This window comes from Aethalodelphis obliquidens, unplaced genomic scaffold (assembly GCF_003676395.1).
Source record: "Aethalodelphis obliquidens isolate GAN/ISIS:26980383/991018 unplaced genomic scaffold, ASM367639v1 scaffold30, whole genome shotgun sequence".
NCBI lineage: Eukaryota > Metazoa > Chordata > Mammalia > Artiodactyla > Delphinidae > Aethalodelphis > Aethalodelphis obliquidens.
Window position 1 is genome coordinate 20,083,738 of NW_020837974.1, and position 62,496 is coordinate 20,146,233.

Below are 62,496 nucleotides of genomic sequence, written 5' to 3' on the forward strand. Positions count from 1 at the left end.
ACTATTGCCTGCCAATGTCTATGGTGTAAATATTCCCACCGCAGCAATTTCAAGCTACCAAGCCTGACATCACTGAAAGCAGACTTAGGAAGATAGAAGCACAATTGGCTCCCGATGTGTCTTGTATCAATGTGTTGATACAAGACAACTCCAGCACAGGCCTCGGAAGGGATATGAGCAGGGTACCGACAGCATCTCCTTTACGTATAGCCAGAGTGCTTTGCTACAGACATAGAATCTCATGATTTTATGTGACTTTTACACTCTCTTCTGTGATATGCCAATGCTTGAACATCTTACCGTGAAACAAAATGGAAGTACTCTCCAAACCTTTTAATTATTTCATACTCTAGGAAGGTATGTCTTCTTTATTATTTTTACATCACCTCTTCCCCCACTACCCACCTTCATCAGTGAAAACCCACTTAAGAAGCCAGACTTCAAGGATCCCTCCATTTGGTCAACCTAACACTAATGGATATCTTGTTTTGCCTGGCCAGCATCATTTCCCCTTCTGATAGCAGCCCTGCATTTTCCTTTAAGCAACCGTCCCTCACCCCATCTTGAGTCCTCCTCAGGCCTTACTTCCTGGCTCTAGCATTTAGCACATGACACAGTCCCGGCCAGACAGAAAGTTCCATTCCCCTGGAGAAAGGACAAGGTTCCGGGGGGGCTAATGAGACTCTTTGCTTGGAATTGTTGAACAAGAAAATCTCTTCCCTCTGCATTACTAGGCTAGTAGGACGGAAGCCTGGAACTGCTGGTGGCCATCCTCCACTACAAGGAAAGAGCCCACCTGAGAACGAATACAACACAAAAGAAAGCTGAGATGAGAGACAGAGAATAACTGAGTCCTGACAGCATCATTTTGGTCCTTGGATTCAGCTGTGCCTGAGACACTTCCAGACCTTCCCAGTTTTCTGGATACTTCCCCACTTTTTCAATACATGAGCCCATAAAATTCTTTTTTAACTGAAATCCCTTTGATTTGGGTTTTCAGTCACTTGCAACCAAAAATTTTCTGGCTGATTCACAGATCTGAGATCAAATGAGTTGGTAAACACCCCTCCAAGCTTTTCTCCTTGGTCCTAGTTAGAGCTCAGTGTACAAGTAAGAATACAGTTCACTGGGGCTGGGCCTCCATGAGGAGGAGTCCCAGGCAGAACTGGTCCATGTAAGCTACCCATGGCACAAAGGGCGTCACTTCAGGATCCGGATGCTCATTTTCTGCTCGATGTTCATCTTCTCTAAGGACTGCGGGGAGACGGGTGGTAGTCAAGAGGCTTGAATTCCAAACCTCTATGCTTCCAGCCTCCTCTCCCATCCCCCAGGCCCCATGATTCCCTGGGGGACCCCCTCTCTTTCTGCCATCCTCCTTCCAACTTCATTTCCCATGTCCACCTGTCCTAGGGACTCCTGGTCTCAACTTCCCAGGCCTGAGGGCATCCTGACCTTGGCGAACTCCAGGAAGGACACAGCGCCATCCCCATCTTCGTCGGCTTCCTGCACTGTGCGGTCGGCAATGCTCTCCAGCTGCTCTTCTGTCACCTGTACCCCAACCATCAGCCGGAGTACCTGGGTGGTGGAGGAAGAGACAGAGACAGCCATAAGGAGGAGGCGCAGAGACTACTGACACCATCCCCCAAGCCTTGTCCGCATCACCCCAAATGTTAGTGCCAATTTTGTAATCCATCCCTCATTCATTTTCCCCTGATTCCAGTCACTTCCCACCACAGCCCCCAATAATTCCCCCATTGCTTCTCCATCCGACCCCCTCATCTGTCATTCACTATCCCACTCTCATCTCAATGATGTGCCCAAGTTCATTACTCAAGCCCAACCTTAGAACCCAATCTCTGCCTATCCTCCACCCCATCCCCCATCTCATCCTCCAACTAGTCCCAAATCCATCCCCCACCTCATCACATCTATCCCAGAGTTTCTCAGTCTCAGCACTATTGACATTTGGGGCCAGATAACTCCTTTCGGTGGGGGGAGGGGCATTGTACCCCTGGTACCCAGGGTACCACCCTGGGTATTGTAAAATGTTTAGCAGTGTTCCTCACCTCTACCCACTAGGTCCCAGGAGCACCACCCCGTCAAACAAAAAGGTCTCTACATATTGCCAGTGTCATTCAGGGGGCAAAATCACCCCCAGTTGAGAGCTACTGATCTATTTCCAACCTCATACCCAAATGTTCCCCATCCCATCTCCCAACTAACCCACACTCCAACCCCACCCACTCCTATTCCCCGCCCAACACCCCAGTCATCTGCATCTCCCACCCACCAATCATCCCTCCATCGCCCACAGCCGTTCCGTTCTACCACACCCCCCTTCCCTTGGGTTCTTCCAACCTGCAGCATCTCATGCCTGGAGATCTTTCCATCTCGATCCAGGTCATAGAGCTGGAATGCAACTGGGAAGAGAGTGGAGGGGGAAAAGGAAGGTGGGTTTTCCCTGCTTCTCTTCCCTCCCAAGTTCACCTTGGAGGAGTGGGGGGTGCGGGGGGCACCAATGGGCCCACACAGGGAGTGGAAGGTGCCTGGGCCCTCTCAACGGGTGTGGTCAATCTGGGGTCTCACTCGGGTAGGGGGCACAGACTCACAGCGAAGTTTGTTCATTCTGCTGTTGAGGGGCTCGGGTTCCTGGGGGTCCCGGTTTCTGAGGTCCTCAACATCTACAGGTCGGAAGTGAGCCAGGACTCTGACAAAGCCTGGGAAGTCCAGTTGCAGACTCCTGGGGGGTGGGGGGAGGCAGGCAATGGTGCAGGCGCGGTGGTCGCCGTGGCCCCGCCTCTGCCTCAGTCGCTAACCTCCCCCGACAAGCTCTCACCTCCACCTCCCCACCCGCGGGCTCACCCGTCAGGGAAGAAGCTGTCTATAATGCGGTCTCCCAGAGGGTTCACGGCCAGCGCCCCGATCTCCTGCAGATCTACGCGGCTGGAAAGTCAAAGTTTAAGGGGGGGTGGGGCAAAGACGGAACATGGTCAAGGAGGGGACGGGGTCAGAGAGGCAGAGGTGAGAGGTCAGAAGGCCAGCTCCGGCTCACCTGAGGTAGCCCTTCTCATTCTTGTCAAGCGCTCGGAACCGGTGGTAGAGGCGGAGCAGACTGGCCTGCGAGACTGCGGGGGCGGAGGCGGACGGTGACTCCCCGAGGACTCTGGGGACGCGGCCGAACCCCGGGGCGCGCTCCATGCCCAAGGCGGCCGCGGGGGTTGAGCGGGGGGCGGGGGGCTGGCTGGAGGGAGGCTCCACCCGGGCCCCGGGGCCGAGCGGGCGGGGTGCGACCCGGGAGGTCCGGGAGACCCAAAGAGACCAAAGCCATCCCTCCATCCGCCTCCGGTCCTGCAGGCTGCCTCGACCCCGGCTGGAGGCTACCTGGGTGCCCGCAAGCCCGGAGCCGGGACCCCTGAGTGAACGCGCCCCACGCCCGCGAACCAGGCCGCTAGGGTCTTCTAGGTTCGCCCGGCCCCGGGACCCTCCCCCGGAGCCCCCCGGAACCCTACCGGGTCCCCGGGCGCTATGCGCCGCACTCACAGCCGGTCTCCCGCTGGATGCTGTCCACGTCGGGGATCCTGGCGGCGCGGGAGCTGCGGGAGCCCATGGCCGAGCTGCGCCGGGGCCGGCGTCCTCCCCTCCCGCCTCGCAGGCGCGGCCGCCTGGTGGCCCCTGGGCCGAAGGCCACAGCCCTGGCGGGGAGCCAGGCTCCTGAACCCCGCTGTTCCTCGCCTCCCACCCGCGACCCGGGCGAATAGAAAACCGTGCCAGTGTGGCGGGGTCAGCGGGGCGGGAGCGAAGAACGCGCGGTTGCATCCCGAGACTCTGAGGTCGGGCGGGGAGGGGAGGGGAGGGGAGGGGCTGGGCTGGGCCGGGTCCGCCGGCCGCGAGTCCCAGTTCCCACTCTCGCCCCGGCACCGACCCGCCTCCTCCCGCCCGGCCCAGCCCTCCCTCCCGGCCCTGGGCCTCCCGGGTGCCGCCGAGCAAGGCTCGAGCGAGGTCCGCCCTTCTTCATCTGGAGACAGAATCCAAGCCCTTCTGGGAAGTGGGTGACGGGTGGGCAGGGGAGCTAGACGCATTCGTCCCAATCCGGGATGGCCCCAGCCTGGGGCCCCCTCGGGCCTGGAGGCAGAGGCCTTGAAAGAGTCCCAAACGGGGCTGAAGCGAGGAGGGTTGGGAGGCAGAGAGCAAGGGCTGGTTTAAGTGGAAGGAGCGCCGGGTTTGAAAGACTTGGATTGGAATCCCAGCTATGCTTCTCTCTCTGGACAAGTCAGCGTATCTTGGTTTCATCTCTTTCGTTTGGTCCACACAGCCTTGTTGTTTAATTGAGTCAATGCTTAAAAATCTGGATGTTTAACCCCAAATCCCAAATTCCTGGCTTCTGAAAAATCAGATCTGACACCACTAGGCCCGCAGTCCTGCCTGGCGCCGCTTGGGGGCAGCTGGGAACAGCTGCCATGTGTAGAGGGGGCATCCTGAGGGGTCCTCTTGCTATAGTCCCCAGCCAGCCCGGCTGCTCCCTCATGAGCCCTATTGGGCCCTGGTAGAAGCTCCAGCTAAGGGACTGACAGCCCTCCGACCAGCCCTCAAGCACCAGGGGAATCCACATACAGCCTGAGGGAGCGTTACAAACCTCACTGTCGCCAACCTTTACATAATAATGACAATGACAGCAAGGGCTCTCATTTTTCTGAGCACTCACCATGGGCCCTGCACTTTGCTATGCCTTTTAAGTGCATTAACTCACATGCTTGCTACACTGCCATCTTCCCACTTTTCTGTGGTGGAGGCTTGCCATCGCTTGAAATAGCTGTGGACTGTCATAAAGCATGTATTCTCCATGGGGGCCACATCACCCCCAAGGGGCAAAAATCTTCTTCTTTTTATGTATGAAACACAGACACACATATAACACATAAATAGATATATATCTGTAGTATTCAAATTTCATGGGAGGGACTTCCCTGGTGGCACAGTGGTTAAGAATACGCCTGCCAATGCAGGGGACACGGGTTCGAGCCCTGGTCCGGGAAGATCTCACATTCCACGGAGCAACTAAGCCCGTGCGCCACAACTACTGAGCCTGCGATCTAGAGCCCGCGAGCCACAACTACTGAGCCCATGCGCCACAACTACTGAAGCCCGTGCGCCTAGAGCCCCTGCTCCCCAACAAGAGCAGCCACCGCAATGAGAAGCCCGCGCACCACCATAAAGAGTAGCCCCCTCTCGCCGCAACTACAGAAAGCCCGCGCCCAGCAACGAAGACCCAACGCAGCCAAAAAAAAAAAAAAAAGATTTCATGGGAGAGGGGTGGTTAAGGAAAAAAAAAGTCTAACAATGCTCCTTAAGTGGGAGGTGATAATTTTTTAAAAGTTGAGAAACTCAGTTGTAAAGGAACAAGCACCACAGGTGTCCGGCTTTGCATGTATAATTACCCTCTCTTCCCCCATCATAATCACATAGATACACAAATTTCCCAAGGGGAAAAAAAGGCAAGCTGTTCATTACAAGGGTTCAAGTTCATACCCGCCTTGGAGAGAGAGAGAGAGAGAATCTGGAGAAACAATCAAGCCTCTAGCCCCAGGCAGAGTCTCACATCGGATAAGCCTTGAAAATATTGATCTAAGAAGTGCATGCTTCTCTTTTCAGGTACCCCAAGGGTTAGGCAACTGTCATAAAGAATGCTTGATTCCCTTTCAGTTGCCCCACAAGGACTAAAGCATGCGGGAAACTACACTGCTCCCTCATGAAGCCAAGCAGTCACTCCGGCGCCACCCTGGGAGTGTAGGACGGTTTAGGTTCTGAACCCAGGAGGGGGTAAGAGCCCCTGGGAGGCTGCAATAATCATCTCAGTCCAGCTTGGGCTGCTGATCTTGGAAAGAGCTCCTCCAGCCTTAATCTCTGAGTCAGTGCTGCACTAAAGTGTATCAGGCCAGAGAGCAATTCACAGCCCCAATCCACATGCCATCACAAGCTTACAGGAGAACACTGGGCTAGCATCGATTCCTGCTTCACACACACAAGTAGTGTTTCAATCAACTTCACAATTTACATGGCCACATCTTTTCAGGGCATTTAAAGGGGAAATGTTTTGGGGAGAATTTCATCTGAAGAATCTGTTGAATAGGATTCAGGCTAAACGTTTGTCATTTGCTTTTAAGCTGCATAAAAGTTGCTAGCCATTCTTGATGAAGCAATACTGAGGTTCAACTGGAAAAATGCAGATGCGAGAATAGTTGGGAAAATATAGAACACTTACAACTCAATAACAGAAAGACAGCTCAGTTGTTTTTACAACGTTCTCAATGAGTTTCACATTTTAATATATGTTAGAGCTCCTTTTCCCGATAACATTGCAGGTTCCATAAGAGTGGAGGGCCTATAAGAAATTATATAACAAGGCCAGATACCTGGGAAGTCCAAATATCTGTGTCCTCATGCTGAGAGCTCAGGACAAGAAGGCTTGACCAAGCCCCCCTTTCTGCCCTCCTACTGCAAGGGGAATTTGGTTAGTTTTTCAAATTAAGCTTTTAAATTTGTCAGCTTAACAGGGAACTTACACGGTCCAAACATCTTTCTAGCAAGAGTCAAGTTACACCACACACAAGGTGGCCTGTTTCCTGAGTTATTTAATTAGAATCTACAGATATCCACAGGGAAAGCATATTTCAAAACAGGCTGCCTCTTTGGGAGAGAGTGGGGGTGGGTGCACAAGTGTGGGAGGAAAGAATAAGACAATGCCCCTGGGAGACATTAGCTCCAGGCTTGTTTAGTTGGGAGCAATGGTCTTCACACATTAGATTTCCAACGATGCGCCTGGAAAGGAGAGTGGGCTGGAGCTGAGCTTGGCTCACGTGGAAGAGGGAGCTGAGAATTTCAGACAGCTGTGGTTCTTGGAGCAACCCGACCCAAAGGAACCACACAGAAAAGTCCCCTCCAAGACAGCTGTCCTGGTTAGGATAACGTTCAGCTGTTGTAACAAAGAACCTCCACACAAGAGTCGCAGGTAGAAGTTGGCAGCTCTCTTATGTTTGGGTCTAGAGGCAGACAGTCCAGGGCTGGCCTGGCAGGGCTGCTCCAGGAAGCTCCTCTCCCTTGATACTCTGTCATCCCGGGGACATTGCCCTCATCCAGGATGGACGCAGGCCAGGATGGACCTCCAGCCTCAGAGCTCACGTTCCCACCAGCAGGACAGAGGGAGAAGCAGAGAAAAGAGCCTGCCTCTCCCTCCTAGGAAGTATCCTAGAAGTCATGCAAATTGCTTCCCATTCCATTCTGGAGGGAGAGCTTAGTCACATAACCAGCCTAGCTGCAGAGGAGGATGGGCACTTCTGTAGTACTGGGTGGCCATGTGCCCAGCTAAAATTTGGGGTTTCCAAATAACCCAATTTTTAAGTGAGCCAAAAAAGTCTTAAATTGACATTTCTCCAAAGATATGCAAATGACCGAGAAGCACATAAAAAGATGCTCAATATCATTAGTCATTAGGGAAATACAAATAAAACGACAATGAGATTTCATTTCACACCCACTAGACTGGCTAGAATTTAAAACAAAACAAAACAATGGAAAATAACAAGTTTTGGCCATGATGTGGAGAAATTGGAACCCTCATACATTGCTAGTAGAAATGTAAAATGGTGCAGCTGCTATGGAAAACAGTTTGGAGATTTCTCAGCAAGTTAAACGGAATTACCATATGAGCAATTCCACTGCTAGGTATATACCCAAAAGAATTGAAGACAGGTGTTAAAACAAAAACTTGTGCATGAATGTTGATAGCAGCATTATTCACAATAGCTACTATGTGGAAAGAATCCAAATGTCCACTGATTAATGAGTCAATAAAATGTGATATATCCATTACAATGGAATACTATTCAGCCGTAAGGAGGAAAGAAGTGCTAATACATGCCACAATACGGATGAACTCTGTAAAGTAAAATAAACCAGCCACAAAAGACCACATAGAATGTTATTCCATTATAACATGAAATGTCAAGAATAGGAAATCTGTAGAGACAGAAAGTAAATTAGTGGTTGCTTAAGACTAGGGGAGCCGGTGGGACAGTGAGTTGTAGATAAAGGGTACAAAGTTTATTTTTGAGGTGATGAAAACATTCTAAAATTGTGGTGATGGTTACACATATATGTGAATATATCTATCTCTTGAATTGTACACTTGAAACAGTGAATTATATGCTATGTGAATTATATCTCAGTAAAGCTGTTTAAAGACAAAAGCCAAGAATAGCCTGAAAAACTCTGGAAAGTAAAAAGTAACGAGGGCAAACTAATTCTAACAGATTTTTAAGTGTATTATAAAGTTACAATGAGCTATGACTTAATAGGGCAGGAATAGACAGAAAAGAAACAGACAAGAAAGTCAGAAACAGACCCAAATACATGTGGGAATTTGACATGTGATAAAAGTGACATCTCAAATCAATGGGGGAAATGTGAATTACTCAGTAAATGTCATTAGGGACATCTGTCTTTTGGGGGAAAAAATAAAGCTGTATCCCTACCTTCACATACCAAAATTAATACCAGATAGATTAAAGGTTTAAATGCAAAGTGAAACTATACAATACTAGAAGAAATTTTAAATGTTGTTATAGTCTTGAACTTGAAGGCCTTTGTAAACATGAAACAAAGCACAGAAAGCATAGAGAAAAGATTGGCTAATTTGACTATGTGAAAATTAGAATCTCTGTATGGCGATACATAGAGAGATAGAGATCTCAAAGTCAAAAAGACTAGCGGGGGCACTTCCCTGGTGGCGCAGTGATTGAGAGTCCGCCTGCCTATGCAGGGGACACGGGTTCGTGCCCCGGTCTGGGAAGATCCCACATGCCGCGGAGCGGCTGGGCCCATGAGCCATGGCCGCTGAGCCTGCGCGTCCGGAGCCTGTGCTCCGCAGCGGGAGAGGCCACAACAGTGAGAGGCCCGCGTACCGAAAAAAAAAAAAAAAAAAAAAAGACTAGCTGGGGAAATATTCAGTCTATATAAAAGACTAAAGATAATTTCCTTAGGATACAAAGATATCTTAAAAATCAAAAGGAAAATGATAAGACAACAAAAAGGACAAACCAAAAATCCCCACACCTCTCATTAGAAAAAATGGGATAAGATGTGAAATAGAAATGGTAAATAGCATAAGAAGATGACCAACCTCACTAAGTTTAAAAGTACATATTGTCTCTAGAAAAAAAAAAAAAGAAAAAAAGAAAAGTATGCATTAAAACAAGAGACTATTTGTACCTTTGATGTGGTCAAGATGGCAAGGATACAGGTCAGGAACCTCAAGTAGGCAAGAGTCATGTCTTACAGGGTCTTGCAGAGTCTTTTAGGTCACAAGTTTTATTTTAAGTGTGAGGGGACATCATGGTAGGGTTTAAGATGGAGAATGAGGGGGGCTTCCCTGGTGGTGCAGTGGTTAAGAATCCGCCTACCAATGCAGGGGACACGAGTTTGAGCCCTGGTCTGGGAAGATCCCACATGCCGCAGGGCAACTAAGCCCATGCGCCACAACTACTGAGCCTGCACTCTAGAACCTGCAAGCCACAACTACTGAGCCCACATGCAACAATGACTGAAGCCTGGGCACGTACAGCCCATGCTCTGCAACAAGAGAAGCCACCACAATGAGAAGCCCGCGCACCGCAACAAAGAGTAACCCCCTCTCGTGGCAACTAGAGAAAGCCCGCTCACAGCAACAAAGATCCAATGCAGCCAAAAATAAATAAGTAAATAAATAAGTAAATAAATAAGAAATCAACTCCAAAAAAAAAAAAAGATGGAGAATCACTCTGGCTGTTATGAGTAGACTTAACTAGGGCAAAGTGGAAGCTGGGAGACTACTGCAATAATTCAGGCAGAAGACAATGGCGAATCAGTGTGCCACAAGTGGAAGTGGTGAGAAGGGGTCAAATTTGGGTCCTATTGCGAAAGAAGAGTCCACAATATTTGCTTATGTATTGGATGTAAAGTGTGAGAGAAAGAGAGGAGTCAAGGATAATTCCAAGGATTTGGTAATAAACAACTGGAAGCCACCATTAGCCGAGATGGTGAACAGAGGGAAAAGAGTACAGATCAACGGGAGAAAATTTTAAAGTCCTTGAGCTGCTGGTTATACATCCTAGTAAAGATGTTAAGTAGTTAACTGGGTATGGGAGTTTGGATTTCAGAATAGAAGTTGGGACAAGTGTTATATACTTGCTATCCTGTGTTTTTATTTTCATTCATCTCAAAGTATTTTCTAATTTCCTCTGCGATGTATTTGACCTATTGATTGTTTTGAGTGTGTTGTTTAACTTCCACATATTTGTTAATTTTCCAGTTTTCTTCTCTTATTGATTTCTAGTTTCATTCCATGGCAGTCAGAAAGGATACTTTGCACAATTTCAATATTTTTAAATTTACTGAGACTTCTTTTGTGGACTAAGCTTCCATGTGCATTTGAGAAGAAGGTGTATTCTGCTGTTGTTGGGTAGAGCGTTCTATATATGCCTGTTTGATCTAGTTGGTTTATAGTGTCTTTCAAGTCGTCTATTTCCTTATTCATCTTCTGTCTAGATGTTCTATCCAATATTGAAAGTGAGATATTGACGTCTCACATTATTATAGAACTGTCTATTTCTTCCTTCAAGTCTGTCAACGTTTGCTTCATATATTTGGGAGCTCTGTTGTTCGGTACATATGCATTTATCATTCTTATATTTCCTTGAGGAATTGACAGGACTATACATTTGGGAATTATCGGTGTATAGATGGTATTAAAACTATGAAACTGGATAAGATCATCTGTGATGTGAATGAAGGGAGGAGAGAAGAAGGCCCAGGGCTAATCACTGGGGATCCTCCAACATTTAGAACTTGGGAAGAGAAAAAGAATTGGTAAAGGAGATTGAGAAGGAGTGGCGAGTGAAGTAGAAGGAAAATCAGGAGTGTGGTTTTCCAGCTAAGTGAAGAGCATGAGTCTGATAATAAGGGTCAGTATAATATGCATAAACTGGAGTTCCTGGTTCAAATGTGGATAGTCATAGGTAAACTTGGGGATTGCGTGTATGGAGTGCTTTTCAAAATGAGGACTGAAAACACCCATCTCCCCTTTTGCTTACTAATGCCAGGCTGGGTGCTACAGGGCAGTGCAGGGTCTTGGCTGCATCAAGGGTTGGCACACTTCTTCTGTAAAGGGCTTGATAGTAAATATTTTAGGCTTTGTGTATCCTTCAGTCTCTGTCACAACTACACAGTTCTGCTGGTGTAGTGCAAAAGCAGCCGTAGACAATGCTTAAACAAATGGACATGTTTGTGTTCCAATAAAACTACCTATGGACACTAAAATTTGAAATTCATTTCATTTCCTTGCATCAAAAAATATTATTCCTTTTTTTTCAATGATCTCAAAATGTATAATCTACTCTTAGCTGTGGATCATACCAAAAGAGGCAACAGGCTGGGTTTAGCCCACAGGCCATTGTTTGCTAATCTGCTCTAGATTTTAACTTCTGCGTTCTTTACAGACTGTGCTCAGTAAAAGACTGATATGCTCTCTCTTCAGAGTTCTCCAGGAAAACTAGAATTTTGCATGAAGACTGAAACAAACCAGAACTGAGTGGGGGCATACTGTCTGGAGTGCCTCAAAACCTAATGGATGCTAATGGAAACATTGGCTTCAACCCAAGAGTACCAAGCCATTGTTCTCAGAGACCTTCAGGACAATTTTGTTCCTTTGGGGAGGAACTCTCAGAATGAAAGCCAAACTCATTTGCGGGGAAGAAGGCTGAAGAATCAGGTTTGGGACACTTCCCTGGTGGTGCAGTGGTTGAGAATCCGCCTGCCAATGCAGGGGACATGGGTTCGAGCCCTGGTCCGGGAAGATCCCACGTGCCGCGGAGCAACTAAGACCATGCACCACAACTACTGAGCCTGCGTGCCACAGCTACTGAAGCTCGCGTGCCTAGAGCCCGTGCTCCGCAACAAGAGAAGCCACCGCAATGAGAAGCACGTGCACTGCAATGAATAGTAGCCCCTGCTCGCCACAAGTAGAGAAAGCCCGCACGCAGCAACAAAGACCCAACGCAGCCAAAAATAATTAATGAAATTTAAAAAAAAAAAAGGAATCAGGTTTGCAAGAAGTCATGAAGTAGGACAGTTCTGGACAGCTGTCCAGAACTTAACAGCAGAAGCCATCACAAGAACAGTGCAAAAATGACTGGTTGACCCAGGAATCCCTCTCCTAGGTACATAGAAGAGAAATGAAAATATATGTTCACCCCACACCTAAAGGTGGAAACAACTGATGAATAAGTAAAATATGGTATATCCACACAATGGAATATTATTCAGCAATAAAAAGAAATGAAGTACCCAATACATGCTACAGCACGGATGAACCTTGCAAACATTATGCTAAGTGAAAGACGCCAGACACAAAAGACCACGTGTTATATGATTCCATTTGCATGAAATGTTCAAAACAGGCAAATCCATAGAGACAGAAGTAGATTTGTTGTTGTCTGGGGATGGGGTCTGGGGATGGGGTCTGGGGATGGGGTGGGTGTCCAGGGGAGGTGGAGAGTGACTGGTGAAGGGCACAGGGCTTCTTGTTGGGATGGCGAAAAGTTCTAAAACTGATTGTGGTGATGGTTGCACCACTCTGTGGATATACTAGAAACCATTGAATGGTACGCTCCACATGGAAGAATTAAATGATATGTGAATTACACCTCAACAAAGCTGTCTTTTTACGAGAATGTCCTTTCCCTCTGCCTCTAAGGCTGAGAAAGGACTCAAGGAGCTGGCTAAGTCCTTTGCAAGTGATAATATAAAAGAATCTTTGTCTAGCGTGTGACAGTGTATCTCTCTCTCTCTGTCTCTCTCTCTCACACACACACCGCCTATCTTCCTCCCTGTCTTTCTGCATCCACGAAGGGAGAACCACAGTGTCTCCTCTGGGTCCCCTGTGCAGGTCCCCTTCCCCTGCCAGTGTACCCAACCCCCAGCTGCCAGGAGTATTGGCTGGTAACTCATCATGAAGCGCCCCCTTTCTGGAAACTGCCCTCGGTCAAAAATGAGCCGCCCTTGATGAGAGGTTACACACACATACACACACACACTCCAGGACCGAGCTCGGCCAGTGGCACACAGAGCAGCCCCTTTGCCCCCAGGTGGGATTTGCTCTGTGGTGAATTTGTGCTCCAGAGCTTCTCTGTGGGATCAGAAAGAAGCTGGCCTTCAGCTGAGATCACATTCTTGCCTCCACTTGTATTCTCTGCCCTACCCCACTTCCCTCACGCTCAATAAATCAGTTGAACAAGAGTCCCCGTCTCTGGTTCTGCTTCTAGGAACCTGGCCTAACGCAGAGCCTTACAGAACAGAGAAGTGAGATTGAGCAGGGAGGGGGGACCAGGAGGGAATGGAAGACGAAGGAGAGGGTGGGTGATGTCTTGTCCTCACTGGATCCCATGGTTGTAGGCAGACTCAGGAAGCAGTGTCCCCGGTGGGTGGGGAGTTTCGTGCACCTCTGAGCTCAGGCCCAGCAGTGAAGTGTGGCCCAGAGTCCAGGCTGAGGCCATTCGCTCCATCTCTCCACTGAACCCCACACTCTTCGGGCACCCCGAGAGCTGGAGGCATCTTGGGACAATGCCCAAGGCTTGGTCGCTGGTATTCCTGCATGACAGTGAGGCTTCTCCTGAAAGCTCCCATCTCCCATTCCTCAATCCCAGAGGTAACTACTGTGGCCCCTCTTTCATGTGACTCTTCCCGAGATGTTTATGCACACACGGGGAAAGATGCATGGAAAACAGGCGTTCCTCCTAACAGAAAGGGCTCTGTTCCAGAAGCCTCCCTCAACAGACTTCACCATACATCTCATCGGCCAAGGTTTCATCACATGCGCCTACAAAACAACAACAAAAAAGAAAAACACCAGTAAAGCAAATGGGCAAGTCTGGCTGCACATTAGAACCACGTGGTAGTTTTTTAAATGCCAGATGCTGGGGACCCAACCTCAGGCCATTAAATCAGAAGCTGAGTCACAGGACCCACAGCCAGTGACAAATGTCAACAAAACTAAAAACTGGGACTGGGTCATCTCCTGCCCAAAAAGAAGAAAAGGTGAGGGAAAGAGACAGAGCAGAAGAAAGGGACAAAATGGGTGAGAAAAGTGAGGAATGAGAGGCTGGGAAAGAAGTAGCAGTAAATGTGTCCCCATGGTCTGGTGGACTTAAATGACAGTTCTCCCCAGGAAACTGCTCCACCAATGTATGCATTTGAGAAATATCTACTGAGCAGGCGTGTGCTGGATGAGGGGGTTAGAGCTGGGAACAAAATAGACACAGTCCCGGCCGTGCGCTTTTTTCACTTAATATTATACGGCTTATGTTCAGCCACATTGTTTAGTCCCTGTAAGTTATTGTTTTGACTGCTAACATTCATAGCCTGACTTTGCCAAAGTTTATCTATCCACTCTCCCATTGACGGGCCTCCGGATTTCAGTTCTTATAAACAATGCTGGTGCAAACATCCTGTACATGTTTCCAGTTTATACATGCAGGGGTTTTTCTTGGTGAAGAAGTTTTTCTTGGTGAAATTGCTGCGTCACAGAATATGTGAATATTCAACTTGAGATAAAATCAACCTCTTTTCCAAAGTGTTGGATAAGATTTTACAGTTCCGCCAGCATTGTCTAAACATCCTAGACATTTATAATTCAAATGCTCAGGACTTGTTGAAAGGAAATTAAATGCTTAAAGGAAAGGAGTTTTAGTGTCAGGATTCGAGGAATCTCATGGGAACCTAGAGTGGGAAGTTCAGCTCCCCAACAACCTGTTTTTTTTCTCTCTGGGGCAAATCACCTCCCATCTCTGCTTTTCTCCTACTGTGTGTCCTCACTTCCCTCTGCAGGTCAGCATCCTCTGAAAGGCTCCTAGTGTCTGTCTCCTTCATAATTTAGACCTGTCCTTGACTTTGGGTTCCATGGCATCAGCTCTGGCCCAAATCCTACAGTAGATCACAGTTCCAATGCTCCCAAACATTCCCGTCATTAATTCAGATTTTAAGCCTTAACTGGGGTCAGGTATCCATACCTGGTCCACTCAGCTGTGGCCTAAGAGTCTTGGTCACGTCGAGGCAAACATGACTCCCTAGGTCCACTCCTTTTGCAGATACTGTGAGGCAATTCCAAGGAAAGAATGACACACGAGACGTGTGTCCCAAAAGCATTTTCCACATTTACCTTTGCTCTCCCTAAACCACAAGGTGTGACGCCAAATACACATTGCCAGTTAGTCTCACACATATGCACTAGTAATTCCTCTCTCAGCAGCAAAAGCCATGAGACAAAGAATTTAGCATACTGTCTCATCAGACCATGTAATATTTACATGCTGAGAATTAAGGGAAACAGACTCTCTTAACCAGGACAATAGACCACGCTTAGGCAGCAAATTCAGTTCCTAGGTCAACACGTAATTCAAAAAGCAAGAACAGGCAAAATTACCTATTACCATGAACCTTAGTATACATGGGTTTTTTGTCTATGACCTTGTATGATACAACTAGTTGAATGCTACATGTCGTATGATGGGGTAAGGAATAAAGAGTGCTATACACCCTCTGACGGATAATCTTCCTCATCTCGTGACACCACCACTTAGATTATTCTTTTCCCTCTTTTCTGGGTATATAATTGGATTCAAATAAGTAAACACACATTTGATGCAACTCCAGTGAATCAGAATCTCAACACTTACAAGCATCTCCATTCTCATGGAAAGCTCAGGAAAACCACAAATCTAGGCACTTGGCATGTTTCATGCCTTGAGATGTTAGGTAATAATGTTATGAAACCATCACAATCAGCAAGACAATTAAAAACTAAGCATCCAATTCAACTAGAGTCTCATGAAGATACATGCAAATTAAAACTAACCTGAGATACCATTTTTCATTTTTGAGATTGGAAAAAAATCCAAAAGTTGGATAAACACTGTTGGTGAAACTATAGGGAAATAGGCACACTCCTCCACCACAGGTGGGTGTGTTGATTGGCATAACCTCTGTGAAGGTCATGCAGGCGCTATCTATCAAGGTTATAAATTGTACACTCCTGGCCCAGCAATCCAACATCTAAAAATTCACCCTACAAATACATTTGCACACTTGTAAAATGGGGTGTACACAAGGTTATTTGATGTAGCATTGTTTTTTCCCAGCAAAAACAAACAAACAAACCTGTAAACCACCCAAGTATCCATCAGGTAATAAATCACAGAACCATGAAACACAATGAAGCTGTGAAAAACAAAACAAAACAAAAAAACTTCCAACAAACAGATAGAGAGAGATTGCCAAGATAGATCAAGTTAACAAAGCGAGTTGCAGAACAGTGTGTATCGCTGTGAATAAACATGCTATCTTTTCTGTAAAAAGCTGGGAGAATACAAAAATATATATGCACGTATTTATTCATATTTGCATAAGTAAATCTTGAAGACACCTAAGAAACTAATCAAAGTGATGACTTGGAAGGTGGGAGGACACAGTGCAATTTAGGTTGAAGGGTGCTAGCAGTTGAAGGGGGACTTTTAACTTTACCTTTTTATCTGGTTAGAATGTATTCCCCGTTCAAAAATTTAATTTAAAAAATTGTTTTAATTCAATGTAAAAGGGGGAAAAAATCTAGCATCCAGAACATGAAGACAAACCTCTACAATCTGAGAACAAAATATTTCATACCAGGAAATAAACAAAATTTTTTTTTTTAAGAAGATGTTGGGGGTAGGAGTTTATTAATTAATTTATTTATTTTTGCTGTGTTGGGTCTTCGTTTCTGTGTGAGGGCTTTCTCTAGCTGTGGCAAGCGGGGGGGCCACTCTTGATCGCGGTGCGCGGGCCTCTCACTATCGCGGCCTCTCTTATTGCGGAGCACAGGCTCCAGACGCACAGGCTCAGTAGTTGTGGCTCACGGGCCTAGTTGCTCCGCGGCATGTGAGATCCTCCCAGACCAGGGCTCGAACCCGTGTCCCCTGCATTAGCAGACAGATTCTCAACCACTGCGTCACCAGGGAAGCCCCAAAATATTATTTTAAAAGTGTATTTCATCCTTAATTATCTTGAAACAAAATAATTATGCTGTGTGAAAGAGGCCAGACTCCCCCCAAAAAAGTAAATGCTGTATAATGCCATTTATACTAAACTCCACAAACTGCAAACTAATCTATAGTGACAGAAAGCAGATCAGGGGGTCAGGGAGCAGGGAGGATGGGAAGGAGGATGGGACGCGAGGTGATTCTGGGGTATGATGGCTCTGTTTGCTATCTTGATTGGTGACGATTTCATGGGTGTATACAGAGGTCAAAACTTATAAAATTGTGCGCTTTTAATACGTGCAGTTTATAATCAATTACACCTTAACAAAGCGTTTTTAAAAGTTGTTTTCACCATTTTTCTCCATTTTTAATTTCAACTTTGTTATATTTTATAGTACCTACTTCTATAAGGACAGGAATTACGACTATAATTTATCAGTAATTTTACCCTTATTTGAGGGCTCATATTCAAAAACTTTCTCATCGACATGCACACACTGTATTTAAAATGGATAACCAACAAGGACCTGCTGTATATCACAGGGAACTCTGCTCAATATTTTGTAACAACTTAAATGAGAGAAGAATTTGAAAAAGAATAGATACATGTATATGTATAACTGAATCACTTTGCTGTACACCTGAAACTAACACAACATTGTTAATCAGCTATACTGCAATATAAAATAAAAAGTTAAAAAGTGTTTTCTCATTTAGAGAGGTGTATGATCACAGATGCATGGGAACGACTGGCTGAAGCCAAAGTCAAACCCAACTACCGCAGCAAAGCCCACACTTTTAATCACTACACTCTACTGCCCCCTGCTGTACGTAGGTTTTGTAGCCACCCTTAACCTCCTCTAGACTAGTTCCCACGATTTTAACGATGAGGAAGGATGAATCCAGGGGCAAAAGATTTTTATCAAAGAGCTACCTAGTATAAAATAGATAACTAATGAGAACCTACTGTTTAGTACAGGGACCCCTACTCAATGATCTATGGTGACCCAAATGGGAAGGAAATCTAAAAAACAGTGGCTATATGTATACGTATGGCTGATTCACTTTGCTGTACATCAGAAACAACACTGTAAAGTAACTATACTCCAATAAAAATTTAAAACAAAATCTATCTAGAGCCAAAATTTTCTAAACCACACACACACACACACACACTTACACATATACATACACATACACACCACACACATATCCATGCATACACACACACACACACACACATATGCACGCACACACACACACACACACACATATGCACGCACACACACACACACACACAGCAGGAAGCAGCTCCAGGTCTCTCTACCACACCAGCCTCAAGGGAGATGAAAGAGGAACCGTACAAAGCCATGAATGAGAAGAAACAAAAGTGAAATAATCTGGTCAAAGTCCGAACTTCAAAACCCTTCCACCGGGAGGACAGGGGTGGAGAGGGTTCTTGGGCTCCACTCGAGGCCAGCCACCTTCCTCCTTTCTCAGGGTAACTCAAAGACTTAAAACCAAGCCTCTTGTCAGGCAAGGGGGCAAGAAAAGGTTAACTATAAAAATCATTCTTGGGCTTCCCTGGTGGCGCAGTGGTTGAGAGTCTGCCTGCTGATGCAGGGGACACGGGTTCGTGCCCCGGTCAAGGAAGATCCCATGTGCCACGGAGCGGCTGGGCCCGTGAGCCACGGCCGCTGAGCCTGCGCATCCGGAGCCTGTGCTCCGCAACGGGAGAGGCCACACAGTGAGAGGCCCACGTACCACACACACAAAAAATCATTCTTACAGGTGGATGCAAGAGAAGACCGGGGTGAGGGGGGAAGAAATAGGTGAGGGAGATTAAGAGATACAAAATTCCAGTTGCAAAATAAATGAGTCCTGGGTATGAAATGTACAGTGTGGGGAATATAGTCAATAACTATGTAATACCCTTGTATGGTGGCCTGGCACACCTCAGACTCTCAGTATCTTTACCATTGTCGTTGTTGTTCTCTATCTTTCCCTTCTCATTCCTCCCAGTCCCTGTCTTGATGGGCTGGAAGGATTCATTCAGGTCGGCTGTTTTCCTTTTCAGGAGCTGGCCTGGATCATGATGGGCCATCAGCACCTCCACAATCAGGTTATTTATTTCAACCAGCATCTCACCTGTCTCACTTTTCCAAAATTCTAGAAGTCAATAGGATCCAGAAGGATATCTCAGGACCAGCATTACACCCCAAAATTTAGAAAATACAAGCAAATATTAGAACCAGAAATGACTACAGCAGCAGCTTAAAATCAAATCATTGACTCTTTCCTAAAGTAGCATTTTCCAACCCCACAGCAAGATCCCTGATCCGAACACCTCAACTCATTTTGCTATCACCAACCAAAGGGAAAGTGTGTAGGCAAAGAAGATAGAAGAAAGAAGAGAGAGGAAAAGCTTTCTTGTTTTCTTAGCTTTGCCAAGATGCCAGTTGTCCTAATTTCCCCACCCCTGATCTTCAAATTCCTGGGAGAAATCCCTCATCAAGTGGTTAATCCCCTCTTATTCTGGGGGTAAGGTGGGGAGATAAATCTACTATCTGTGGGGTGTATCTGCTCTCTGAGCAAGTGACATCTTACACACTTAGACCAGTGGTTCTCGAACCCTAGTGTGCCTCAAAATCATCTGGAGGGTTTGCTAGAACACGAGTTGCTGGGCCTCACCCACAGAATTTCTGACACAATAGATCTGGGGCCAAGGCCAAGAATTTGTCATTCTAACACGTTTCCAGATTCTGCACTATAAACGAGTCCCAGGAGAGAAATCGAAACTCCACTCATTCTTCAGTGATGTGAGCGATTTCTTGGCTGAATCAGATAATACATTCCAAATAGGAAGAAGACTATTTCCTTGATTTCTTTTATGCCATTCACAGACACAGAACGCTTTCAAACAATGTGCACTATGTACCTTTTCTTTCTCACTTTCTTAAGTCTAGGCAATCAACAAAACAGTAAATCAAGCCTGGTTTGTAGCGTCGCCTTATTTCCATGGTGTAAATACTCCTGCTGTGGCTGATTACAAGTTGCTAAAGTGATGTCGCTGAGCATGGAGTTGGGATGCTTCGAGGCTGGTAGCAACCATGTGTGGTAGTTCCACCATAGAGATACCGTAGATGTCGATGATCTCAAGGGCAGAGAGAACAGGAAGACAATTAAGAAGTGATGAGTCTTGAGTATTTATTACGTTAGTCTTAAATAAAATATAGTTCATTGTAAATTTATATCATTTAATTTTTTTTACAATGGTTGTGATTAACTGACAGCTCTCAAAATTCCAGAAAATGTAACAGTCGGCTCTCATGAACTGACTCCAGCACATCAATGAAATACACACAAAGAAGTATGCAACCAGCACCCGTAAGAAGCAAAAACACAACATGACCAGATGCCGAGACGACTCCCTCGTGCGTCCTCCCTGGCCTCCTTCCCTCAGAACCCTCGGTGGATAACCTACACCCCGACTTCCAACAGCTGAACCGGTTTGCCTGCATAGTAGATTACACCTATGGAATAGTAAGCCTGCAGTTTGAAGTATTACCACTAGAGGCCTCTCGTGAGGCACAGACAGAACGCTCCTCCTACAGGACTTGGAATGCTGCTCCCATACCCAGTCTAGGGCGCTTACCCACCTCTCTCCGTCTAGGGGGCGGTTGGTTACTCACAACCCAGGGTGGGAGGAAATAGAGAAATAACTGAGCGCTAAATCTGAGCGTGGGTGAGTCCCCGGAGGAGTTGTGGAGCCACAAGTTTCCCGGGGGAGATGTAGGGACCAAGCTCTGGCACGGGAGTCCCAACTGGGGCTTTAGCCTGAAACCCTAATGGAGTCTGCCAGGGAGCCAGCGGGCAAATGAACAACGAGGATTGCTTCTGCCTGGGTCATCACAGGCCCATATGCCTTGGTGGCTCCTTTATCTAGACCAGATGAATCCACAGAAAAACACGTCGAGAGAAGGACAAGGGAAAGGAAGTATAAGAGAGTTAAGTTCGGAGACTCAGGGACAAAGCTGGGTTTGAATCACTGCCTCTTCACTCACTAGCTTTGTGAACTTGGGCAAATTTTACTTAACCTCTCTGAAACTTAGTTTGCTCATCTGTAGAATGAGAACAAAACCTTCCTTGCTAGTTAGTTGACAGAGTAGGTAAGATCCTATATGTGAAGCAAGGAGAGGGTCATATATTTTTTCAAAAGTAGTATTTTCATCATCAAGATGAAAAGGAGACTCCTATTTTGTTTGTGAAGGCATTCTAGTACTGAGTTATGTACAGAACTGACAAAGTGTGGAAACATGGGGATTAAAATGGCTCTGCGTAATATATAAACAGCTATTTCATTTGGGCAAGGACTTAAATGCACATTAATGCATACACACACTGCACATATATACATCTGCTTTTATGTAAATGGGGTAGATACATAGTGATATTCTTCAAGCAGCTTTAATTTTTTTATTTTTTGCTGGTTTTACCCCTTCCTTAGCATAACATACCATCTCTAGCATACCACAAATCCTTGTTAACAAACTAATATATTGCATTCTGTATTTTTATCCATATTCATATAAAATAACTTACATATATACATACACATGGTTTTACAAAAATAATAGGTTCCTATAATGATCTTTCTGCATCTTGCTATTCTTAAAAATCTTTCTGAGTTAATAAATACACTCTATTGTTTTTAGTGGCTGCATAATACTCCAAAGTACAAATGTTCTGTAACTAGGTCAGCTGTACTTCAGTTGAAGGCTACTTGCTTTGTTTCTACTGGTTTGTACTAAGAACAATGTTCCAATAAGCACTCTTATATCTCTACCATTATAAACTTTTAAAAATATATTCAAAAAATAATTTTATATAAAGATCTTTTATTTTTACGGGAAAGATCCTGAGAATGGGTTTTTCAGGTCAAAGGGATTATGCAATTTTTATTTTAAACAAATGTTTCCAGATTGCATCCAAAAAAGTCTGTAACAATTTACATTTCTGCCAACCCCATATGAGAGTATGCTCTTCCCCAAATCCCTGGCAGCAGTGGGCTTTGCCTTCTTATTTTTGTTTGTTTGAGGATTTTCTTTTTATCATGGACATTTTCAAACATCTTGAAACCAAACACAATAGTATAATGAGCCCCCAAATACTCACAACTCAGCTTCAGCAATTACCAACATTCTGTCATTACCGTGGACTTCTTTTTAATTTTTGCAAATTTATGGACATAAAGCAATATACTTGTTACTTTTTAAAAATCTTGTTTTTGCATTTCTCTGACTGGTAGTGTTTTTGAGCACATTTTCACACATTTGGAGTTCATCTTATGTAAGAGCCTATTCATAGCCTTTGTATATTTTTTGGTTGTTTGTCTTTTTCTTGTCAATTTATAGGAACAGTTTGTTATTATACATGTTAATCTTTATATTCTGTGTTGCCAATACTTCTGATGTTTGTTTATGGTATATTTTGCCCTTCTAAGTTTTTAAAATTTTTTATATATTTTAAGTATACATTTTTTTTCTTTTACAGCTTCTATATTTTCTGTATCACAAAAGAAACTACCCACCACCACCACCAAATGTAAGCTGGTACAACCACTCTGGAAAGTTGTTTGGCAAAATCTACAGAAGATGAACATATATATATCCTATGACCTAGAAGTTCTGCTCCTAAGTATGTACGCAGCAGAAATGCATAGATATGTTCACCAAAAGACATGTGCAAGAATATTCATAGCACTCCATCATATCCAAAAACTGGTAGGGGAAAAAAATCCTAATTCCCATCAACACTAGGATGGATAAATTGTGGTATATTCATACAATGTAATACAGCAATGAGAGTGAACTACAACTACACTTGATGACATGGACAATCTCACAAAAATATTATTGAAAAAGAAACCAGACACAGAAGAGAATATATGGTCTGATTCTATTTATATAAATATCAAAAATAAGCAAAATTAATTTATGGTGTTAGAAGTCAGGGTAGAGGTTGCTCTTAGAATGGGGTATAAGAGACCTTGTGGGGTTGCTGGTCATATTCTGTTTCTTGATCTATGTACAGGTTAAACAAATGTGTTCACTGTATGACCTATGATTAGTTCACTTTTCTGTATGATATATTTCAATAGAAAGTTGACAAGATCCACTTGAAAATATGCAAACAGATGTTTATAGCAGCTTTATTCATAATTGCCAAGACTTGGAAGCAACTTGTCCTTCACCGGGTGAATGGACAAATAAACTGTGGTACATGTAGACAAAGGAATGTTATCCAGCACTAAAAAGAAATGACCTATCAAACCATGAGAAGACTTAAGGAAACTTAAACGCGTATTACTAAGTGAAAAAGGTCATTATGAAAAGGCTACATACTGTATGATTCCAACTACATGACATTCTGGAAAAGGCAAAACTACGGCGACAGTAAAAAGATCAGTGGTTACCAGAGATTGAAGGGGAGAGAGGGATGAACAGGCAGAGCACAGAGCCTTTTTAGGGCAATGAGAATACAGTGGTGTATTACACTATAACGATGCATACCTGTCACTGTACATTTGTCCAAGAGAATGTACAACCCAAGCGTGAACCCTAAACTGTGGACTTTGGGTGATAGTGATGTGTCAACGTAGGTTCATCACTTGTAACAAAGTCACCATTCTAGTGGGGGATGTAAATAATGGAGCCAGCTCTGCAATTTTAAGGGCAAGAAGTATATGGGAGATCTCTGGACCTTCCATTCAATTTTGCTATGAACCTAAAACTGCTCTAAAAAATAAAATCTATTTTTAAAAAAAGAGTGAGAAAGATTTACTTTCTTCCTGATGGATAATTATGCCATGGCATTTATTGAATTTTCCAATGAATTAAAATACTATCTTTATTATTTATTAAATTCTCAAATGTGTGGATATACATTTCTGGATTCTCTATTTGATCCCACTGACATATTTTTCTATTTGTCAACTCCTGTGCTGAAATTATATTGATATTGTAGTTTTTACAGTATGTGCTTATACCCTGAAAGACAAGCCCCCTTCTCATTATTCTTAATTTTCACACTTTTCTTGGCTATTCTCAGGCATTATTCTTATATATGATCTTTATTTTAGCCAAATATTTTTTTTCATACATTTATTTATTTATGGCTGCGTTGGGTCTTCGTTGCTGCGTGTGGGCTTTCTCTAGTTGCGACGATCGGGGGCTACTCTTCGTTGCGGTGCACGGGCTTCTCATTATGGTGGCTTCTCTTGCTGCGCAGCACGGGCTCTAGGCACGTGGACTTCAGTAATTGTAGCACGCAGGCTTCACTAGTTGTAGCTCACGGGATCTAGGCACATGGGCTTCAGTAGTAGTGGCACGTGGTCTCTAGAGTGTAGGCTCAGTAGTTGCAACGCACGGGCTTATTTGCTCCATGGCATGTGGGATCTTCCTGGACCAGGGCTCGAACCAGTGTCCCCTGCATTGGCAGGCAGATTCTTAACAGCTGCACCACCAGGGAAGTCCCAATTTTAACCAAGTTTTAAAGACCGTGGAGTAGATTTAGTATTACAGCAATAATAGAATTTCATTATACCTACAATTTAATGTAGAGAGAATTAATATTTTAATCACATTAAGTGTTCCCACATAGTCATATCTTTTTATTTGTTCACATTTTGTTTTACAGCCTTCATAAGACTTTATAGTTTTCATATAGGTCCTGTGCCTTTCTAGTTAAATTTATTCCTAAGGACTTTCTTTTTATTGCTATCTATCATGATTGGAATATTTTTCCCATTACCATTTCTGTTTTTCACATTCTTTTGCTAGAATGGAGAAACGTTATTGGTTTATGTATGCGTCCAGAAGCAGAGCACAAACCGAGGTGTGGCGAATAAATGTAACTTTTTATCTTTATAACTCAATTTAACTTTTTATTTTAAGCTCCCTTGTGCCAGGTGGAAGAAATTCATTCCCATCTGGCTTCTCCCAGCTTTTCTCCAGGGTGGGTTTAAATTCCATAGAGTTTACATAGTGCCAGGAAGCAAGACGGCACTGAGTCCTTGTCATGATCTGTCCCAGCCGCCATCCCCTGAGATGCCCATGGTCTCATTGTGTCCTATCTCTTGTCCTTACTGGTCTCTACTGCATTGTCCCTTTTTCTTTTTGTAGAGCCTTTCCCTCTCTCTCTCTCTCTCTCCCTCTCCCTCTCCCTCTCTCCCTCTCCCTCTCCCTCTCTTTCTGCTTCCTCATCCCTTCTCTGAGGCAATAAATTCAGAGCAGCCTCACTCAAATAGGAGAACGGCTGTCAGGGGAAAAAGAAGCTCTGGAAGGGAAAACATTGTTAATATTTCAACATAGTACCCACCAGACGTATAGGCGCAGGAAAAAAACAACACTGGGGGAAATACGACAGAATGTTAACAGAGATGCTGTGTTTCCAAGAGGTGGAACAATGAATGAGTGTTCTTTTCTTATTTATATATTTTTTTTGAATTTTGCAAAGTTTCTAAAATGGGTATTACTTATATCATCACACACACACAAATTATCTAAACCAGTTCACTTGTAGTTTGTAGTCTATGCAAATCAAATTTATCGCATGAGAAATTCCTGTGAATCCAAGCATAATTAACAAACACAATGCACATTCCGAAACAAGCGTACAGTGCACAAAATATAAAGCCTAAAGAAGGGCTCATTCACAAGTTCAGTAGCTTGGGCTGGTCTCTAGAGTGGCAAGCAACCACTTTGGTTATGAAGTTAGGTTTGACGGTATTGGATGAGCTAAGCATGAAGGAGTAACCAAGTGAACCAAAGACTTCATGATGTACATATTTCTAAGAGAGGTTTCTGCGCCATGAGGGAGTCGGGCTTTCCAAGGCTACAGCTGATGACAATGTGGTGAGAGGATGCCTTAGGTTTGGCAGGTTCTTGTAAACAGAGCCTGAGACAGGGATTCTTGCTCAAGTGACATGTTGGGAAGAACTCTTTAAGAGAAGGGGAGTGAGGGAAGCAGGATGGGGCAGGGGGAAGAGCCAAGGAAGGAGGGGTCTCAGCTGGAGACCGGCTTCAGCCGCATCTCACGGGGACCTCTCGAGCACAAACTGCACCACAGAGTTCGTCCCACCTTGAGGCAAAAGGGCCGGTCTTTTGTACCCCGTGTCCGTCAGTCATGGGCAGGGGGCACTGGGCTGCTCCAGTGGCCAAGGGCAATTCTGTAGAGAAGTAGGCACCCGTGAGCCCCTAGCACTCCCCCGTGCCCAGCAGCTGGGGAATGCAGATGCAGCCACGAAAGACTGACTTGGGGTTACTTGGGCAAACCTGGGTGACCATGAGCTGATTACAGTGTGGGTCAGGGTCAGCGTGCAGGAGCAGGTGACACTGAAGACACCAGAGATGACAGCAGAATTGGGGGTGGGGATGAAAGCTATGGGCCAGCCAGCAAAGTCTTCATTGACTGTGGGCGGTGTGACCGGAGGGCCAAGGATGACAGAGAGAAGGAGGGGGAGATGGTGGCAGAGCCAGGCTGCACGACCCTCAAATCAGCAGGGATTTTTACACAAAGAAGGAGAAATGAATGAGTCAAACCTTGAAAACCAGCTGGACCCCTGCAGGCCCTCCCTGAACCAAGTCTGCCTGCAGCTAGGACTGTAACGGCTATAGCCAAGCAGCCTTTCATGTGTGCATTTGATATCTAATGCTTAGGAATCTGCAAGTTCTATGAAAACAGAGACCTTATCTCTCCTGCTTCCCAGCCTGTGGTAATAGATAAATATCTATTGAATGAATAACTGAACCAACCAATTAATCTGTCGTTTATCATTTCTCAATAGAGGCCACTGGCATAGTAACAAAGAGCACAAGCTCTGAGGTCAGACATCTGAATCTGAATCCCAGTTCTGAGCCCCAGCTGTTACATGGGAAATGCTGTGAAGATTAAATGAGTTAATGATGGATGTAAAGCACTTGGTACAATACTTGGCAGGTGGTACATTCTCCATAAGGGCCGCCGTTGGTAACATCCCTTTTCCAGGAAAGCTCAGAGCCATCCCTTGCGGGGTGACCGAGGGATGCAGGTGTGAGTGCGATGGGAAGGGCGGGGGAAAGAGCAGAATTACGGGCTGAGGTTGCGCCCCGGCCCCTGCGCGTCCAACTGGCCCAGCCCGGGGCGGAGTCTCTTCCTGCCGGGCGGGAGCCCAGCGGTCCCCTGGTGGCCCCGGGGACCAGGACAGCTGTGTGGACGCCGTCTATGCGGGCTATGGCGAGCGCGGCCCGGGGATCCGGCCCTTGGTCCCCGTTCCTGCTGCAGCTCGCGGCGCTGCTCGGGACGCTCGAGTCACAGGTGAGAAGCGGGCGGACACGGAGCCTCCAAGGTCGGGGCCGGGGGCGCAGACGGCTGGGGCGCGGCGGGAGCACAGCGGGCTCCTCTCCCTCCCCCGGGTCCGGGTCGCCCCAAGTCGGCCCCTGGCCTGAGAAAAATTTCTAGCTTTGGGGAGTTGCCGGTTGCCCCACGAGCTGGAGAGACTTGCCCGCGCGGAAGAGCGCAGGTAGACCCAACACCCCGCGCGTCCTGCAGCATGGGGGTGGGGGTGGAGGGAGGGGACCCTCGCTTTCCTGCCAGGCGTCCTAAAACTTCTGGAACCCCGGCTTCCTTGGAACTCAGGATCCACTTGAAGGTCCTCTGTCGAGAAATGCGCCCATACACCCAGCTTTACAGACAAATTCAGGCGGATCACAACGCTCCCCCCTTACCCGTGACTGGACCCCTGATGCACAACCTCTGGGATCAATAAACCGGAGGTATGGGTATCTGGTGCAGCCCTGCCAAGAGCGGAAAAATCCAGTCTTACAGAAATGCAGTGAGAAGGCAAAGCCAGGACTAGAACCCACGTGTCCAGCCTGGAGCCCCCAGAGCAGTTATTGGGATCATAGAGGCAACTGCTCATGCCACCCCGTGCCCACTTCCAGCTCAGGACCCAGCTGACGGTTGCCAAGTAAGAATGTGAGCACAGTGTGGCCAGATCGGGTGTTTCCAGAAAAAATGAGAAAAAAAACTAGAAATGAGAAAAATGAGAAATCTTGATTTTTTTTAAAGTGAAATCTTTCCAATTTTTAAAAACTTGGTAGCTAATTATAAACGAAATTTTAAAAACGATGATGGTCAAACGAAACTCAACAGTGGGCAATCAGTCCGCAGCTTCTTCTCCAGATCACTTCTCCCTCCTGCCACGCTGCAGATCACAAAACAGGCCCGGAGAAGAGAGGACCCGAAGGTAGTTTCCTGACTCTACTCCGAAACCATTGGCTTGGCCCCAAGCCTGAGGGTCCTGGAGCAGGATGTGGCCTTTGCAGGGGTGCGGCTAGGCCACCCGGATGTTAGGGTTCCTGCTAGGAGCTCAGCCCCACCCTGTTTGCTCAAGGAAGGGCTGGAGCAGGTGAGTTAGCCCAGCAGGGGCCAGACGCAGGGCAGCACCAGCCCTCCCTCCCTTGGCCACCCCCCCCACTTGGTCCAGGGGGCCTGCTGGAGCCTGGCACCAAAAGCAGCTGGGCCGGTTTGGGGAGACGGAATGGGTTGGGGGAGGCAAAGGAGAAAGGGACCGGGCACTGGAACCAGAGAGATGGTGTTCAAGTCCCAGTTCTGCCACTTATCTCTGTGCCTGGAGGCTAATTACCTAACCTTCCTGAGCCTTAGTCTCCTTCGCCTGTGCAATGGTGAGAATAACAGCACCAATCTCTTAGGGAGGCTGTGAGGGTCACTGAAGTCCTTTTGTAAAGGAGCCAGGCCCCCCGGCTCCCACCATAACCCCTCTCTAGGGTCATGGAAGTCAGTGGGAGGAGCCAGCAGCTTCCCCAGTCCTCCTTCCTTCTTTCTCTGTTTCCCTCTAGGGGAAGGGGAGTTACAGCCAGCCCTGCCTGGAGCAAGCACTAGGGCGGTCCCAGGCCTCTCAGAAGAGGTGACTTTGTTTCCACTGCAGGTTCAGACCTTCACGCCAGAGAACCTCCTGTTTGTGTCCACCCTGGATGGAAGTCTCCATGCACTGATCAAGCAGACAGGGGACTTGAAGTGGACGCTGAAAGACGGTAAGCAAGGGCAGTCACTCCTCCCTCCTTGGATCTCGCGTTGGGGGGAGGTCACCTTGGCGTGGACGATAAGAACATGGGGTCTAGAATCCAAGAAGCAGGTGTCCGCAGGCAGCTTTACCACTTACCAGCTGTGTGACTTTGGGAAAGTCACTTCACCTCTCTGAGCCTCAATGTCCTCACCTGTAAAAGGGGGCCAAGGGTAACAACCCTACCTCACAGAGTCCTTGGGAGGATTACATCACACTCGTGACAAATGCTTGGCTTGGTGTCTGGCACTTTCAACGGGGAGTCTACTCATGCCCCTGTCCCTGTCCCTACAGATCCCATCATCCAGGGGCCCATGTACGTCACAGAGTAAGTGGACCCCAAGGAGCGGGCAACTGAGAGATGGGGAAGCCATAGTTGCCTGGAGGGGCGGGTGGGCTGGAAGCAAGGGAGAAGATTTGGGTCCGGAGCTCTGTGGTGCCTCCTTTGAGGGTGGGCCCCTACTGGCAGGGAAGTTGGAGGGGAGGAGCCCTCTTGGAACCAGGGGGCGTGCACCCAACCTTCTCCCGTTCCTCTCTGCCCCACAGGACAGCCTTTCTCTCAGACCCAGCTGATGGCAGCCTGTACATCTTGGGGACGCAGAAACAACAGGGATTAATGGTGTGTTTCCTACAGTGCCTGGGATGGGTGAGGGTCAGGGCTTCTGTTAGCCAGAGCACTGAAAGGGTGCAGGGCTGTATGGTCAGAATCCAAGTGTCCTGCAGAGGGTGAAGTCTGAGAGCACTGGGGGAAGGCTGTCTGGAGGGGTCTGTTGAAAGGGGGTAGTAGGGTGACTCTGGCTGTGTCTGCAGAGCAGGCTGACCGGATGACTGTCAGGCCTCTGAGGGCGTCACGGGGGGTTCTCCAGGGGACTCTGAGGGTTTTAAGGGGAAACCTATGTATCAGTTAGCTTGTGCTAAATAACAAATTGCCCCCAAACTCAAACTTAAAATCCAAACCATTTATTTAACTCATCATTTTGTGAGATGACAGTTTAGGCTGGACTCAGCTGGGTGGCCTTGACTGAGTTTGCCCAAGCATCTGTGGTCCACTGCCGGTCAGCTGGCTCTCTTTCTGAAAACTGGTTGGTAGTTGGCTGGCTTTTGATGGGGGCAACTGGGCCAGGGGTCTCTCATCTTTTAACAGGCAAGCCTGGGCTTGTTCACATGGTATCAACAAGGGAGCCAGAAGCAGCAAGAGAGGGCGAGGCCAGTGCATGAGCATTTTTCAAGCTTTGCTTATACAGTCGTCCCTTGGTATCCACAGGTCAATCGTCCCCCACCACCCAAATCCAAGGATGCTCAAGTCCCTTATATAGAATGGCACAGTATTTGCATATAACCTACACGCATCCTCCCATATACTTTATTTTTTTTCATATTTATTTATTTATTTTGGCTGTGCCTGGTCTTAGTTGTGGCATGCGGGATCTTTATTTAGTTGCAGCATGTGGGATCTTTTAGCTGCGGCATGCATGCGGGATCTAGTTCCCCGACCAGAGATCGAACCTGGGCCCCCTGTACTGGCAACGCGGAGTCTCACCCACTGGACCACCAGGGAAGTCCCCCTCCCATATACGTTAAACCATCTCTAGATTACTTATAATATCTAATGCAATGTAAATGGTATGTAAATAGTTGGCAAGTGTGCGGCAAATACAAGTTTCGCTCTTTGAAACTTTCTGGAACTTTTTTCCCCCAAATATTTTCAATCTGCGTTTGACTGAATCTGTGGGTTCGGAGCCAGCGGATAGGGAGGGCCGACGGTACCGCATTCGCTAAAGTCTCATCAGCCAAAGCTGGTCCCGCGCAGAGTCAGGCAGTGTCAGAATTCTGACTGTGCCATGGGATGCCTACCGGGATGGTCTTACGCATGTGATTTAGGAAACCGAATTGGTAAGAAATGTTAGCACGTAAGCAGGCAAGGTCCCAGCAAACAGGTGGCACACTACAACAGGAGAGTTTGAGGCGGTTTTATTAACGGGATTCCTTACAAAGGTGTGGGCCGAGGTAGGAAACCGCAGGGCAGGGTGCTGTGTCCTGTGGCCCATACCGTGGGGTGCCACTTATCAGCCCTAAGCTCAGAGGAGGGGAAGGATCCAGAGGGGGCTTGAGGAGAGGACCACCGGGAAGGAGCTGAGGCCTTTGGGGGAGGGACACAGCCAGCCCTCGATGACTCTGTGGAGAGGAGACCCAGGAACACTCGCCCTGATTCTGCCCCCTCCCCGTATCCCAGCCCCCGACTGGAAGCAAGAGCACAGGGCGCCCACTGGTGGAATCTGAACAAGTATGTCTCCCATGGGGAGGGCCGGGTGGAGAGTGGACCTCCAATCCCATCCAGCTCTGGGGGTCATCGCTGGGTCTTATGGGCAGGTGTGGTTGGGAGTCTCATCACTCTCCCTGCATCTGGGATAAAGTCCAGTCGCCCTGACAAAGCACACCAGGGCCAGCTCACTCGTGCAGTCTCTTTGCTCGCCTACAGGCACCCATGCTTGCACACACCTGCACACACACCGATCAACTTACTGAATGTGCCAGCTCTGGGGCTTCACCCAGCTTGTCCCCAAGAGTCTGGAACCCTCTTCCATTCTGCCTCTGTTTCCCCAACTCAGTCAGGATGAGCCGCAGCACACTGCGACAACAGCACACAAAGCTCCGTGGCTCCAGAGAGCTTGCTTCCTGCTTACAGCGTGTGCCCAGCGTTGGTCCCCCAGGGGCTCTGTACACTGTGGTCTACTGGAGACCCAAGCTGTTAGACACTCTGTCGCAACCGAGGCTTCTCAGTCACCAAAGCAGAAAAGGAGAACGAGGTGAAGCACACCCTGGCTCTTGTAGTATCCATGTGGACCTGGTCTCTTCTGCTCCCTCCCTCTGGCTAAAGCAAGTCTCATGGCTGTGCCCACTTTAAGCAAGAAAAGAAATATAATCCACCAGGAGCCCAGAAGAAGAAGCAGAATATTTGTGAGAAGTGCTCCCCTTCCCCTGGCTGTTTCCTACTCATCCCTCAAGTCCCAATGTAACAGCCAAACTCCTTCCCAGTCCGTGATCTTGCCTCCAGCTGACCTTACTTTCGGCCACTCTGCCCGTCTCCATCCCCACTCCTGGTGCACTGGCCTCCTTGCTGTTCCTTAAACATGCCAGTTGGTAGGTGGCCCTGCATTCTGTCCCTCTGCCCAGAGCACTCCCTCCACATGACCCTGTGGCTTACTCCTCCCTTGGCTTGGGTACTTACTCCCTAGCTGGGCTATGTGATATAACATCTCAAATCAGTGTCTATCCTAGTTCTCCGAGTTTGTTTTAATAATATTTACCACTACCTGGCATTATGGTTTATGTGTTTTTGTTTGTTTATTATCACACACACACACACCAGAAATGTAACTCTGTGCAGAAGGGCACTTGGTCAGTCTTGGTTACAACAGAGTCCGCACCTGGCTAGTAATAGGTGCTCATTAAACGGTTGTTGAATGAATGAATAAACAACTGAACTTCTTCCATCAGTCATCTTCAGTCCCCTACATCTGCATCAGGTACCCTCAACTTCATGTGCTCCCCTGTCATGCACTAACCGTACCAACCATAGGTTGTATGGACTTCTTTTGTTATCCATACTGACTGAGGCCCCGGGAAGCCCTGACTCTCTTTCCCTCAGTACTTGCTTGTGCCTGGGGTGCTGTCTGGCAAGAGCTCTGTATGTGGAGTTTGGGGATCTTTTTCACTTTGATATAATTTCAAATGTAAGGAAAAAATGCAAAGATAGTTCAGAGCAATTGTTTATTCCCTCTACCCAGATGCGTCAATTTTTAACATCTTATCACTTTCACTTTATCATTCTCTCTTAACAGATGGATAATATTACACATGTGTGTATAAAATTTCTTTTTCTGAACTATCTGAGAATGAGTTGCAGACATTATGCTCCTTTTCTCCTAAAGCGTCATTGTGTATTCCTAAAACAAGGATTTTCTCCTACATAGCCTGAGAGTAAATTATCAAAATCAGCAGATTTAACACTGATACAATAGTGTTATCTAATCCACAATCCATATTAATTTTGTCAAGTTCCTAATGGTGTGCTTTATTGTTTCCAGTCCAGAACCCAAACCAAGATCACCCCTTGCATTTGGTCCTCATGTCTCTTGGGTGGAACAGTTCCCCAGCCTCTCCAAGGTTGTCATGGCCACTGAAGTTTTCAAGTCTCAGCAAGTGTTTTTGAGGTGGTCAGGCCAGGATCATGTGATCAGGCGGCATCTTGGCACTGGGAGTGGGATTTTCTGCAGCTCCTCAAGAGGTTGTGTAGCAGAGTGGTTAAGTGTGAGGGGTCTGGAAACTAACTGGCTATGCTCAAGACCTGGCTCTGCTACTTACCAGCTGTGTGATATTAGCCACATTACTTAGCCCCTCTGGGAATGGATATGATAATAATTGTACCTAATGAATAGGTTGTATGTGCTTCTCTGCTATTTCCACTCCCCAGAGACTGCCGTTCACCATCCCCGAGCTGGTTCATGCCTCCCCCTGTCGCAGCTCTGACGGCGTCTTCTATACAGGTAAGCATCTCTCCAGCCTGGAGTCCTGGTCCAGCAGGGACTGGACCTAGGTCAGGACAGGCCAGCTAGGCACAGCACGGAGAGGCTGCACACCCTCTCCAGGCCATCTTGAGAGCAAGCACATTTCCCACCTCCACAGGCCGGAAGCAGGATGCCTGGTTTGTGGTGGACCCTGAATCAGGGAAGACGCAGATGACCCTGACCACAGAGCGACCCTCTACCCCCCGCCTCTACATCGGCCGGACGCGTGAGTCAGGCCCCAGCTGCTCCTCGAGCTCTGGGCAGCCCCCCTTTTGCTCTGCCCAGGCCTGGCAATTGCTATTCACGCTGGGTCCAGGCCAGTCAATCACTCTGTCAGTCAACAAACACTTCCCTGAGCACTGAACAAGGAGCGGGGGACACAGCAGTGACCAAAACAGACCTAGTTTCTGCTATCCTGATGCTGTTTGAAGACTCTGGCCTCCAGGCTGGGTGCTCGGGAAGCCCCCGCCCCCATGAGATGATGTCCCCCGGGTGGGAGTAGAGGAGCACCACGTGGGCGCTCCTGGTAACCCTGCTTCTGGGTGTCCCCAGAGTACACGGTCACCATGCATGACCCTAGGGCCCCAGCCCTGCGCTGGAACACCACCTACCGCCGCTACGCAGCAGCCCCCGTGGACGGCTCACCTGGGAAATGTGAGTGCCTCCCTTCTCTGGCTCCACCTTGGAGTAAGGTCCCCAACTCAGGGAACCCTGAGTGGTGTCCACGACCAACCCCACCACATTCTGACCCACCTGAACTCCGGAGGGACCCCACGTACTGAATGACACACCCCTGATAGACAGCCCTAAGTGACCCCTCTCGACACCCAGCCTGACCCTCCTGTACCCTGAGCAGCTCTTAACATCCTAATTCCTCTGCACTCCCAATGAGCCCAGCCAGGTCACCCTGGGTGCTCCCCACCTCCTGAGTGACCCCAAACAACCCCTGCACACCCTGAGCAGTCCCCCAAGTGTTGAACGACCCCTGACAGATGACCCTAAGTGACCTCCCCCAGACTCACCATCCCCTTGATATTATAACTGTCCTTCCCTATGTTTCCTAAAACTGTACAAATGTTAGATTTTTAATCTTTGGTAATATGATATTACAAAGAAATTGCGTTTCTTCTGTTATTGTTCAGCTCAGTCATCTTCATATATGCTTAATCCTTCTAGTCACTTGGGTTATTTCATCTTCTTCTTTTTTTTTTTTTTGTTTCATTTCCCTTGGTATATCAGTGTCTTTGTTACTGGTTTCTAAGAACTCATTTATGACTAAGGATGCTAACCATTTGTCATGTAATGCAAATGAAACGCCATATTTTATTGCCATCAATTTACTATGGTGTTTTGTATTTTAGTTGTGTATTAAAATATAATCATGTTGTGTTTTTAAAAAAATAATAACTCTCCTTCCCAAATGCCTGAGTGACCCCAAAGGTGCCCCAAGCCACCCCTCAGACCCTGACTCCACCATTCCACGTGAGAACTCATGCAGGCGACCTTGACACATCACAGGTGACACCCACAGGGCCCCTGGTGGACACCCTTCACCTTCTAAATGACTTCCACGCTACCCACATGTCTCCAGACCACCCTGATTGACCAGCAGCCAGACCATGACTGACTACCCCACATCCTAAGAGACAAGGACTGATTCACACACCTGAGTCGCCTTTGGATGACCACGACTGACCCCCTACGTCTTACACAGCTGCCAGTTGACCCTGATCAAAGTGACCCAGTGAACTTCCTATGTCCTGATTACCCTCCAGGTGATCTCACCTGACCTCCACGTACCTGAGTGGCCCTCCTGATGGCCCACCCTCAGAGCAGCTTCCCCACCTCAAGGTGCTCCGAGGTGCCTCAGGTCAGGGCTCCCTGACCACATCTCCTAGCCACCTTTCTTGGCAGACACGAGCTACCTGGCATCCTGTGGGATGGGCCTGCTGCTAACGGTGGACCCAGGAAGCGGGGCGGTGCTGTGGACCCAGGACTTAGGCGTACCTGTGGTGGGCGTCTACACATGGCACCAGGACAGCCTGCGCCAGCTGCCCCATCTCACACTGGCTCGGGACACCCTGCACTTCCTTGCCCTCCGCTGGGGCCACATCCAACTGCCCGCCTCAGGCCCCCAGGACACCGCCACTCACTTCTCTGCCTTAGACACCCAGCTGCTGTAAGTGCCCACGCCTGGGGACTGGGGAGGAGCTTCTGCAAGTGTTGTAGCCCAGGTCCAATGGGCAGGTGTGATGTCCGACCATGACACGCCGGTGCAGCTGAACCAGGGGTCAAAATATTTCAAGCAGTTTGGTAAATAACCAGTGCCCTGCACCACCCCCCATGTGCTCCCAGGACCCCCTGGTTGGCCCCACTGTTCAGCAACTGATAGGGTAAAGTCTGGCCTAGGAGGGGCCTCCATGTCTCCACCCCAGTGCTACAGCGGGCACCTGTTATGCTTGGTAGGTACTATGTGTTTACTGATTGTTGAAAACTTTAAATATGACCCTTCCTTGCAACACCAAATACATTAGTGTCCCCATCTTGGGGAGCCGGGAGACAGACTGGGAAAATTGCGGATTACCCGTTCTTTCAGTTCATCCCACAAATATTAATTGAGCACTTGCTATGTAGCAATTGCTTGCTAGGCTCTGGGAGTACAGTAATACAGCCAGTGTTCCTACCTACAAAAATCTCAGAGTCTAGTAGGGGAGACAGGTACGTAAAGACGTAATCATAATATGGTATGATAAAGGATGAGATAAGAGAAGTATAGGGTGTCATGGGAATGTATAGGAAGGGCATTGAAATCAAGACTGGGGGCAGAAGGTAATCATAGAAAGCTTCCTAGAGGAAGGGACCTATAAGTTGAAACCTAAAGGATGAAGAGGAAACGAGAGAGAGAGAGAGAGAGAGAGATCATGGCAACCAGGGAACAGATTAAGTTAACAAAATAAATAAGGCTGGAGCACGGCTCTGAGCAGAGAATAAGGTCTGAGGCTGTTAAACAGGGATCTTGTAGGATCATTTAAAGGGTTTGGGACAAGGCTAAGGAGAAGCCACTAGAGGGTTTTAGGCAAAGAAGTGATTTGATCGTATTTTCATTTCAGAAAGATAACTGGCTGCAGTGTGAAGAGTATCTTAGAATTGTGGGGAGGAAGTGTTCACAGAATATTGCATTAGTTCAGGCAGGAGATGAAGACACTTTGGACCAGGGCAGAAACGCTAGAGTTGGAAATAAGTGGAGGGTAACAGATATTAAGAGGAAAAACCAGTACGAATTTGGTGATTAGAGCAAGGAGTCAACCATTTTGCTCAGGTTTCTAGAGACGCATGAGTGCGGTCGTTTTCAAAGGTAGGGAGCACTGGAGGAGGAAGTGGTGGGGGTGAGGAGGAAGTGGGGGAAGAAGGGGGGAGGAAGTGGGGGAAGAAGGGGGAGCTAAGGAATGAGGAGATGAGTTCAGATTTAGAAGATTGAGCTCATGGAAGAGGTCTGGGCTAGAAATAGATTTAGAAACAATGACTACAGAGCTTGTATCAGTTAGCTTTTGCTATATAACAAATCAGCCCCAAAATTTAGAGCTTCAAAACAAACAAACATTCATTATTTTTCAAGATTCTGTGGGTCAGCTGGGTGGTTTTCTGGCTTGAGCAGCCAGATGGTGGCTTGGCTGGGCCTGGACAATCTAGAATAGCTTCACTCAGCTCTCTCGTAGTTGGTGGACTATTTAGCCTATGGGATGTCAAATGAGGTCTCTCATGCCCCTGCAGACTAGCCTGGGTTTCCTTCTTTGGTGGTCCCGGGGTTCCAAAGAACCCCATGAGAGGGCAAACGCCAGTGCACAAGCATTTCTCAAGACTGTGTTTGTGTCACATCTGCTATTGTCTCACTGGCCAAAGCAAGTCACTTGGCCCAGCCCAGAGTCAGTGTGGGCAGGGATAATACAAGGAAACGGGTACTACGGTGACTGAAACTACCCACCACCATCACTCATTCTCCTCCCCCTTTTCCTCTCCCCCACTAGGATGACGCTGTATGTGGGGAAGGATGAAGCTGGCTTCTATGTGTCTAAAGCACTGGTTCACACAGGGGTGGCCCTAGTGGTGAGAAGGTTCTCTGAGGGGCTGGAAAGAGGGGATAGAGCAGGAGAGAAGTCTCCCCCCACCACTCCTGACTCTCCACCTTCTTCCATAGCCTCGTGGACTGACCCTGGCCCCCACGGATGGCCCTACCACAGATGAGGTGACACTCCAAGTCTCAGGAGAGCGAGAGGGCTCACCTAGCACTGCTGTCAGATACCCCTCAGGCAGTACGGCCCTCCCTAGCCAGTGGCTTCTCATTGGTGAGACCCCCTCTACCCAAATTTAGAGTGGATAAAGGATCTGTGAGCTCAGTTTATGAGCTGGAAGGCTGAGATCACCTCCAACCCATTGACATTTTCCCTGCCCCTTAGGACACCATGAGCCACCCCCAGTCCTGCACACGACCATGCTGAGATTCCATCCCACCCCAGGGAGTGGGACTTCTGGGACCAGACCCTCAGGGGGCACCCAGGCCCCAGCTCTCTTCTTGGAGGTCAGTGCTAGAGGGGTAGAGGGCATGGGGGGAGGTGCGGCAGCGGGGGTGCAGCCCTTGGACCTTTTCCTCAGGCTTCTAGGAATAACATTCGGGGTGGGTCAACTGACCTCACAATTTCTCGGAAGGAAAAGTTTCATTTGTTGTTATTGCCAGAAGAGTGTTAGAAGTGTTAAAAAGATATTGGCTATCTAAATTGTGAAACATGGGTCACAGTTTTCTTTATTCTTCTTCAGTTTAAAGTTTACAAAATATTTATCAAGTGAGAAAATGAAAATGGAAAAACTATAAAAGCATGTCCTCCTGGGAGAGGACTGGACAAGAGTTGCCAATAGTTCAAGTTTAGAAGGAACAGGCATGACCTGGAGACGTAATTCTCAAATCTGGTTGCTTATCAGAATCACCTAGGAGCCCACTCCACCCGCCCCCCCTGAATTCAGAATCTCTGGAGGTGGATATCTGAATTTTTTGGTGATGCCCCAAGAGTATCTGAATTTTTAGTGATACCCCAGGAGATTGCTTGTCCTCAGCTAGATCTGAAAGACCAGTCCACTGGGGCACCATGGTGTTTCAGCAGCATGGAGAGTGCCAGGTTTCCCACCACTCACTCATCACCCCTTCAGCTAAGCCCAGCCCTATACTGGGTCATGAAGAAGGGTTAGGGGTTCCACAGTGGGAGGGGCTGCTAAGAGTGAAAGGTTCTTTGTCCCCAGCTCCTGAGCCTGAGCCGGGAGGAACCTTCGAACCTGGAGCTGCATCCTGAAGAGAAAACCCCAGACCTGCATCCAGGACTGGGACCCCAAGACCTGCTGGCAGCCAGCCTCACTGCTCTCCTCCTGGGAGGATGGATTCTCTTCCTGATGAGGCAGGTAAGCCCATCATCCCTGGCCTCAGGCCCCTCTCATGGTCTTCCTAGGGGGAACTCTGGTTCTCTTCTCCAAGACCACTTGGCAACTTTCTCCCTCACCCAGATCCAATTCTGCCCCCTGCTGTCCTCTTGGCAGCTCCCAGAGCCCTTGATACTGTGCTCTTTATGCCAGTGCTCCAGGGACAGGCCATCTCAGGCACAGCTTCTGGGCCCATCATGGGTCAGGGGCTGGCCAAGGCTGGGCCCTCTTAGGCCCCCATGTTTCAGCAGCAGCAACAGCAGCTGGCAGAGAAGCAGTGGCAGCAGGCCCCCCTGGCACCTGCAGGCCCGTCTCACATCTCACAGGATGCTCAGTCTCAGCCCTCCGGGGCCACCCCACGGAGCCGCAAGAGGTTTCAAAACCCCCCAGAGCAAGACCAGCCACTCGAAGACCCTGAAGGTGAGCTTACATGAACAGGAAAGGACAAAGTCAGGGACAGAAAAGAGAGGGGAAGATTTAGCTTCAAAGTCGGTGTATTAGAAGCCACTATAGTGGGGTAGCCAGGCCTAAATGAGTTAACAGGAGAGAACGTCAAATAGTGCCTGCTATGTAGTTCAGCCCTCTGAAAATGTTTTCCATCATTTTTACTGTTGTCGTTATGTTCAAGGACCCTGGATGCAGATAGAACTGGGTATAGATCTAACTCTACTAACTGTTAACTTTGATGAATTGCTTAACTCCTCTGAGCTCCAGTTCTCTCATCTGTCAAATGGGAATAATAACACCCACCCCATGACATCACTTCATGATGAGAGGTTACATCACCATTACTATTAAATCAGACTATGTGATGTTATTAATATTTGTGTTAAAATAACATCATATTTGGTAACAATAATAGTAAATCACCTAGGTACCATTTGGTTCCTTTTCTCTTTAGGGCTTTTTATTTTTTAAACGTTTCTCTTCTCTTTTCTCAATTTCATCCTATAAACAAGCCCTTTCAAGCTTCCTCTGGAATCTGTGGGATGTCCCAGGGCAACTCCCACATGCTTTTAGTGGTCAGTCCAGGCTACTTCTCTCCTGTTTCTTTGGCTCCGGGCTGGGCTGGCCTCGGTCCTTTGTGTGAACTGCTGCTGGACCCTCCTGTCACTGCTCAAACCACTGCCTTGGAGCCTTGGAGCCACTCTGCTGTGCCCTTAACTCAGCGTGAAGTCCGCCCCATGCTTGGCGTGCGGCTCCCGTGCTGCTCCCAAAGTTCCCCCTTGCGTTCGCCTCCCTGTGCTGAGAGGGAAGCAGCTCTCTTCCTCGGGGCTCAGCTCTTGTAGAAAGCCCCCCACTGCCGAGTTGCCTGAGCCCTGAGAGCTGCAGTTCCAGTCACTTTACTGGCTCTGGGTGGGTCCAAGTAATACTCACCCCACTGCACCCTGAAACACTCATCTCCTTGGACCTTCTGACTCGAGCCAAGTCTTTCCCCAGATGACCCAGACTCCACTTGTCCCAGGTGGTTCTCGTCAAATGACCTTGCTGTTCCTCCTGCCATCATCGTTCAGGTGTCCCTCACGACCCCCGTCCACAGTCCCAGTCATTGACAGGATGGAATTCCTTCCCCAGACGTCTCAGTCCCCTTGTGAGTCCGCAGATACCGATAATCCTCAGAGGAGGAGAAAAAAAGATGTTGAATCCCAGCCCTGGCTCATCCTTGATATATAAAACACTTAAACTTCTTTACTCACTATAAGAAAATAATCAAAGTGATATCAGTGCTTCAGGACAAGAATCCCAGCTAGAGCTTGGTACCTTTGTTACAAAACTCAGTGGTAACAATCTCTTTATAATACTGGATTCCCTCTGGAATTGAAAAGAAACCTTTCTATTTCTTTCACTTTCTTCGTTTAAAGTTTTCATAAACTTTACTTTGGTGTTTTCATGACCTCTAGGCAAAGCCAGGAAAGGACAGGCTGTTACTAGGCTCTGTGATAAATGCTGTGATGGGGTTGGGGAGGCTACAGGGAGCTATAGGAACACAAAGGAGGGGCATGTAGCTCAGACATGGGGACGTGGGAATTGTCCTGAAAGGCAAGTCTAAGCTGTGATCCCAAGGGTAAGAAGGAATTACCCAGGTGAACAGGGAGGGGGACAGCAGCAGTCCAGGTGGCACCAGTAGCACAGGCGAAGGTTCAGAGATGAGAGGAAGCGGGTACACATTCCGGAAGCTGAAAGGAAGGTGGCAATCTCATGCTCATGGGTAGGTCAGGTGGATAGAGTAAACAAGTGAAGCAGCCACATAGGAGAGAGAATAGGGCGTGATGGGACTGTGGTAAACTGGAGAACAGGTGCTTGGGCTCAGCCTGCCTTGCTTACTGCTGCAATCTCGACCCAGAGCATGGCTCAGGGAATATCTGTTGAGGCAGTGGCTGACTGGCCACTGCAGGTTCTTAAACAGCCCTTCTCAACTCAATAAATATATATGGAGTGAATATGTGCCGAGCAGGTGTGAGGAACAGGCAGAGTTAATAGGCTGGGACTTGCCCATCCAATAGGCAACAATATGGAGTCCAGTGTATCAAAAATCTTTAGTGCAGGGAGAGTCAAAGAAACGAATGTGGCAGATGGCAGAAGAGCTTCGAGAACCACTCTCCAAAAGAGCCCCTGCCACACTGGCACCGTGTGGCAACCTATTCTTATTCTTAGGACCTCTATGTCAGGAACTCTGACTTTGGAAATCTTGCTTCTCCTTTTGGTGCGGGGAGAACAACGTTCCTCGGGACCTTTTTATGGTTCACAAAATCTACAGCGGGGTCCTGTCCCACTCTCATTTAACCTCCACAAATCCATCTACACGTGCCTGGTTGGGTGTCCTCCAGGACCACCGGCTACATGGTGCATTCAGCGGCAAGTGGGCGCACTCAAGCCTGAACCAGAGTTAACACTGAGAGCTCACATTTATATGGCGCTTACTGTGTACCGGGCACTTTCCTAAATGCTGTGCGTGCATGAACTCGTATGATAGTCACAACATTTCTGTGAGGCGGATACTATCATAACGCTGATTTTATGGAAGAGAAAATGAAAGGTTCACGGCACCCCACCCCAGACTCACAAAGCCAGTAAGGAGCAGCTCAGGAACTCAAAAGCAGGTCAACTCTGGGATGTTGCCTCTGTTTGCATTTTGGCAATACCCATGAAGACAGGTGACCACTTTAATGGTTTCCCAACCCGTGTACAAGAAGCAACACAATACATCACATGTTCTTGAGGTTTTCAGAGGGAATTCTGACTGTACACTGCTTCCCCATCGTGTGACAACTTTTGATTACTTTAGAACTTCTCTCCTGCCTTTGCTGCTTCTCCATTACCATGATATGGAAGGCTGAGCAAATGGTGAATATGTTTGTGCAGACTGAGCCTCCCGGCTCATTATTATTATTGTTTTTTTTTTTTTTAAACATCTTTATTGGGGTATAATTGCTTTACAAGGGTGTGTTAGTTTCTGCTTTATAACAAAGTGAATCAGTTATACATATACATATGTTCCCATATCTCTTCCCTCTTGCGTCTCCCTCCCTCCCACCCTCCCTATCCCACCCCTCCAGGCGGTCACAAAGCACCAACCCAATCTCCCTGTGCCATGTGGCTGCTTCCAACTAGCTATCTACCTTACCACGTTTGTTAGTGTGTATATGTCCATGACTCTCTCTCGCCCTGTCACAGCTCACCCTTCCCCCTCCCCATAACCTCAAGTCCGTTCTCTAGGAGGTTTGCGTCTTTATTCCTGCCTTACCCCTAGGTTCTTCATGACATTTTTTTTTTCTTAAATTCCATATATATGTGTTAGCATACGGTATTTGTCTTTTTCTTTCTGACTTACTTCACTCTGTATGACAGACTCTAGGTCTATCCACCTCATTACAAATAGCTCAATTTCGTTTCTTTTTATGGCTGAGTAATATTCCATTGTATATACGTGCCACATCTTCTTTATCCATTCATCCGATGATGGGCATTTAGGTTGTTTCCATCTCCGGGCTATTGTAAATAGAGCTGCAATGAACATTTTGGTACATGACTCTTTTTGAATTTCGGTTTTCTCAGGGTATATGCCCAGTAGTGGGATTGCTGGGTCATATGGTAGTTCTATTTGTAGCTTTTTAAGGAACCTCCATACTGTTCTCCATAGTGGCTGAACCAATTCACATTCCCACCAGCAGTGCAAGAGTGTTCCCTTTTCTCCACACCCTCTCCAGCATTTATTGTTTCTAGATTTTTTGATGATGGCCATTCTGACTGGTGTGAGATGATATCTCATTGTAGTTTTGATTTGCATTTCTCTAATGATTAATGATGTTGAGCATTCTTTCATGTGTTTGTTGGCAGTCTGTATATCTTCTTTGGAGAAATGTCTATTTAGGTCTTCTGCCCATTTTTGGATTGGGTTGTTTGTTTTCTTGTTATTGAGTTGCATGAGCTGCTTGTAAGTTTTAGAGATTAATCCTTTGTCGGTTGCTTCATTTGCAAATATTTTCTCCCATTCTGAGGGTTGTCTTTTGGTCTTGTTTATGGTTTCCTTTGCTGTGCAAAAGCTTTTTAAAAACTTATTTATTTTTAGCTGCATTGGGTCTTCACTGCTGCGCCCATACTTTCTTTAGTTGCGGCGAGTGGGGGCTACTCTTCGTTGCGGTGCACAGGCTTCGCGGGCTTCTCATTGTGGTGGCCTCCCTTGTTGTGGAGCACGGGCTCTAGGTGCGTGGGCTTCAGTAGTTGTGGCGCACGGGCTTAGTTGCTCCGTGGCATGTGGGATCTTCCCGGACCAGGGCTCGAACCTGTGTCCGCTGCATTGGCAGGCAGATTCTTAATCACTGCGCCACCAGGGAAGCCCCCTGGCTCATTATTTCTGCATTCAAGGCCAGAAGTCTGGCCTCCATCCCAGCATTGAGGGTGCTCCTGAAACTAGAGTTAGTTTTGAATCTAACCCAGAAAGCACATAGCAAGTCTTCACCTCATGCCAAGGGCATCCAGAGCAGGGAAGGCAGACACATAAGAGACAGGAAACGCAGCAGAACGAAGCAAGTAGGTACAGAAGAGGGGTCGGAAGTGCTCAGGGACCCTCACCTGGAGCCAGCTGATCATGGCTGGTTCAAATAGGCTTTCCCGCAGCTCTGTCCCTGCTTCCTGAGCTGCCGGAGAGACAGGCCCATCTTACTTGTGGGCGATGTGCTTCCAGCAAGGCCCTGGGCCCACACGCCTGAGTGTCCATGGTATACAAATTTCGGTTACTGCTTGCATCTCGTCAGGAGATGAGAGTGACTGTTTAAGCCAATAATCCAGAGCAGTGCTGAGGGACAGCTTAATACTTTTCTCACTGAACCCTGATGCTGATTTTCATTTGCTTTTCCAAGAGCTGATTAGAGAGACTGAAGCTGGCAGCTCTTCCTAAGGAGAGTGTTCTCAGGGCCACGGAGGGGCACACAGCTCTAGGGGCACCAGATACACTTAGCTGCGAGCATGGGGCCCCTTGGATCTGAGCAAGGTGCAGCCTGGTGCATTGTGAGGGGTCTCTTGCAAGCAACCCAAAAGGAAGAGCAGTAACAGTCCAACCTCATCCTTCTTAACAGGAAACCAAGGCCTTCTGGGGAATCCCTGCTGCCCTAGAACTAACTCTGGGACAGCTCAGCATCCAAACGCCCACTGACCCCGCCCCGCCCTCTTCCAGGACAGTCTTTTCTGCAACAGCATTCACCCTCCTCACGCTTACGGCTGCCAAAACTCACCTTCCTGTTGGAAGCGAATTCCTTAGTTAAAAGGGTTTATAACTGGTGGAGGTGGGTAAAGGAAAGAAACCTGCGCAGAAGATGCCAAAACAGGGAGAAGGATAAAAGAGGACAATAGAGTGAACCTCTCCCCCACCGTTTCTTCCATTAATCCTCACGATAATATTGTGCAGGATCCTTGACATAGGTCCCACTTTACAGATGAGAGGACCAGGGCACAGCGGTTAAGTCACTCGCCCAAGTTCACACGGATTGAGTGGCAGCACGAGACACTGGACCCAAGCAGTCTGGCACCAGGCGGGGCGTGGAAGGGGGAGGCCGGAGAAGGGCCGAGGTGGGGGAGCTGGGACTGGGCAGGTCTCCCTGAGACCCCCCCCTCTCCCCTCCCCCCAGCCGAGCAGCTCACCGTGGTGGGGAAGATTTCCTTCAATCCCAAGGACGTGCTGGGCCGCGGGGCAGGCGGGACTTTCGTTTTCCGGTGAGCGGCAGCCAGGAGCCAGGCTGGGGATGGCCACTGTCCCTTGGAGAGCCATTCTCTCCGAGAACCCCCGAGGTGGGCACAGTTCCTAACCTTTGCCTTCTTCTGCCCTCTGGACCTCCGCTCGCCACCTCCCAGGGGACAGTTCGAGGGGCGGGCCGTGGCGGTCAAGCGGCTCCTCCGTGAGTGCTTCGGCCTGGTCCGGCGGGAGGTGCAGATGCTGCAGGAGTCTGATAGGCACCCCAACGTGCTCCGCTACTTCTGCACCGAGCGGGGACCGCAGTTCCACTACATCGCCCTGGAGCTCTGCCGGGCCTCGCTGCGGGAGGTGAAACCTGTGCTCAGGGATGGGCGGGGGGGCAGGGTCCTGGGCCGCGGGGTGACCTCTGCCCCTCGCCGCTCCCCAGTACGTGGAACACCCGGAGACGGACCGCTGGGGCCTGGAGCCCGGGATGGCGCTGCAGCAGCTGATGGCGGGCCTGGCCCACCTGCATTCCTTACACATAGGTACCAGCCCCTTCCGCCCTCCATCCAAGCTCCCGACTCTCCCCTCAGCTCTCAACTCTGCTCCGCTCTCACAGTGCACCGGGACCTGAAGCCCGGCAACGTCCTCATTACGGGGCCCGACAGCCAGGGCCGAGGCAGAGTGGTCCTCTCAGACTTTGGCCTCTGCAAGAAGCTGCCTGCTGGCCGCTGCAGCTTCAGCCTCCATTCAGGCGTCCCCGGTACAGAAGGCTGGATGGCGCCCGAGCTCCTGCAGCTCCTGCCCCCAGACAGCCCCGTGAGTCCTCCCGCCGCCCCAGGCCGCAGTAATCATTCCCTGCCCAGTGCCTCTCCTGTCCGGGCCCGCTGTGTGACCTTCAGTCACTCCTCCAAGCCTGTTTCTTCATCTGTAAAGTGGGGATAATTCCTCCCTTCTTACCCAGGGTATGGTTCTTAACCAGGGATGATTTTTGCCACCTTTGGGCAATGTCTGGAGACATTTTTGGATGTCACACTTGGCAGGGGAAGGGAGGCTTGTTACTGCCATCTAATGGGCAGAGGCCAGGGACGCTTGCGAAACATCCTACAACGCACAGGACAGTCCCCCAGGACGAAGAATTATCTGGTCCAAAATGTCAGTAGTACTGAGGTTGAGAAACTCTGAACTAGAAAATAGTTTTCATCTCTACTGTGATGCACAATCACTGGGGAACTTGAAAAAAATTCAGGTGCCCGGGTCCCACACCCAGTAACTGACCCCCAGTGACTGTAACGTGTAGCCAGCGTGGAGAGCCACCCAGATGCGGAGGGTTCGGGGGAGCATCACATGAGCTGATATAACTGGAGCACAGAGCAGTGTCTGACCTCCAGAGACACTTGAGTTGGAGACCCCAGGATTATAGATTTTTGAGTTGGTGTGTAGGGGAAAGTCACAGGCATGGATGAGAGTAACACGCAAGGACAGTCACCAGGCAAAGCCACCCCACCCCTGAAGTTTAGAGAAAGCTAGGATTGGCAACCTGGAGGCCCAAGGACCAAAGCACTGATGTTAGGAGCCTGTGCAGGTTTTGATTTTTTAAATTAGCAGCCAATATTTTAACTTCTGGGAAATTGCACATAAAAGTCTAGATTTCTGGATTCACTTGGAAAATCAAAAGCTCTGCCACCGAGAAAGTCCCCTGGAGGCAACCAGCTGGAGCTAAGTGCCAGTGGCCATGTGTGGACAGGGCCAGCAACAGATCATACAGTCCTCACCGCTGCCTGATCGCCTCATGCGTGCCCAGCTTCACTTGGTTGTGTTGCCCACCAGACTTGGAGGAATGACACTTGGAAACCTAAACTAGAGGCTCAGTAGGGGCAAAGGTTTTGGATGAAAACCATGGGTCCCTTTCAACAGTGCAGAGGGGAGGGGATCTAGGGCCAAGAGGATGCCTCTTGGGAAGTGTCCTTGTGTCCTAGTCCGAGCCAGATCCCCAGCTGCCATATCAGCCCTGGGGAGAATGTAGCCCGGCAGACCTCCTGGAGCAGAGACTTCCTCCTTATGCTTGTCCCTCTGGCCCCCAGACCAGCGCAGTGGACATATTCTCTGCAGGCTGCGTGTTCTACTATGTGCTTTCCAGTGGCAGCCACCCCTTCGGAGAGAGTCTTTATCGCCAGGCAAACATCCTTGCAGGCTCTCCCTGCCTGGCTCACCTGGAGGAAGAGGCCCACGGTGAGGGGGACCTGGGCTGGCAGAGGAGGGAGGAAGCAGGGCAGAGCCTGTGCGGGCCTGAAGCCATCCCTCCCTCTTGCCCCTACAGACAAGGTCATTGCCTGGAACCTGGTGGAGGCCATGCTGAGCCCCCTGCCACAGGCTCGTCCCTCTGCTCACCAGGTGCTGGCCCACCCCTTCTTTTGGAGCAGAGCCAAGCAGCTCCAGTTCTTCCAGGTCAGGAGGAAATCTGGGGAGCGGCCCCAGAAAGTCCCAAGTTTGGGTCCTGAGCAACAAGAGAGGGGAAGCCAGATTGGCTGGGGGAAGAGAGACTCGTCTACCTGTTCCAGGCAGCCCAGATCCTTATCTCAATCAAGGCAGAGCCCAGATTCCCGAACGCTGCCATCTTGGCACTGCACGGTCTCCTCAGCACCGCTTCCCCAGCCCAGCTGCCCCTCATGTGAGGCTAGACCCCGTTCCTTTCAGCCCTAGTCGTCCCTCCTGCTATACTCGTGCCCAGACAGCCCATTCCACTTGTGTGACCTTGAGCCTCTTGAGCCTGTTTGCTCATCTGTAAAACGGGGACGACAGCACCTCTGTCACCGGTTGGATTAGACCCCGCACAGCACAGAGAAGCCACACTCCATAGGAGGCAATAATACTTACCCTAACCCAAGCAGCTTCGGCGGCTGCACTGCCCCAGCCATAGGACACTCCTGGCCTGTGGCCTCCGAGCCCGCTCAGGAGGCTCAGGAGCTGTGGGTCCTAGGACGCCAGCGACTGGCTGGAGAAGGAGCCTGAGCAGGGGCCGCTGGTGACGGCGCTGGAGGCGGGTGGCACCGAGGTGGTCCGGAGTGACTGGCACAAGCACATCTCGGTGCCGCTGCACACAGGTAGAGGCCAGACTCGGGTGGCCCAGGAGGCCGAGGGGAGCCTAGTGGGGACGGCTGTGCCAACGACCTCCCCGTCCACAGATCTGAAGAGGTTCCGGTCGTATAAGGGGACGTCGGTGCGAGACCTGCTCCGTGCTGTGAGAAACAAGGTGTGTTCCAGGGCTTGGGAGGGGCCTGGAAGGTGGGGAGGCCTGGTCCAGCTAAGCCCGGGCTCTCTGCTCTGACCCCTCCAGAAGCATCACTACAGGGAGCTCCCGGCCGAGGTACGGCAGGCGCTGGGCCCTGTCCCTGACAGCTTCGTCCAGTACTTCACAAACCGCTTCCCACGGCTGCTGCTCCACACGTACCATGCCCTGAGGAGCTGCGCCTCTGAGAGCCTCTTCCTGCCCTACTATCCGCCGGCCTCAGGGGCCCAGGCGCTGAGCCTGGGAGCTGCTGGGAGCTGAGCTGGCCTGGCGTCGAAAAGACCAGCAGAGGCTGGGCCGCCAGGGACACCAGAGCAACAGTGTGGCCGGAACCCGGGGGCCAGGCACCCCTCGGGGAACACAAGAAGAAAAAGGAAGATTCATATATGTTTAATGTAATATAAAGGCAAGGAAAAGACAGTCCCGAATTCAATAGCAATATTCTGTACAATTCATATGGTGGGGTTGAGAGGGAAGGGGAAGCGGCCTCAGAACCCACACCGGGACATGTACAAAAATAACTTACACAGCAGCCCCACCTGCAGGGATGATGGAGCTTCCACCCCAGCCCCCAGGGCTGGGGGACACCCCATAAAATAGGGATCTAACCAGCGTGGGCCGAGGTGCTGGTGGGGGGGAGGAGGGTGCCAGTCCAGGGGGGTGGGGGGGCTATGAGGAGGCCTTGAGGCGGTTGGTGGCCGAGCGTGAACTCAGCAGCTTGTCCACCATGGTGCGAGCGTAGCGCAGCCGGCTGGCCAGCTCCTTGGAGCAGCCGTACTCCTCCAGGAGGCTCAGGCGGTACGTGCGGAAGTCCCGCTTCTCGTCGATGTAGGTCACGGCAGCCATCAGCGGGCACAGGATGAGTTTGGTGTGGTCCTGTGAGGGCAGGAGGGGAGCGGGTGGACGGACAGGGGGTTACTGGTGATTGAAGCTCCCAGCTGCCTGTGTGCCTTGGCGGGAGTAGAGGGAAGATATCCTAGTCGATGGTGGGGGGTGGGGGGCATTTCACTCCCTTCTGCTGATGCTGCCAAGGACAGGTCCTGTGCCTCCCACTCCCCACCCAATGCCGTGGGCCACTAAGAGGCACAGATACCTGGCCCCAACCCTCCAGGGCCGCAGCTCACCTGGAAGAAGTTGATCTGCACGCAGCCGTTACTGAGGTGCAGAATGATGGCGCTGCGGGTGCGAAACCAGGTACGCAGGTAGGGTAGCCGGGCTAGCTCGTCACCTTCCCGGGGCGTGATGTTGGCACCCGCCTTCAGCAAGTGTTCGCTCATGTAGTTTCGGAAATACTTGAGGAGGGTGATCTGGTTGGAAAGTGAGGGAGGGCGTCCGGAGTTAGAGCCTGTCCGCTGGCAAAGCCCTCACTCCCGGCCAACAGCAGCCCACGCGGGCCAGCCAGCACTCACCTTCTTTATCAGGGAGTTGGGATGGGAACTCACGGTGAGGTAGGACTCCGTGCCATCACGTTCGATGTACTGCAGGCTGTCACCGTCGTTGTAGAGGATGAGGCGTGTTGAGTCGTTGAAGAGCACTCCCACGCTGTTGTCACACAGCTGGTACCCTAGCGGTAGGTGGAGGGAGGCCTCAGAAAGGGGCCATGGGGGGCAGGGGGCCGTTAGGGGCTGGGACTAGTGAGCCTGGGATGGAGATAGGAGAGTGTCGAGAGAAGAGGACATGGGAGCCAAGAAAGGCAAGAGCCTGTAACAACTCGAAGGGTTGCTAGGTGGCACCTGAGCCACCGCCACAGCTGGGAGAAACGTACCAAGGCCATACTTGTCCGAATAGTCCACCCACTTGCTGACCCAGAAGATGGGGATGCAGGCGGGATCCTCAGCCTCCTCTGGGACAGAAACAGACAAGAAGATCGATCAGCACCAGCCTCTTCCCCTCTGGTCCACTCAGGCGGCCCACACCAGGGAGCTCGGTCAAGAGGCCTGGAGCCCTCTGCCAGCAACAAGCTTAGACAGGCAGCACCGAAGCAGAAAGTTACAGTGCAGAGCGCCGAGTCCACTCATGCATTCAGCTGACCCATTTAACAAAGGCCCGCTGTGCGCCAGACACCGTTACAGGCAGCGAGCAATGACAAAACCCAGCCCTCCCTGAGCTTGCATTCTGGCTCTAGGGATAGAGACCAATCAAAATAAATGTTCACAGAATATGTAAGTTACTTCTATCATGGTGCAAACCAGTGAGTTTTAAATGATTTAAAAATTGTGAGAAGATAGACAATCCCAGATATGTGAAAATGTTATGTTCTGTGCACGTGACGATCCCTTCTTTTAAATACAATAAACAAATACGGAAACTTTAGAATGTGTTAGATGAGAAGTGTTGTGGAGAAACAAGGCAAGTAAGAGGAGTGGGGGCAGGGAGATGATCATGGAGGTGACTCTGGCGCAGACACGTGAAGGCAGGGAGTGTGAGCCTTGCAGTGATCTGGAGGAAGTGCTTGCCGGGAGAGCAAAGGCCCTGAGGCTGGAGCACATCTGGGTCTGTTATTTCCACTGTCTTGAAGGCTACAGAGGGATTCTCTGAGCAGAGGAGACAGTGTGTGCCAATGTATACAGGCAGCACATGGGGGTGCTGGAAGGTGGGGCGCTTGTGGAGACAGAACAGATGAGTCAAAAAAGAAGGAAGGGGCCTGACCATGGAGGGCCTGGGCCAGTAAGCTAACTTGTTTGCACTGTAATGTACAGGAAATGGGGGAAGTAAAGGTATTACGGAGCCAGGGGCCTGGACAAGCCACCAGCACTCTGGGGCTGACTTCCCTGCCCTCTCCAGATGCCCCGGCCCGCAGTGCCCACCTTGCCTCACCAGCCCCCGCTCTGAGGGCTTGGAGGCGTTGACGCTGTGAAGCTGCTGCAGCATGTCGCCAAGGTGGCAGTCGACCGCCTCGCTGGCCTCCCGCACCACTGGCTCCTCTTTTTCCCGGGGACGCTCGGGCATGGGGTTCTCCATGCCTGGAAGGAGATGAAACAGTCATTAGCTGGGCAAAAAGGCCGCAGGTTGGGAGGGCCCAGGATCCCCGGCCACAGCTGGTACTGCCCCCAGAGAAAAGCTCTTTGCACTGCCACTGCTTTAGGTAGGTGCCAGGTTATTAGAGCAGCAGCTGCCCTGCTCATGTGACAGCACCTGGTACTCACTCATTGGTACCTCCAGGGCCAGGCCAAGCCCTGTAGGAAGGCTCATGGCCACACAGAGCCATAGAGCTTCGGACACTCAGACCTCTAACCCAATGCTGGGCCCTGCAGGGCACCTCTGGTCACTCAGGGAGACAGCTAGAAGGCACGAGCAGCTTGGAGCTGCCTGGCTTCAATCCAAGAATTAAAAGCATCTTTTGCATCCAGGAAAATGGAAGGGCTCAGTAAATCACAACCCATCAGCAAGATGGATTTAGCAGGCATTTAATGAAAACGTAAGAGATTTTTTCCACCCTAAAATTTGCTTTATGTACTTACATGTGACTGAAATCTGAAAAGACAGATACACACTGAAATTTTAACATCAGTTATATTTGGGTGGTAGAAGCATGGATGATTTTTATTGTCTTTAGGCTTAAATGTTTCTTTCCCCACCAACATGTGCTAGTTCTCCTTGTGTAATATGAAATTCTTAAGATATTTAAAGATATGAATTTTCAATTGAAAAACTCTATGCTGTGATAAGGACTTAAGTGTGGAATAATAACATATTTGGGACTTGCTTTAAAAACTCTAGCAAGGGAGCTCCCTGGAGGTCCAGTGGTTAGGACTCGGTGCTTTCACTGCTGGGGCCAGGGTTCAATCCCCGGTTGGGGAAGTAAGATCCCGCAAGCCACACAGCACCGCCAAAAAAAAAAAAACAACAAAAAACACAAAAAACAAACAAACAAAGAAACCTCTAGCCAAAAAAAGGGGAAAGTGGAAAAGATAAAAACAAGTATGGGCAAATGTTGGTAATTATTGAAAACAGATGATGAATAAATGGGGATTTATGTATTCCAAAAAAATTTCACCCTTATTTTGGCTACGTTTTGAAGAATGCTTTATGCTCAAAAATTAAAAGCAAAAGAAAAGAAAAGCAATCCTTAAAATAACAATATTACATTATAGCTCCAAGATTAAATATCCATGAGTCCATATTGACACAAATAACCAAATAAATAAATGGGAGAGAAGTGACAGCTCTTCCTTACAGGAGAACTCCAGTTAATGGATGTAGAAGGAACAAGAAAAGGAGAAAAGTCACCATTAGAATACCACAGTAATAACTGCTGCAGGCAAGATCCACCATGGATGCTAAAATCAGTAGGCTAAAGTCTGAGAAGAAATAGAATCCTTTCAAATTAACTCCTCACAAGGTATTAATTAATCACAAAAGGAAAAACAGTAACTCTGTACTGGAGGTACCACCTTAACCAAGTGATCACCAATCAAAGGGAATAGTAATATAACCAGTGAAAATATCAAAAATTAAAGCCTAAAGAAAAAAGTAATCCTTAAAATAGCAGTATTATAACTGAAACAAATGAACTCATATATTAAATTGGTGCTATATCCACACAGAGAAATAAAGTTTTTCAAGTGGCACTTTTTTTTTCAAGTGAAATATATTCCAAAGACAAATAGAACTGCAAGAAAATAAACATCATTTCATAACATACTTTATAGATGTTGAAAATTCATGTATATAATGTAAGGAAAAAGGGTTTTCAGTGTAAGGAAAAAAAATACAAGTATAGGGGCTTCCCTGGTGGCACAGTGGTTGAGAGTCCACCTGCCGATGCAGGGGACACGGGTTCATGCCCCGGTCTGGGAAGATCCCACATGCCGCGGAGTGGCTGGGCCCGTGAGCCATGGCTGCTGGGCCTGCGTGTCCGGAGCCTGTGCTCCGCAACAGGAGAGGCCACAACAGTGAGAGGCCCGCGTACCACACAAAAAAAACAAGTATAAAATTAAAGAAGTAAATTATACTTCTTTATAATATTATATAATATTATAAATATAATATTATTATATATTAATATAAATATAATATTATATTTAAATCAGACTTATAAATTACCAAAAGAAAATTTAAGTAGTAACTTCACAGTGAAGAAAAAGATTGCTGTAAGAGAAGTTTCATCAATGTTAAATTTCCTGAACTTGATAACTGTGTCCTGTGCTGTGGTTATGTAAAAGAATTGTTTTTAGAAAATATACACAGAAGTATTAAGTAGTAAAGGCCAGAATGTGTACAACTTACTATCAGATGGTTTGGGAAAAGAAATTTATATATATATATATATATATGAGAGAGAGAAAGTATATGTAGAAAAATGTTAATTGGTGGAGAAAAGGGGGAACAAGATACAGGAAGTTTTTATCTATTCTCACTTTTCATAATTTGAAACAATATCAAAATAAAATGTTCAAAAAGTGTGAATCAGAAATAGCAGCGTAAATTCAAGGTCCCCGCCCCCTTCCCAATTATGTATTTCCTAATTCTGTTCTCTGAAGAGATCTAGAAACAATGACAACCCAAACAATGGGATGTGGTTTTGTAAGAAAATGTCCATCCTTTTAAAGAGATGCATACTGAAGTTTATGGGGTAAAATGACAAGATGTCTTCAAAAATACTTCAAAGGAACAAAAAAGGAGTGATGGAGCAAACATGACAAATCTTGATAAGTGTTGAGTCTGGTGGGGATGTGGGGTCTACTGCATTGTGCTCTATGTGTACACCTGAAAAATTTCAACATTTTTTCCCAAAGAACCATGCAAGGTGATATTAGCAATTTTTTTTTAAATACAAATTTTTCAGGCATGGCGTTCAGCCACTCTCTTCTTTTGGGGCATGACGGGTCTGATTCCGCCATGGTAAGGTCTGTCTTTCCTGACAGGGCTGTGGGGAAGGGCATTTTGCCACATGAGGATGGGGACCACGTATTCAAGGACTGGGGCCTGTCTTACCACACACCTGAGCTATGGGGACCATCCATTCACACACCTGAGGCCTAGGCTCTCTTGGGGTCTACCCAGACCCCGGTTTACCTTTATTGAGAACAGTGAGAGGCTTCCGGCTGTTGGGGTCCAGGTTACTGGGAGCAATTGAAAACCTGGGCGGAATGGTGAGGCAGGTGATGGGGAGGCGGGCAGGGATATAGCCAGAAGTGAAAAACTCGTCATCGAGCAGCTCCTGAATGGTTGGACGGGCAGTGGGATCTGTCTGAAGCATCTTCTGGATGAGGGAGGCGGCCACGGGGTTGATGTGCTGGAGCAGAGAGGGAGAGATGTAAGTAGGATGTGGTGGGGGACCCGAATGCAGCACTGCCACAAAGAAGCTGCAGCCCCGGCCCCGGCCTCAAATATGCCATGTTCAGCAGTTGAGTCTGGTGGGGATGTGGGGTGCCAAATTTCCACTAGCAGCTTTACTGAGTTCACAAGTGTCAACCTAAGTTGTGAGAATGACAATTTCTCCTTCCTCTTGAGGTCACTTTTTCCCAAAATTTGCTCTTGCATAATTCAAGTTGCTCACCACTAGAGCAGCACTTGAGAACACAGGCTTCGAAGTCATAATGACCTGTTTTAAGTCCCACTTCTGTCCCTTAATACTGGCTGTGACAACTAACCCAACTTTCTGGGCCTTTGTAAATTCATCTATAAAATGGGGACACAGCACCAAGCTTGCTGCCCTGGTGAGGAGATCAAACCCAGTGCAGGTCAAACGCACACTAATGTTCTAGCATCAACTATGCACTTACTATGTGCCAGCAAAATGTTCTAAGCACTTCATATCTATTAGCTCGTTTAACCCTCACAGAAACACCCAGGGGGTGAAGATCTCTATCACCATCCCTCTTTTGCAGATGGGGAAACTGAGGCACAGAGAGGTTAAGTGCCTGAGAACACACCCCTATGAATGGTAGAGCCAGCACCCACACGGGGGCATAGTCAGCTGCCAACACCCACACTCGGAACCACTCTGCTCTGTCCAATAAGTGACCCTTTATGACAGATTCAGTCCATCTGTCCTTATGGAGACAGGGCTCTTGGCTTCACACAAGGCAAAGACACCAAACTGGAAAGCAGCCGTACACCAGGTTGCTGCAGGCTATCCCTCTCAATGCACTCATGCTGGTGGTCACGAAGCACAGCAGTTCGCAGTTCTGTGAGCGCTTATTGTGTGCAAGGTGCTCTGGGGTAAGGACTCCATTTTATAGATGGGAAACTGCAGCTCAGAAGATTCAGGCCATCTGTCTATTGCGATCTGGGTGCTAAGTGGCAGGGCCCATCTGAATCAAGACAGTCCACTTCCAAGGCTTAAGCAGCATGTCTCTGTCTGCCTTCTACTTCCTTTATACTCTCTGTTTTACACACCTTTTGGTTTATCTGCCCAACCTTTTGAGAACCTACAAACTCTCTTCCCCAAGAAAAAATGCTTTTGTGCACATACGTCAGGTTTTGTATGCAATTTCAGACAAGGACCCTCTAAAGCTCTTATGGCTACCCTAGGGGTAGGACTGACCCACCTCTGTCCCCAGGATATGGCTGGGCTCAGTAAATAGCTTTGGGGGGGGAAAATTAAATAAAATAAATGTAAACTTAAAGTGTTTTTAGTCACCTTGGGAATACTGTACTCATTCTTCTTGATCCGGAGGTAGGTCTCTTTTAGGCAGGAGGTCTCGAAAGGTGGTTTGCCCACTAACAAGGTATACCTGTAAGCACAAGGAGGGATTTGGCTCAAGGCTCCTAACCAAAACCCAGATGCTGGAGGAATCCTCTCAGGGCCAGAAAAGAAGTCAGACACCTTCTGGACATTCACTATGACTCTCGGGTCCCGGAGGACAGTCCGCAAGTCCACTGAACAGCCCCAGGAGCCAAGACACTGGCAGGGAGGAGTCCTCAGTAGAATACAGGTGATGAGACTCGGTTCTCATGGGCCAGTGACTTTTCTGCTATAGCCTACACTACAGCAGGGCTCCAGAGACTGCCAGCCAACACAAAACAGGTCAAAGCAAGTGGGCTACCTGCTCCTACAGAGGCAGCTCCACGGTTAATAGCTCTGTACTTAAGGCTGCAAGTTTTCATTTGAAAAAGTTCCACTGCAGTGAAGTAGGAAAGCCACTGCGACAACTCATTTCTAACTCTCCAGTACCCAGGGCGACTATGAAAGGGGCGACACCTGAACAGGCCCAACTCTCTGCCTACCACCCACCCACCTCTGATGGCCTTGATCCAGACAGACCACAGGACCTCCTCCTGCCAGCTATAACTCCTGGCCTAACTCCTCCCACCCACTGCTGCTTCCTAGATCAGTGGTGCTACTACTTTATTGTGCATGGAAAAGCTCAAGGGTCTTAAAATCCAGATTCTGACCCAGTCAGCCTGGGTCCTGAGATTCTGTGTTTCTAACAAGTTCCTAGGTGATGATGATGCTGGTCTGCCATATTTTGAATAGCAAGGGACTAGAGCAAGTTTGTGGAGACCTTCCCTCCCCCATTCCCCAGACCCATGGCCCAGGCTGCAGGAATCCTAAAGGATACACCAGTGAGAAGAAAAGATATGGAAATGAGGCTTCCTTTTGGATCAGTCTGTCCTCTGGAGCAGCCTTCCCAAAGGCAGAAAGGTCTACAGGATAAGGTCTGCCAGGTGAGACATCCAAAAAGGCCTCTGCTGAGGCTGGGTGGGTCCTGAGACAACTCCCAACTTACATGATACACCCAATGGACCACACGTCCACCTCGAAACTGTGCCCTTTCTTGCTCAGCACCTCAGGAGCTATGTAATTAGGAGTCCCGCACAGGGTCTTCTTCCGTTCCCCGTCATACTCGACTTTGGTTGCCAGTCCAAAATCCCCTGGGACAGAGGGAGGAAGAGGGGGGGACTCAGATGCTAGCCTCTGTCATCTGTCAATGCGGACAGCTGGTTCAGGTGTAACCATCAAGAACCAGGGAAGTTTGATCCCTCAAGCCTCTACTTCTTGTGTGCAGCAAGGCGTGCTCAGGAATCCTCCCACCATGCTAGCCCCAGGGAGGGGCCTCCCAGAGACCCTCCTCACCCCCTCCCTTAGAAAGGAGGGCTTTGCTTCTAAAAGGGAACTGGTAGGGATAGCAAAAGTCACATGCCTTCAGGGATTAAGCAGGTAAATGTCAAGATGGCTACTTGGCAAGTTTGTGAGGAAGTGATAGGGAGGGGTGGGGATTGTGACAAAGCAGAGGGCACCTAAAGGGAACAGCTGCTTTTCAGTCCGACAAAGAGCTGCCCCTGTACTGCTGGAGCACCCAACTGTTTAAAAGGAGCCCCAAATTCAAAATCATTCCTCCCGATTTAAAAAAATGAAAACAAATTCAAATCCTTTTTTTTTTTTTTTAAAAATAACACTGTATAGGAGAGCACACACAACCAAAACTGCATCTGCAGGCAAGCCACTGGCTTTTGGCTCTTTGTTCTAAATTTCTGTACTAAAGAGAGGCTTCTAGAGGCAATCAACAGCCCAGACTTCCTACCATCCTCTTCCTCCCTCCCTTGTCTCCTTCCGACTTCCTCTCTCCCTCCCTCTCTCCCAGCTCCTCCTCATTCCCATAGAGCGTAGTGTCAAGTGTCCCTGCAGGCCCAGCTCCTCACCTATTTTCACCTCCAGATCCTCGTTCAGGAAGAGGTTGCCCAACTTGAGATCTCTGTGAATAACGCGGTTTCGATGCAGGTACTGGCAGCCAAGGACGATCTGACGCAGATAGTAGCGGGCCTCGGGCTCGGTGAGTGCTTTCCTCCGCTTGTGCAGCTCCAGGAGAGACTGGGCGGGGGAGGGAAGGAGGAGTGGGGAGTGGGTACTCAGGCCCAAGGCAGGGAGGGGGTGTCATTAGGTGAAGGCAGCCCAGGACCCTACCGCCCATTCCTTCTCCAGGACAACTACGATGTAGACTCTCCCCTAAGCCAGGCCACAACCGTTCATAGCACCCCCTCTCCCACCAGCTCCCTCCCAAGTCCCTTACCTGGGACCCCTCTCTCAGCCCACTCCGGAAGCTCAGAGTCCCCTGTATCCCTGCCCCGGGACTCTTCGCAGCAGCAGATCCCTTTCCTGACCCCTCTCCTCCCCGAAGCTACTAAGTCTGGCTCCAACTACTTTCTGCCTGACCCAACCCCACTCCGGAGGTTCGGGTCCACAGCACCCCTTACCTAGCAACTCCGGAAGCCCTGGCGTCCATTAGCACGGTTCTCCCGCGACCCGCACCTCCCCCACTCAGCCCAACTCCCAGCGTCCGGGAGCCGCCTTCCCTAGAGCCAACCTGACCCGGGCTCCACTTAACCGGCACCCCCTCTCCTAGAGGCCCCAAATGCCAAGCACCTCTTTCCCCGAGACCTTCTCCATCCCCAGCTCGAGGTTCCCAGCACCTCCTCCCCAGCAGCTCCGGGTGCGGGCGCCCCAACCCTGGTCCCCAGGCAGCTCCAGTCCCCCAGCAGCGACACTCACCCTCCGGCGGCAGAGCTCCAACACCACGAACACAAAGTCGTTGTCCTCGAAAAAGCCGTGGAAGCCGACGACGTGCTGGTGAGCGAGGCTACGGTGAATGGATATCTCCATGGACATCTTCTCCTTCTGGTGCGGTTTGAGCAACAGCGACTTAGGCACGATCTTGCCCGCAAACACCTCCTTAGTGTCCGCGTCCGAGATCTCGAAGCACTTGGCAAAGCCACCCTTTCCCAGAAAGCGGCCCCGCAGATAGCGCCGCCGGCTGCGTGGGTCTACTAGGACCTCCGGGATCTCTTTCGCCGGCGGGGCAGCCGCCGGGGCTCCGGGAGCTGCAACTCCAGGGACCCCGACTTTCCCTGGATCGGCTGGTGCCCGCGCCAGCTTCCCTGCAGTTGCCGCCGCACTCATGTTCCCGGAATTGCTCAGCGGACCTAGCAAGGTCTGGGCAGAGGCTTGGCAGGGCTCTGCTCCTCCTCGAATTCAAACGCGGCGCCGGGAACGTTACAAAAGCCTACGCGCTACTGATTGGCCGCGGGGATTTAAAATCCAAACCCGCCCGCCGCGCGGCATTCTGGGAGCTCTCTGCACCGCAGCCGCCTTTAAACCCGTACCCAGCCCCTGGGGGAGAAGCTTGATTGACAGGGACTCGCGGACCGAAGACACGTGGGATGCCTGGGAAACCAAACCCGGTGCGGGGACGCCGAGACCCAGCCCCAGGAGGGGGGGAGTTAAAGGTTTTTCCCTTTCTTGGCGGCCGGGGAGCTCCTGCAGTTCACAAGCACCTCCTACAGGAAGCTTTTCCTAGCACCTTCCTCCACCCCTCACGCCACCTTCTAGATTATAAACTCTGAGAACAGAGACCTGGCAGCGCCAAGAGATAGCTGGCAGAGCCCGAGTACCCACCTCCGAGGTCATCAACTCTCTTCCAAGTCACCCCAATAAACTAAAATCTAAGTAAAAAGAGGATGCTTGCCAGGCAAATGCACCTTCAAGACAAATACCCTACTCCCCTCCTTCAAATAACAGCAGGGAAGACTAGCATCACCATCACCTGGGAGCTTGTTGTTAGAAAGGCCAAGATTCAGGCCTCAACGCAGACCTCCCAATTCAGAATCTACCCAGTGATTCCCACACATACTGAAGTTTGAAGGGCACAGTACCAGACACCACCCTCCCCCACCCCTGCCCCCAGGCCATTCTGCAAGACAGTTGTCTGGCTGGCTCACTGCTCTATTTCCCAGTGCCTAAAACAGTGGACCCTCAATTGTTCGGTAAGAGGGGAAGGATGGTTGGTTGGCAGAATCCCTGGCAAACTGGTAGGCCAAGGCCAAATTTGGCCTGCAGAGGTGTTTTGTTTGGCCTCCCACTTTTTAAAATTTGGATTCATTTACAGGACTTAAAAATCAAGAGAGCTGGGCTCCCCTGGTGGCGCAGTGGTTGAGAGTCCGCCTGCTGATGCAGGGGACACAGGTTCGTGCCCCGGTCTGGGAAGATCCCACGTGCCGCGGAGGGGCTGGGCCCGTGAGCCATGGCCGCTGAGCCTGCGCGTCCGGAGCCTGTGCTCCGCAACGGCAGAGGCCACAACACTGAGAGGCCCAAGTACCGCAAAAAAAAAAAAAAAAAAAAAAAAAATCAAGAGAGCTCACATAAAAATTCAGATTTGTGGTTTTTCCTTAAGAAAAACCATTAGCTGTGGCAACTGTATGCCTACTTACCTTCCCAATTTGTCACAGTTCCCTGTTACCCCTCTTTGCCCATTTGTCTGTCTGGCTTCCGTAGATACTGGAATGGTAACCCTGAGAATTACCCAGGTTAGCAGCTCTGTAGCGTCCAATGGTGTCTTTGCTAGGACTCAGCAAAAGTCAACCATATTACAAGTATCTCTTTATCTGACTCCCAATAAACTGAGAGGCAATGAAGACCTCTTTCCTACCCCATGTCCTAAGCTCTCAGGACAATGCCTGGTAAAAAGGGGTGATTAAAATGTTTTCTAAATAAAAGCAAGTTGTTTTTTAAAACTAAGTTATTGGACTTCCCCTGTGGTCCAGTGGTTAAGGCTCCACGCTTCCACTACAGGGAGCATATGTGTTTGATCCCTGGTTGGGGAAGTTCCACATGCTCTGCAGTGCTGCCAAAAAAATAAATAAATAAAATTATGATTTTTGTATCCCTGTAGTGTGTAATATTCTCTTTTATCTTTTTATAAAGTTGAATCTATGTACAAAAAAAGTACACTCGGGCTTCCCTGGTGGCGCAGTGGTTGAGTGTCCACCTGCCTATGCAGGGGACGTGGGTTTGTGCTCCGGTCCAGGAGGATCCCACATGCCGCGGAGCAGCTGGGCCTGTGAGCCATGGCCGCTGAGCCTGCGCGTCTGGAGCCTGTGCTCTGCAACGGGAGAGGCCACAACAGTGAGAGGCCCGCGTACCGCAAAAAAAAAAAAAAATTTATTTATTTGGCTGCACCAGGTCTTAGTTGCAGCACGAGGGATCTTCGCTGCGGCATGCAGGATCTCTTTAGTTGCGGCAAGAGGGATCTTTAGTCGCGGCATGGGGGGACTTTAGTTGCAGCATGTCGGCTCAGTTGGGCATGCGGGATCTAGTTCCCTGGCCAGGGGTCGAACCCGGGCCCCCTGCATTGGAAGCGTGCAGTCTTAACCACTGGACCACCAGTGAAGTCCCTAAACATATCTTAATGGGACAGCTCAGTGAATTTTCATAAACTGAACACACCCCATGTAAACAGCACTCAGACTGAGAAAGAGAACACGACCAACACGCCAGAAGTCCCCCTTGTGCCCTGTGTTGGGGTACCCCAAGATTACCTACCCCCAGTTCAATGATTCACTAGAAGACCCACAGGACTCAGCATATAGTCCTACTCACAGATGGCTATGATTTATTACAGCAAAAGGCTATGAAGCAAAATCAGCAAAGGGAAAATGTGTATAAGGCAAGATCCTGGGGAAACCAGGCACAAGTTTCCCAAAGTCTTTTTTTAGTGGAGTCACACAGGACACAATTAATTCCTCCAGCAATGACTGTGACAACATGTGTGAAATGTTATCTACCAGCTCATTAGAGACTCAACGCCCAGGACTTTTCTAGGGGCTGGTCACGTAGGCACCCTCTGCCTAGCACACACCAAAATTCCACATTCCTGGAAGGAAAGCATGTATGCAGCATCAACCACATTGTTTGCACAGTTTAGGCCCTGTGAGCAACTCTTATCATTTAGGGAATGGTGAGAACCCTCCTGAAATCCAAGAACCCAGATGCCAGCCAGGGCCAACATTGTGAGCAGGTCTTTCTAAGGAGAGCAGTCTCAGGCCTGCTTGATTAGCTC

General features: G+C 48.8%; 3 protein-coding genes across 3 annotated transcripts in view; 1 reads left to right on the forward strand and 2 right to left on the reverse strand.

Annotated features, from left to right (window-relative positions):
• Positions 1–3,846, reverse strand: part of CHP2 (calcineurin like EF-hand protein 2) — a 4,079-nt gene extending 233 nt beyond the window's left edge. Inside the window, exons 1-7 of the mRNA XM_027126618.1 lie at positions 3,541–3,846; positions 3,053–3,125; positions 2,863–2,943; positions 2,610–2,740; positions 2,359–2,420; positions 1,453–1,575; positions 1–1,254 (exon numbers count right to left, since the gene is read on the reverse strand). The exon at positions 1–1,254 is cut by the window's left edge and continues 233 nt beyond it. Of these exons, the coding sequence (XP_026982419.1) occupies positions 1,201–1,254; positions 1,453–1,575; positions 2,359–2,420; positions 2,610–2,740; positions 2,863–2,943; positions 3,053–3,125; positions 3,541–3,607 (591 nt within the window). The 5' untranslated portion in view covers positions 3,608–3,846 and the 3' untranslated portion in view covers positions 1–1,200. The remainder of the gene's footprint in view (positions 1,255–1,452; positions 1,576–2,358; positions 2,421–2,609; positions 2,741–2,862; positions 2,944–3,052; positions 3,126–3,540) is intronic.
• Positions 3,847–32,992: 29,146 nt separating this feature from the next.
• ERN2 (endoplasmic reticulum to nucleus signaling 2) lies at positions 32,993–49,148 on the forward strand. Its single transcript, XM_027126620.1, has 18 exons — positions 32,993–33,770; positions 33,910–34,017; positions 34,344–34,445; positions 35,706–35,970; positions 37,817–37,895; positions 37,987–38,134; positions 38,246–38,367; positions 39,081–39,236; positions 39,509–39,674; positions 45,380–45,464; positions 45,603–45,792; positions 45,872–45,971; positions 46,046–46,245; positions 47,511–47,658; positions 47,747–47,874; positions 48,407–48,530; positions 48,612–48,679; positions 48,764–49,148. The coding sequence occupies exons 1-18, from the start codon at positions 33,668–33,670 to the stop codon at positions 48,974–48,976; spliced, it is 2,505 nt and encodes an 834-aa protein (XP_026982421.1). The 5' UTR covers positions 32,993–33,667; the 3' UTR covers positions 48,977–49,148.
• On the reverse strand, positions 49,090–60,656 carry PLK1 (polo like kinase 1). The gene is made up of 10 exons (XM_027126619.1): positions 59,154–60,656; positions 58,307–58,475; positions 57,394–57,538; positions 56,304–56,397; positions 54,734–54,953; positions 51,523–51,678; positions 50,481–50,558; positions 50,125–50,279; positions 49,840–50,022; positions 49,090–49,591 (listed from the first exon to the last, which is right to left on the reverse strand). Exons 1-10 carry the CDS (start codon positions 59,559–59,561, stop codon positions 49,385–49,387), a joined length of 1,815 nt encoding a protein of 604 aa, XP_026982420.1. The 5' UTR covers positions 59,562–60,656; the 3' UTR covers positions 49,090–49,384.
• Between the last annotated feature and the right edge of the window lie 1,840 nt (positions 60,657–62,496).

Excerpts from the sequence above, each read along its gene's own strand:
- ERN2 (XM_027126620.1), top strand. The coding sequence starts at position 33,668 with ATGTGCTTCTCTGCTATTTCCACTCCCCAGAGACTGCCGTTCACCATC. Across the intron at positions 34,018-34,343 it reads CCTCTACATCGGCCGGACGC|AGTACACGGTCACCATGCAT; the intron begins GTGAGTCAGGCC and ends GGGTGTCCCCAG. Across the intron at positions 45,793-45,871 it reads GCCGGGCCTCGCTGCGGGAG|TACGTGGAACACCCGGAGAC; the intron begins GTGAAACCTGTG and ends GCCGCTCCCCAG.
- PLK1 (XM_027126619.1), bottom strand. The coding sequence starts at position 59,561 with ATGAGTGCGGCGGCAACTGCAGGGAAGCTGGCGCGGGCACCAGCCGAT. Across the intron at positions 50,280-50,480 it reads TTCGGACAAGTATGGCCTTG|GGTACCAGCTGTGTGACAAC; the intron begins GTACGTTTCTCC and ends ACCTACCGCTAG. Across the intron at positions 50,023-50,124 it reads CCAACTCCCTGATAAAGAAG|ATCACCCTCCTCAAGTATTT; the intron begins GTGAGTGCTGGC and ends CTTTCCAACCAG.